General features: G+C 40.1%; 1 protein-coding gene across 5 annotated transcripts; it reads right to left on the bottom strand.

The window, feature by feature from the left end:
* Nucleotides 1–13,539: 13,539 nt before the first annotated feature.
* Nucleotides 13,540–60,717, bottom strand: BACH1 (BTB domain and CNC homolog 1). Of its 5 annotated transcripts, none has more exons than XM_067739297.1 (6): nucleotides 60,576–60,717; nucleotides 36,305–36,598; nucleotides 31,644–32,981; nucleotides 29,044–29,250; nucleotides 17,284–17,491; nucleotides 13,540–16,858 (listed from the first exon to the last, which is right to left on the bottom strand). In XM_067739297.1, exons 2-6 carry the CDS (start codon nucleotides 36,536–36,538, stop codon nucleotides 16,803–16,805), a joined length of 2,043 nt encoding a protein of 680 aa, XP_067595398.1. In that variant the 5' UTR covers nucleotides 36,539–36,598; nucleotides 60,576–60,717; the 3' UTR covers nucleotides 13,540–16,802. The 5 variants fall into 5 exon arrangements, with proteins under 5 accessions (XP_067595398.1, XP_067595397.1, XP_067595396.1 ...); XM_067739296.1 differs by adding an exon at nucleotides 39,731–39,791 and having other exon boundaries at nucleotides 13,540–17,491; nucleotides 60,576–60,630; XM_067739295.1 differs by having other exon boundaries at nucleotides 13,540–17,491.
* Nucleotides 60,718–72,089: the final 11,372 nt, after the last annotated feature.

Below are 72,089 nucleotides of genomic sequence, written 5' to 3'. Positions count from 1 at the left end.
ACTACTGAAAAGCAATTTCTCTAATAGAGCCTCAATAAGAGGACACAGCTTTCTCATAAAAGAAACTGTTTTTTTGTTTGTTTATTTGTTTGTTTTTTTAGGTGTTCACTGTGGCATTGTTTAAAATAGAGAAAAAACTGGACACAATTTATATATCCATCCACACAACCGCATAATTTAAATACAAAGTACAATGTAATATTATGAAGCAGTTGCTTAAATTAGATCTCTCTATGTAATATGTATATATCTTTATAATATAATGTAGGGACTTCCCTGGTGGCACAGTGGTCAAGAACCCGCCTGCCAATGCAGGGGACACGGGCCGAGCCCTGGTCCAGGAAGATCCCACATGCCTCGGAGCAACCAAGTCCGTGCGCCACAACCACTGAGCCCAAGCACCACAACTACTGAAGCCCGCACGCCTAGAGCCTGTGCTCCGCAACAAGAGAAGCCACCGCAATGAGAAGCCTGTGCACCACAATGAAGAGTAGCCCCCGCTCGCCACTAGAGAAAAGCCTGCACGCAGCAAGGAAGACCCAACGCAGCCAAAAATAAACAAATTAATTAATTAATTTAAATAAATATATATATAATGTAGAATGAAAAAAAGCAACAAGCAGAACAATAAGAAAGAAACTGTTTTTTAAGAGCCCATGACCTAACCCCTTCAAACCAAAGGACTACAGTATTTCTTTTTGAAATTTCTAGTTATCTTGGAGTTTCCGGGGAAAAGCTAAATTCAGAATCTTAATTCAAAACAAAGTTATGGTATACATATACACCACCCAATTTTTCTGTAATAGGAGGTTTTTCTGTAACTTGGGCTCAAAATATTCAACTTACTCAGCTCCTACATAAAGAAATGCCTAGAAATTTTAGCTAATTCCTCTACCAAATCAACTAGTCCACATTTCAGTTGCTTTCTCCTGTGATGATGCAGTTAGTAGACATTCCATCAACTCCCTAAAACTACACCCACACTCCCTCATTCCCCCAAAATGGAAAGCCCAGTCTTACAAACATCATGGTGGTTTCCTGGAGTCATTCAGCTCTCTTCCTCCTTCCAATGTCATGAGTCCATGGGATGGAGAAGCACATCCATGCAGGAGTCTTCCTACAGGGACTTGTCTATGTTTGCAGCAATTGCAGTGCCTAAAAGTGGACACAAATCCCCTCTCCTGAAAGGATGCAGGAGTTAGTGGATAAGAATACATAGCAATACAGAAGTCAATGGAGAAATACACGTAACTGCTTTTCTCCTTATTTTAACCCAATAATTCACCCTGTATATTCATTAAATTTACTCATCTGCACCCCATATCCCCCCAAAAAACTGTATTAATTTGGATTTTATTTATAATTCCTTATGAAAGACATACTGATGTTCTTGTTTTGTTATCTATACTTGTAACAGTAAATATATCATAATTTTTTAAGTAATTAATACTAGAACCACCTTATTTTAAAACCCCATTGAAATAGGAGAGAAATAGGTGAGGGAGATTAAGAGGTGCACACTTCCAGCTACAAAATAGATGAGTCATGTGTATGAAATGTACAGTGTGGGAAATACAGTCAATAATAATGTAATACCTTTGTGTGTTGACAGATGGTAACTAGATTTTCATGGTGATCATTTTGTAGTGTAGGGGAATATTGAATCACTGCTGTACACCAGGAACCGTGTAGTGTTGTAGGTCAATTATACTTCAAAAACAAACAAACTCGTAGAAAAAAGAGATCAGATTTGTGGTTATCAGAGGCAGGGGGCTGGGGGTGGGGGAACTGAATGAAGGTAGTCAAAGGCATAAATTTCTAGTTATAAGATAAATAAGTGCTAGGTATGTAACGTACATCATGATAAATATAATTAACAGTGCTGTATGTTATATATGAAAGTTGTTAAGAAAGTAAATTCTAAAAGTTCTCATCACAAGGAAATTTTTTTCTTTTATTTTCTATCTCTATGAGATGATGGATGTTTGCTCGATTTATTGTGGTGATCATCCCATGGTGCATGTGGGTCAGGTCATTATGCTGTGTACCCTAAACTTACACGGTGCTGTATGTCGATTATATCTCAATGAAACTGGAAGGAGAAAGAAAGAACGAAGGAAGGAAGGAAAAAGAAAGAAAGAAAGAAAGAAAGAAAGAAAGAAAGAAAGAAAGAAAGAAAGAAAGAAAGAAAGAAAGAAAGAAAGAAAGAAAGAAAGAAAGAAAGAAAGAAAGAAAGAAAGAAAAGAAAAGAAAAGAAAGAAAGAGAGAAAGAAAGAAAGAGAGAGAGAGAAAGAAAGAAAGAGAAAGAAAGAAAGAAAGAAAGAAAGAGAGAAGGAAAGAAAGATAGAAAGGAAGGAAAGAAGGAAGAGAGAAAGAAAGAGAAAGAAAGAATGAGAGAGAGGGGAAGGAAAGAAGGAAAGAAGGAAGGAAGGAAAGGAAAAACTCCTCCACTGAAACAAATGAATGGATAAACAAAATGTAATATATACATACAGTGGAATATTATTCAGTCTTAAAAAAGGAATGAAGTTCTGAGACATGCTACAACATGGATGAACCTTGAAAACTTTATGCTAAGTGAAATAAGCCAGATACAAAAGGACAATTACATGATTCCACTTATATGAGGTACCTAGAGTAGGTAGTCAAATTCATAGACAGAAAGTAGTCAAATTCATAGACAGAAAGTAGAATGATGGTTACCAGGGCCTAGGAGGAGGGGAGATTGGGGAGTTACTGTTTAATGAGAAGAGGGTTTTAGTTTGGATGATGAAAAATTCTAGAAATGGATAGTGATAATGGTTATACAACATTGTAAATGTACTTAATGCCACGGAGTTGTACACCTGAACATGGTTAAAATGGTAAATGTTATGTATATTTTACCACAATAAGAAAAATGAATTTAAAAAGTGAATTCATTGTAATATACAGGGAGTCCCCTATGCTAAGCCCTTTGGCATACTACCATGATACCACCATCAAATACATTTTTAGCCAAGTGTTTCTAACTAGACCGTAACATCTTGAAAAATGTTGTGAATAAATCTTTAGATGTTATCAAAACACCACTAGGAAGTTTGTACCAATTTACCTCTTAACTGGTAGTGTTCACTTCTTCACTTACTTGTTGACATTCAGTTTTGATTGGCAGTCATTTAAATCTTTGGCTGTAAGACTATAGTTTTATTTCAACTTCCCTTATTACTAGTTCAATTGGAAGATGTTTTCACAGATTTGTTGGCCATGGCAGAACAAGCATTCTCTACACAAGCTGTTTTTGCTTTTCCACCTCTCACTTACCAGGTCACCTAGCCCCCTAGACTTGGTCACGGTCAGACTCACCCTGAGCACCTCATCACCAGTGGAGATGTTCGTTCCTTATCTGACAGAAGGAGTGCATCTCCTTCCCAACACCACTCTTCCATGTTACACTTGTCTTTCGATTTTCCTTCTCCTCTGGTGTTCCTTCTTGTCCCCTTCTTAGTTTCTTCTTTCTTAAACATCATTATTCCTTTGGGGTCTGTCCAGGACTATCTTCTCTGCTCACTGTACACACTCCACTCACATGGCTTCAAAAGTAGATCATATGTTAATGCATAAATGTAAAGCTTGGGTGCAAATCTTCCTCCTGGGTACAAGTCTTATATATCAACTACCAAATCGACCTCTCCACACAGAAGCACACGTTGTGCCTCACATGCTGTACATTCATCACAGAAATCAGCATCTGTTCCTCAAACCTGCTTTGATCTTGTCTTCACCACCTCAATGAATAGCAACGTCTTCTACTCTGTTATTCAAGAAAGAAATCTGGGAATAGTACATGATTCTTCTGCCCTTTTTTTACCAATCCTTCTCCCCACCTCAAGTCAGTCACCTTTTTCCTACCTGTTTCATGAATCTGGCTACTGTCTTGTTTTCCCACTAGTACGTCCTTAGTCCAGCCCACCATGATCCCTTGTCTGACTACAGCCATGGTCTTTTATTTAGCTCCCCAATTCCACTCTTTGACTCTACCATCTACTCTATTGGCCACAGCCAAAGCAAACTTCCTAAAACACAAGACTGATCATATCACATCTTTCAGAAGTTTCCCATTGTCTTTAAGATAAATTCCAAATCCCATAATATACCTAAGGAGGGCTGGACTCTTCTCAACCTTCTCCATCTCATGCCACTCCTCCAACCTAGAGTCATCATCACCCTGACCACACACACAGAGCATTCGATCATGCTAGACACATTTCAGGTCTACAAATAAATCAGGCCCTCTCTTATCCCTCAGCTTTTGCACATGCAATCATTTAGACTCAGGACACTCCTCCCCAACTCTTTACCCAACTTCCTGCTCATCGTTCAGACGTCTGTTGGTTGGCTATTTGCAATCCCTTATCAGCTCCTGTTCCTGAGGGTAAATCTCAGCTTCTTCCTTTTAAAGCTGCCTCACCACCTGGCAGAAGCCCTCTTGCATAGGATCCCTTTGGAAATGACCCCAGACAAATAGTTCTCCCTTGGATTCCACATTTAGCGGCTAGAACCCTACAACTCTGACCCAGACCAAACAGATCCCACTTCTTCCCAAATGCAGCCTTCTAGTCTGCTGCCACAGGTGTTCCATCCATCTCCCACCCCAAGGTTATTTTTGCTTTTTGTTTTCATGAGTCAGATACCAGTCCTTTGCATCCCCCAAACTCCAGGTGACTTATGTCAAGGTTTACCTAGTGGGTCCCTCATAGCCCCTCTCACTAAGCTTAAGATGGTTAGATTCCCAACACAATAATAACATTTTCTAAAGAAATTCTCTATCTTCTCAAAAAAATTCCTGTCAGTCTTCTCAACCATCTTTTTAGGCTGGAGGTGGGTGGTCAGCTAAGGGTACTTAAACCAGTTCTTGGCCAGCTCCTTTCAGATGCTGCAGAGGAGAAGGAGGAAAACTTTGGCAAGTTGAAAAAACAGAGAGAGGACCTCTCACTGAAAGGTAATGACAACAGAGGGGAGTGATATGAAATGTAATCAGTGGGATAGAAAGGATGCAAGACCATGGTATATATATAGATAGATAGATAGATAGATAGATAGATAGATAGATAGATAGATAGATATTTTTTTAAAGGGAAACCACTGAAGCGTTTTGAGCAGAGGAGAGACATGACCTGCTCATATGTCATAAAAGCCACTCTCTTTCCTTTGTGTAGAATGTAATTAATGTAAAGGAACAAGAGGGAAACTAGGAGACCAGTTAGAAGGCATCTCAGTGCTCAGTGGCTCAGTGGAGAGATGGGAATGACTCAGGTGAGACTGTTGACATCAGGTAAGAAGACCACTCAATCAGATTAAAGCTACTTTTTGTCGGAGAACTAACAGGTATTGCTGGTGGATTGGATATGAGAAATGAAGTAAAAGGAGAAAAGAAGGATGGTTCTAAGGATTTTGCCTCCAGCAAATGGGATAATTTACTGAGGTGGAAATGACTGGAAGGGGAGCAGGATTCTGGTCATAAAAGAATATGTATTCAAAAGTCTACCTTGGTTATGTTAAGTTTGAGATGATGATTAGATATCCAAGTGGAGAGATCAGGAGGGCAGCTGGAGTCTAGAGTCCAGATGTTCTACCATTCCAGTAATCTATTGCTATGTAACCACCCTCAAACCTTCGTGGCATAACTATCATTTTTCTTTACGCGCATGGAATCTGTGAGTCATGGACCAAGATGGCTTGTCTCTATTCCTTGATATCTGAGACCTCAGCTGGGGAGACTCAGACAGCTGGACATGGCTTGAATGACTGGGGATTAGGATCATCTGGACGCTTCTTTACTCACATATCTGGCACCGAGCCTGGGATGACTTGAGGGCTGGGCTCAGCTGGTACTGTCAATGGACATGCCTACACAGGGCCTTTCCGTGTGACTTGGGCCTCCAAAAGCAAGTATCCTGGTAAAAAACAAACAAGCAAAAAACCAAAAACAAACAAACAAACAAACATCCACAAGGCCTTTTGAGAGCGAGGTTCAGAAATCTCAGAGAAAGAGTTCTATAGTGTTGTTCTATTGGTGATGAATGCAGTCACAAGTCCACCCAGATTCAAGAAGAGAGGACATAACATAGATCACACTTTTCAATGGAGGAGTGTCAAAGAATCCGTGGCCATCCCCAGGATACTCTCAGAGTCCCTGTTCGATGGTGGAGACCTTGAAGAACAGGGAAGAACAGATAATTGTAGAGTGAATCTGAGAAACCAGTTTCACGAGAGGGAGACGGAGAGAAAAGTCAGACCACAAGGGCTTCCCTGGTGGCGCAGTGGTTAAGAATCCGCCTGCCAATGCAAGGGACACGGGTTCAAGCCCTGGTCTGGGAAGATCCCACATGCCTCGGAGCAACCAAGCCCATGTGCCACAACTACTGATCCTGCACTCTAGAGCCCGCGAGCCACAACTACTGAGCCCGTGTGCCACAACTACTGAAGCCCGCGCGCCTAGAGTCCGTGCTCCGCAACAAGAGAAGCCACCACAATGAGAAGCCCTCACAACGCGAGGAAGAGTAGCCACCGCTCACCACAACTAGAGAAAGCCCGCGCGCAGCAAAGACCCAACACAGCCAAAAATAAATAAATTAAAAAAAAAAAAAAAGTCAGACCACAAGACTATAATTAGGGAAGAGAGAAAAAAATCTGCACATTTAACTAGCAAATGCCTCTGTGCAACAGTATATACTGGACCTTGAAATAGAAACTGAACCCTTCAGTTATATATTGTACATACCTACTGTATTAAATGGGCCAAATCCCATAATGGTTTGGTTTTTCTTCCATTGCTTCTGATATTCTCTGATGTCTCTTCCCTACCCTCTGGTGGTAGCTCAGGCAAATCTCAAAACTTTACCATTGTTTGTGACTAAAAGAATAGTTTTATTTTCAGGTGTTCAAAAACCCAGAACAGAATCTGTTCAAAATATGTACTGTATTTTGAAAATCGCATAGCTGCACACAAAAATCCAGCAGTCTGGCTTCTTTTGAAAACCTGAAGATCTGGTAACACCGGACCTGCACTGCAACAAATGGTAGAAGCTGAGTAGCACCTGTCCCTTTTTGGACAAGGTGAGTGCCTCTGGCCCACAGCCCTGCTCGTCCTGTTTGTGAATTGCATTAACCTCACCTGCTTGGCCTCATGGCTCTGGGACCCGCCCCAGGGACTGGTCACGTGGTCTGCTCTTTCACTCCCTGGCTCTGCTTCCTCCTCATTGGCCCCTAATTTAATTTTCTCTTTACTGTTGATCCCTTTCGAGGCAGACAACCAGATGTCAGCCTTCCCTTGGGAGGCATCTCTGTGGTCTCCTCAGAGATCTTCCACAGCGACATGCCTGAGGCACATTCCAACTGACATCTGACTCCACCCAGACACTTGCCTTCGCCATACAAAGACTTTGTCCCTTGTTATGAAGGCAGGTCCTTACATGGCTTTAGCCTACCTACCCACTGTGACACATACTCGGCACCAAGGTGGGCTCCTCTGCTTGTGGTGGCCACAAGCAGCGGGGCAGGCTGTTCTGCTATCTCTCCCCAACCCATTCTCACAGGCAACTCAGCCAGCCTCCCCATGATTAGACCTCTCCACTGAGGGGCAGTTACCTCTGCGTTCACACAGAACCCCTCAAATTCTTAAGAACACAAACCAGGTTCACCCAAGAACCCTTTCCTACTTGCCTCTGAGAGCAGCCAAGGGGGGGTCACACAAGTTTCTGCAGTTCAGACACATCTAGCCGGGAGTGGATGTCAGACTCCCCTTCCACCAGACACCATATCTCTGTGTGAGGTTCTCCCGGCAGCCCTTCACTTGACTTGTAGGTTCAGAAGCTCCCCTTCTACACTCCACAGCACTCTCTGATGAATTCACTGGAAAGAATCTAGTCTCTTAATGAACGCTGAGGCTTCTCTTATCCAGGCTGGAGACCAGAGATTGTCTGGCCAAAAGCCTCATTTGGCTTCCACTAGTAAGCCCTGCACAAATGTATCTATGTTAATATCTCTCTTTCATATGTGGGAGCACTTGTCTCCCACTGCCCTCAGCTATGAGGCTTGAGCTGAAATTCTAAGACAGCAGAGTCCCATGACACTCCTGTTATATATAAAACTGTATTTTCTTTGATTTATCAACGTTAGTCTATTTAGCACTATGCCATAGAGCTTTCTACAATGATAGAAATGTTCCACGTCTGTACTGTGCAAAATGTCAGCCACCAGCCACATGTGGCTATTGAGAATTTGAAATGTGACTAGTGAGACTGAGAAATTGAATTTTTAATACTACTTAATTTGAATTAATGTAAGTTAAAATAGCCTCTTGTGGCTAGCAGGTACCGTATTGGAGGGCACCAGTCTATATAATAAGAAGACTAAAACTTACTACATGCTAGCTATGTACTAACTGGTCTTCTGAAAGGAATTATTCCATACATTGTTTCATTGGATTTTTACTATAGCCATACCAGATTGGTATTTTCTCTAATTTTTCTTTATAACTTAAGCCAAAAATAATCTTCAATGTATAACCAACTAAAACTCACTTAATACCCTTCAGTTCTTTTTTCAAATGTCATCTTCTCGGGTAGCTTTCCGTTGTCAGCCTCTGCAAATCTGCCACCCTGCTCTTCCTTCTGTGCTTATTTTTCTCATGGCCCTTTTCATCATCTAATACACTCTGTGCTTTATAATTCTGTTTATTGTCCATCTATCTGGACTAGAATGTAAACTCAGTGAGGACAGAGGTTTTCATCTCTTTCTCTAATGAATCCCTGGAGCCCAGAACAGTGTTTAGTCGTTCCTCCCGGAGCTTACTAGGTTTTTGTTGGGTGAATGAATGAGCTGCCTTCTAGACGAGACACATCCCGCTCCACGAAATGCCCTCTGTTCTGCTGAGCCCTTGTGTGGCTTTGTACGTGGAGATGGTCCAAAGCCATCCTCAGAGGCTGAGACTGGAGAGAGCTGAATGGGGGCTCCCCAGGGCAATCAGGAGGAGAAGGAAAGAGAGGGGAGCCAGGCGTGGCATGAGGCTGAGACCCAACATGAGGCTGGGCAGGCTGTGAAAATCCCCCAGTGGTGGGGAAGACCTCAAGACAGAGCTATCTCACAGCGTTCACACTGAAGCTGTCTGTATTGCTGTGAAATAAATGTATTTCCCTAATTTTCAATAAAGCCTACTCTACCCATACAAGTCTAGTGCTAGAGGTAATTTTTTTATTGAAGTATAGTTGGTGTGCAATACTATATGCTACAGGTGTACAACAGAGTGATTCACAATTTTTAAAGGTTATACTGCATTTACAGTTATTATAAAATATTGGCTATAGTCCCTGTATTGTACAATATATCCTTGTCGCTTATTTGATACATAATAGTTTGTACCTCTTAATCGCCTAGCCAAGAGGTATTTTCTTTGTTTGTTTGCTTACTTTACTTACCTGCTTCCTTATTCATTTGGGTGACATTAAAGGAAGTTATTGAGTTTAACGGTTCCATCAACAACGTGTAAAATGCAGCACAAGAAAAGATAAGCTGAACTATTTGGATGGAAGCAGGTGCCTAAGACAGGGTGACCATGAGACTCTAAGCCAATTCAACCACAAATACCCATGCTCACTCTCCAGAAATCCACCCCTCCTTCCCAATTTAAGGAGAGCATTTAATAAATATGTGTTGAATAGCTGATTAGGACTTCCATAGGGTGTGAATGAGTTGGAGTCAATCTGACTTTGATCTCAAGGGCCAGAAGACGCACAGATAAGGAAACTATGGGGGAAATTAAGCGCAATTTCCTATGGCTGTTCAGTGATGAAGTGTCAAAACCAGGCTTCAAAACTATGCGTCTTAACTCCAGGTCCATAATCTTTCTATTTGTCCCCATTGTCATCTTTCTGAAAAGGCCTGGATCTGTGCCTGAGTCATTGCCTAAACTTGTGCAATTCCTTTAGTCCTTAAGTGCATACTTCATTTTTTAGCCTATTTAAAGTATGTTTGCAGCTGTCGGCTTTCCCAGACCCTAGTGAACACAAGGCCAGTCTATGAAGTGCTTGGAGTAGCCAAATTCTCTTGCTTATCTTAGCAGCTTGATCTCCTTAACTTATATGTGCTCCACTACTCATTCTTGTAAGTTTCAAACCCCATCCTTGATTCCACATCAAGCTTCCCTCCCAGAGGCTACTCATTTATCTGGTTGGCTGAAACAGGGATGTCTGAGCAGATACCCAGATTTCTAGGAATGGTATGGAAGACTTCTTGGCCGGTTAAATTTTTCACAATTTCCCACAACAGACACCTCAAATATCAGGTGTTGAGCACAGTAGGTGAGGTCTTCTAAAAACACAGATAAAAATTTCTGACAAGCCCAAAACATGGTGTTTAAAAAGTTATTTTTTTTAGAAAAATTTATTTTAAAGGCACTAGTAGTCGCCCTGTTCATTTAAGGTTATCATTTAAATCAAAGCAAGCAAAACAGAGTATACTTATTTCACAGAGGAAAATTCTTTGAAATTAATAGTCCAAAGCAAAAAGACTCTAAGTTTCTGAGATGGATCAAAGAGGTCATTACTTTAGGAAGATTAAATTATAGTGGATAGTTCCATATTTAATAGTGCTCTGGGTATTATTCACAGGATTTCCTTGCAAGAGATTAATACCACACCAGAAACCTGCTTAACAAGACAGTATCTAGAAAATTATTTAGGTCTAGTCCCCTGAAAGAAGGAAATTAACTGTTTAGAAAACAGCTGGCTTTCTGGACAGTGAGTAAATGTAAACTAAGCGGGGAGAAGGAAAACAGTGTCTGCTGGAAAGACAGTTATTTTTAAATGAAAAAGAAATAAGCGATCATCAATTTTTAAAATGTTTTCCATTCTCTTTTCTTTTAAACTTCTAGAATTGTGCAAATAACAGAGGTGAAGGAGAGGAAAAAGAAGTGTTTGGGCTTAAGGACAAGGTAATACTTTGTTTTTATTTTTTAATTTTTTAACATCTTTATTGGAGTATAATTGCTTTACAATGTTGTGTTAGTTTCTGCTGTATAACAAAGTGAATCAGCTATACATATACATATATCCCCATATAATACTTTGTTTTTAAACCTGAACCTATGTTCCCACTAGGGGTGGAGTGGGAGGCTGGGAGGCTGGGAGGCTGGGAGGGTGAGTTCATGACCTTCATCACAGCCTGCTTCTCTTTTGGATACCTTGCTGTTTCTCTCCTTGTAAGCTTTCCAAAGCCCAGACTCACTGCCTCCATGTAATTCCTCTCCACATTTTCCCCTTAACCTCCTACGCTCTGGCTTCTGGGATATCCTCCCTTAACCTCTTTACTCACTCTGTCCCTGGAGAGGTGGGAGCTGATTGATGAATTTGGGAAAAAATAACTGGCTGTTCTCCACTCGGCATGGCCCTTCACCCTCTTGGGGTACACCTGTAGCACCACTTGTACTCATCCCTGCCACCATGCTGATAAGAGTAGAGGCAGTATAGGTGATGTGGTGCTGCTTAGAGGAAAATCTCTCTTCATGGAAACCAGGAGTAGGGAAACGCTAATTCCCTCCAACAGGAAACAAACTGATAACATAAACGTGCCTCACTCTGGAGTTCACATCAGGCTCTCTAAGCTACTCCTTCGACTACTCTTTACTGAGGTTTTATATTAGTTTTCCACCCACCATTCCTTCATTTTATTGCTCATAACCCAGGAAGGGAATATGAAATGTTCCTCTGGAAACCCAGAGGAGCAGGGCAGGGGGTTGGAGGGGGGGAAGTGTTTAGAGATACTGAGAAATCAAAACCATAAGAACAGAATTTGGTAATGAAGCATACATGTGATCTGGAACTTCGTGGCCCCATGGTACACACTGGAAGCCAGGGAATTTTAACTTTGGTGTTGCCTGGAGGCTTGGACTAGGACCAGTGGGTTTTCATAGTAGCACAGGTGGCCTAGGTGAGAGGTATTAAACCAGCCCGTGAGCCTTTTGAACCTGGAGGGTCATTGTGGCTTACGGTATTTTACTCATAAAACGTGACTTTCTGTGGGGTCCCAACTGCCCTTCTCGGGCTTTTGAAAAGGCTGAGTGGGCATCTTTAAGCCACAGGCGCTAAGGCCTCAGCAGAGGTATGGGTTGCCCCTCACAGGGTCAACGTCATTCCTTCAGGGACTCAGAAGTAATGGCTCCATGCCAAGAGCCTAAAGTGACTCAGTTAATAAGGACACACACATTATCACAGTACTTGTGCCACCTGGTTTGAAAACAAGCCAACATCCAACCATCAGAGCAGTTATCCCAGGAAAAGTCACATGCCCAGAACACAGAACCCAGTGTACCCAAAGGCCGTGGAAGATGCTCAGTGGCCCGCAGAGATTCCTTGCGGCAGTTTTCCCGATTCCAGTCAATGCCCACTTGCCAGAATCCCCTGCCTATGACCTTAAAGTCAGTTGGCAGAAACACCCTGGCACACACACTCCGGTGGACTGCAAGAGGCCTTGGAAAATGGGCGCAATGTGGCATAAATTAACTTGCAGGCAGCAGGCCTGTGGGTTCCTCTCCAAACAGCTGCAGCACTGCAGCCTTACAAGCAAAAGCCCAGCAGCAGCCAGCCTTCAGCCCAGGCAGGTAGCCTCAAGGCACCACTGCTGAGTTTCCAGGGAAAAGGACTCCACAGCGCTGTTAGGCATAACTGGGAAGAATATGTGTTGCTTTCCTGCTTTTTTCAAGGCATCTGGGTCCCAATGCCCTAGAGAGTACTGGTAAGGTTCTAGCTTTTAACTGGTAGTGCCAGGCCAGTGTCACCCACACTGCACTTACTACCCCAAATTCCATTCTACATGCAGGCCCAAGGAGGGAATGCAGAGGGACCAGCTTTGGATCCACGTGGCTTGTCTTTAGTTGCCTCTGGATTGCTTAAGTCCACGTAAAGGAAAAAATATCCCTGGGAGGCAGCTTTCTTAGGTCTAAACATTGCTTTGCAAGGGGCAGCCTGCACATCACTGAGGCTCAGGCCTGAAAATGCTTGTTCACACAGGAGTACGGCCCCAGAGCCCCTAGAGGGAGCCCTCACTCAATCCGTCCTGGGTGCCAGAAGTACCACTGGAAGGGGAAATGTAAATGAAGGCATTATGCAATGGTGAAGTCTCTCCCCCAGAAACGATCAATGCATAAGGCCAAAATTAAGCCTCCACACAGGATGCAATATCACCCCCAGATGAGACTCACAATTATGGGATCAGAAGACCCTGATCTGGATGCAGATAGCTCTGGGCAGTTGCTCAAAGCTTGATTACAAGGGCCTGGATAGAAGTTGAATGTAACATGGTAGAACTGACTCCACAGATAAATTTTTTAAAACTGAGGACTGAAAAAGATACTACCCCTTACAAAAACCCTACAGCTCTAGCCAAAGACTAAAATTAAATCAGAAGCAAGGCTAAAATCTGTGCTTCCCTGAACACCCAACTGCTGAGAACTTTCTTTTCAGGCATGATTACCAACTAATGAAAGACTCTCTCATACAAATGCCAGAGTCATACTGTTTATTGATCCAAAGACCAAAATTAGTAAACTCATATGAGAGATGAAAAACTGGAAATGGAATGTACAACTCTAGTCAATCAGAAGCAATTTCAGAGAATTTTATTGAACTGTCATTTTATTACCAACATCTAACATTTCTAACTTTGCTACATTTGGATAAGCACATTAGGAAGAAAATGTAAATTAAATACTATGAAAGTTCACTTTTAATGAAACATGATCTTAACAGATATGGATATATTAACTTAGTGGTTTCATTGCATTGTTAGAAAATTATATTATGAAAGATACAAAAAAAATCAATAGCCGTTATTATTTCTGTTTATTTTACAATCAGTATGCCATCTTTGCCATTACGGCTTTAAAATTTCATTCTGCCCAACAAGTTTCAAAGAATAGTTTATTACATGCCTTAATAAAACAGTTAAAATATTTACAAATTCAAAATAGATGTTCCATAACTGAAAAAAGTTCACCTGAGAATTCATTATAACATTGCCATTTTTAAATTTTTTTTCCAAGTTATTAATGTGGCTGAGTGTCCACATGCAACCTGTATCGTCTACTGCACCAAATATATGATTCCTTATTTTAAATTAGTTAAGCATTAAGCTATAGTAAATTATGTTATAAAATGTACAGATGGAGAACTTAGATTTATATCCATATTTGTCTTGAATATAACAATTTAACGACAGATTATTTGCTATAGCTGCAGGATTCAAATAATGAAAAAAACTTTAAGGTATGGTTATTTTATCAAGTTAGACCTAATAGCTTTTGAAAAATCATCAAGCAGTGAGAAGGCTAACTCATAAAATAAGGAACAATGATCATGTAAATATACAATATACAAACTGAAAAACACTTCGCCAAAATTCTGCATGAAGGAAAAGATATACACTGTATACACATAATCCTGTCATTTGTCTTCGGCAGCCTCAAAAAAAAATGAACTTAAAACAAATTTTCTTAGAAAAAACTTCTTTAGAAGTTAATGTTAAAATAGGCATAAATGCGTAATGCTATGCAATATATAAAAACTTCCCCACTTTATGGCCAAAAGACAAAGATAAAAAAGTTTTTTATCTATCTGTCCCTCTGGATTACAACTTGAAAATGATATAGGTATGAGGTAGTGTAGTTACTTGTATTACATGCTGGCTATTAAAAGTAATGCTATATTTTACAAAACATTACACTTGGCCAATAATCAGAATATCATTAAAATAAACCCTTAATGCTAAACTTTATATGTAGAGAGAAATTTAAACCAAGTGCCTTAAAGATCGTATTTAAACTCTGGAGACAACTAGGTTTATAAAATAGAAAGTAATCTTTCAAAGCAGTTATTTACAGTAGCAATTAAAGCAAAAGATTGACATTTGCACATACACAAACTGATGTGACAAACAGTTGAGTGTACACTGAGGTAGGAAATCAAGGAGTCCATTGGCTTGTATAAGATTTTGCATTTTGTAAACCAGAAAAGGTTTTATATTATATTTTGAAGTTAAAATTTAAAATTACAAGTATCAAAGAAATAGCTACATGGGGGTATATATATATATATACACACACACAAACACGTACACATATCATTCTTTTGTAGTACGGGATGCATTACCATTGAATTATCATTCTCCCTGACAAATTCTTGAGTGTACTTATAAAAGCTTCTAGAAAATAAACAAGTCCAACCAGTTTTCTCTTACAACAACTAAGCTGATAACAGAGATAACATACAAACCACTGAAGATACTAGCAGTATCTTCCCAACGCCACCCGCCCCCATGAAAAAGGGTAACATTTGACAAATTGCTCTGAAATATGAAGTCTGGTCCCCACATCCCCTCACAGCAGAGGCCTACTGGTTTGAGACCCATTCCTACACAGCAGATGACGGTCTCCCACATCAGCTACACAAGCCCTTCACTAGACTCAGGATGCAATCTACAAAAGTCTCCTCTCAGGTGTCTCATCTTGGTGAAATGAAGTACTTTCTAATCCAAACACTAAAAATCACTCTCTGGACCCTTTCAGACTGGATTCTGCAAATGTTTCTGTGCATGTGAATATGAAATTTTGTTTTCGTCATTGAGAGGTCCATAGCTTTCGTTTGACTCGCAACCAAGCCTATAACAGCAGCAGAATGGCTAAGAACCACGGTAAAATGTTATGGGGTAGGGGCTCAGATTATCAAAACACTATTGTAAAACAGGATTGAATAAACACAAAGACTGATTTTAAAACGCCCAAGTCCAAAATGATTTGTGCGCCCTTATATACTAGATTTGGGGAAGAGAACAAGATTAAATCTGGCTTCCAAATTCAAACCCACAATGGAACAAGATCAAGTTTCATCCTATTTCACAAACCTGCATGGTTGCTGTAGATACATTTTTATCTATCATAATGCTTTTACAAAGAAACCACAGGACTTCAAAAAATAGGATGGAAAATGAACTGCCACTCCAGATCAATGTAGGCAATCTTCTTACCCCACGTTATCTGGTTTCCTTGCATGGGTGACTTATGGTGGCAAGGCCGACAGCCTTGTATCTGAGGAGCTAGCTCGCCAAGATTCTAGGGAGGCTAAGACAATGCTCCCAACACATGAGCTCATGCCACTGTATCCTGAGTCTTATTTCTTCTTCCAAAGTGACAAGAATGTCAGGAAACAGAAAGATCATGATGGACTCAGATGTGAAAGAGACTGAAGAGAAAAGAGGGAAATGACACTTATCTACCGCTGACGCAGCCAGAACTCCTTGAGAGCCGACACTGAGGAGGAGCAGAAGCCTCTGCCTTAGCCCACCGTTTGCCCGTTTCCTAACCATTCCCAGCGTAGCTCAGGACTCACAGTGCAGGCCAACCAATCTCTGGTTTTAACAGGAGCTGAAGAGCAAAGTGCTGGGATTCAGGCAAGAAGATTACGTCATGTTTTCACACTGCAGTTCTACACCAATATTCCCAAGGAACTGACACCCTACTTCTCAGTAGAACTGAACCCTATCAGCGTTACTTGGGGAGACATTTTCTTTTAAACCAGTATGTTGTAAGAAGGTCAGATTATTAAACTTTTGCAGGCTACTTCTTGATAGTAAGAACTATCTGCTGACGTTTCAAGGTGTTTAAATGTTGTCTGATACGCTACAGTTTTCATTTTCTTATTTATTTTTAATACTGGGAAGAGTCATTACTAATAGTTATTATTCTTTAAAACATGTGAGTTTTCAAAGCCTTACTACATTTCCACATATGGTTTTTCGGTATCCAGGAGGCAAGTCATTTCTGCATCTCCTGCGGAAATCAAGGAAAAGTCAAGGGTTGACTTCAGAGGAATTCCCTTAACGGCAAACCACAAGGGGAGAAAAACGATATTGTTAAGAGACAGATGGCTATGGCTATGTCAGGCTTTCAAGACAATGTCAAAATTTCAGTAGAAAATGAGACGGTCTGAAGGAAGTGGAAGCAAGTTTACTCATCAGTAGTACATTTGTCGGTCATCTGCTGACAGAAATCGGAGATGCCACCACTCTGGCGACACTGCTCCCCGGGCCCGGCCTGCTCCGAGGGGGCGCTGGCAGCTGCCCGGGACTCCGGGCCCCAGGCACCACCCGCCTCACCACCCTTGGCACTGGGATAGCGAGGGCTCTGCTCCCCAGCAGGCGGCCCAGCTGCAGGCCCTTCAGGCAAACTCAAAATCGACGGTAACGTGAGCTCACCATCAGGAGTACTCTTTCCTTTCTCAGAAATTAAAAAGGAAAGTGGGCAATCGGAGGCCGAATACTTGGCGAGTATCTGTATTTGTTCTTGACTTAGAGCTGCTTCTTTACAGACTTGCTGGCAAAGTCCAGTTAGGTTCTGCTTTGTCTCGCCCAGAGTGGACAAAATATGATCCCTTTCCTTCAACAAGCTCTCCTTTTCGTTTTGCTGTGAGGGTGAGAAAGAGAATACAGTGAATTGTGTTTATGAGCTCAATCAACATTCCTAAGGTGAGCAAACATTGATATCCACAGTGTCTTCTCATTATATAAGGTCATGTGGAATTTTTCCTGTCAATTCAATTCAAAAATATATTTAATACCTCAGGTCCATAAGCCCCCATCCAAAACTCTTAGGCCTACATGTATCTTGGGATTCAGAATTTTTCAGATTTTAGAAAGAAAATAGATGCACACATAATTCCTCTAGCAGGGTCTGAGGTAGCACCCCACTATCAAATGTCTTCACATTTCTAAATAAAACACATGAAAGTATCCATGCACAAAGTAGGTTAAATAAAGACTCTACATACCCTGTCAGCTTGTGTCAGTTCTTTGGCCAAAATAGTTTGTGACAAACTTACATGATTTTCAGAGCTTTCTGGATTTGTGGATTGCAAGTAAATGAGTGTGAACTTTTTGGATGGAATGCAACCAAAAGAAGTACAAACACAGTGATCATAACTCCTGCAAGATTCTAGTAATGACTGACATTAGTTGGGCATTTACTTTGTGCCAGATATTGTGAATGTTTTGAAATACGTAACCTCAGCTACGTAATCCTCACAATGACTCTGTTGATTTCAGTAATACCAAACCTATTTTATAGATGGGATTCAGAGTTTAATATGCCCAGAGTCAGAAAGCTAGTGGGTGAGTTACTAAAGTGTGAAGAAGGGAGAAGGGGAGGGGACTTGTGTTTGTTAATTATTATTACTACTGGTGCTGTTATTATTTTCATTTAAATGTTTATCCCTACAGGAAAGTCAACCATGGAATTTTGTTCAAGTTTTCCTGGTTCCGGTCTTTCTGTCTGCCATCACTGGTTGCTGCTGATGGTGTGTCTTTTTTCTATCATTGCCCCACCTCATCCTTCCTACTCTACCACTGCATTGCTCCTAATCTAGTATGAGCTAGAAAACCAAATAATCAAGCTGTTTATAAGGTAAGAGTAAATAAATATTGATAGAGAGTCAAAGATTTCTCTTGTGAAATTTATGACAACTCTCTTGGCCTTCTGCTCATTGGCAGCTTCAAGAGAGCTGAGCTGTTAAATGTTGCCAGCTAACATTTAGACAGGTTATTTCATAGTAATCATCTACAGTGGTCAACCTTTAAATAGATGCTTTTATGGGACAAAAATAGCTAAAAGGTTAGAAAGAAATCTGCTTTGCACAAACGTACTGTTGCGGTTTTAGGTAAAAGTTTTTCTACAAAACTGTGACTCCAACTATTGGTAGTTAGTTTTTAAATATTTCAAGGCCATCTAATATTTTGAGAAAATCTGCAATGAATACAAAACACTAAATTTTTTTTTTTTTTTTTTTTATAAATTTATTTATTTTATTATTTATTTATTTATTTAGGCTGTGTTGGGTCTTTTCTTGCTGTGCACGGGCTTTCTCTAGTTGCGGTGAGCAAGGGCTACTCTTCGTTGCAGTGCACGGTCTTCTCATTGCGATGGCTTCTCTTGTTGCGGAGCACGGGCTCTAGGCATGTGGGCTTCAGTAGCTGTAGCACACGGGCTCTAGAGCACAGGCTCAGTAGTTGTGGCGTATGGGCTTAGCTGCTCCGCAGCATGTGGGATCTTCCCAGACCAGGGCTTGAACCCGTGTCCCCTGCATTGGCAGGCAGATTCTTAACCACTGCGCCACCAGGGAAGCCCCAAAACACTAAATTTTTATACTGCAAGGTATTCTCCAATTTGTTGTGGTTTGAAAAAATAGGTATACGCCAAGAAAAGATATATATATATAAAATAAATAAAAGCAAGATCAATGTTCAGGAAGTACATTTTTTTCTTACAGAAGGTTTGTCAGTTGTAGCCTTGTGATAAAATGAGTCTGCTGGTACCTACAGGGAGAGAACAGTGCCTACCACCTGACCAGAGAAAGAACACATTTAAAGCAATCAGCACCCACTTCTCTTTATGGCCCTTCAGAAGCCAATCCAAATGAGTATGGAAACAAAGCTTCCAGAAGAAAATGAGAAACCTTTTTCCTTAGTCATAATAATATCAGCCACCGACTCCTCTATCAAAGTTAAGATAAATCTCCGTTCTAAATAGCAGCAGACAAAATTTCAACTGTTGGCTGGTCTTTAAAATTAAATATGGTTAAGGAAAATAATGAATATTTGACCTTCCTCCCAGAAATCAGAACTACTACTTGACCTACAGATACTATGAAGATGACAAATATTTTATAACTTCCATATCTTTTGATAAATATCAATACAACCTTAAATATTCTCACTATTACCTCACTAAATAAAGGATGACAGGACTATAAGTATGTCCCATACAAGATGGCTTGCTTCTTTACAACAATTAAAACCAATAGGTACAACCCTGAAACTCTACCATGATTATTTCTAGAAATTAAATGTTCCCTTTCTGTTCCTCCATACTTTAAGCTAACTCCTACATGGGTAAGTTTCCAGGAAATTAGCTGATTTTTCCATTTCACTCTCATTTTAAAACACAAATTTACTTCAATAGCACTCAGTTTAACTAAAGCAATTCAACTTAAGAACTTCATGATATCATTATTAAAGATACCTCCCAAACATACTACCAGTATCCTGCTACCTATTTCTACAATATACTTTAATTTTCTTATAATGCAACTCTATAAATCCTAAGTGTGAAGTGCTATGGCTTTAATCACAGATCTAGTTTTAAAAAATGAATCCTGGTATTATTCTGAATTTTATGGGAAGAAAACAAATTTACATCCAAATCCACATTTTCAACAGCTAGTGTACAATATTCATTCAATGTAAGAAGTTTAAAAAAAATCAAAATATAACTCACCCAGTAAAGATGAGGAGTGGAAGAATTTGGCACCAAAAGAGCCAGGTGACAGTGACAATTAACTTTATTTTATTTATTTATTTATTTATTTTGCGGTACACGGGCCTCTCACTGTTGTGGTCTCTCCCGTTGTGGAGCACAGGCTCCGGACACGCAGGCTCAGGGGCCATGGCTCACAGGCCCAGCTGCTCCACGGCATGTGGGATCTTCCCGGACCGGGGCATGAACCCGTGTCCCCTGCATCGGCAGGCGGACTCTCAACCACTGCACCACCAGGGAAGCCCGACAATTTACTTTAGATTAAAGGGTCCTCACTGCTAGAAAATGGTGACTAATGGTCCCTTATGATGCAAAACCTCTGAATAGACAGTTCCTAGAAATATAAAAATGAGCCTTAAAAATATGAATACAAGTGCTCAGTTTCACTCATAAGAGACAGAGAAATAAAAGCTACCGTGAGATATCAATTCTCACAATTAGATTGGGAAAAAAACAAAAGCTGACAACAAACTCTCTGCGGAGGTTGTGGGCGGACAGACACACATATTACTGCTGGTGGGAAAGCAAAATGCCATAAACCGCTACTGAAGGGAATTCAATAATATCTAACAAAATTACATATGTATTTACTCTTGATCCAACAATCCTACTTCTAAGAATCTATCCTGAAGACACATCTTCTCAAACATTAGAGAAAACAATGTTCAAAGTTCTTAACTATGGCATCCCAAATGTCCACTAATAAGAAACTGGTTTGGATTAACTGTGTATGCTACAGACAGCCACAACTGAGTACTATGGAGCTTTAAAGCAAAATGACAACCACTGTGAACTAAGGAAAATATTTCCTGGAAATCACTTCTTGAGCAAAAACAGTAGAATACAGAATGGTATATACAGAATACTGCTCTGTAGCAGAAAGGGTAATAAAAACACATACAAAACATGAACCTGTTTTTAGAAAAGAAACACAAGGGAAAAAATCTAGAGATTAATGGTAATAGTTACCTACAGGAAATAGCTATGAATAGGGTATAGGGAGAAAATGGGATCAAGACTTTGGAGTAGCTTTTTTAAAACATAGTTTTAACTTTCAAACCATACAGATGTTTTTACATATTCAAAAATTAAACTTAAAAAATTTGAAGAGTAAATCCCAGAAACAGAAATAAAAACAAATTAAATTAATTGTATATAAAATTGCTAACATAAAGAACTACTCTGAATAATTTTTAAATTTTAAACTTCAGTACTATGGTATATATTTAAGGGCAAAAAAAAGCAAAGAAATTTTAAATTTTACTTAATCTCTTTTATTATTGATAGTAATATTGACATTATAATTTTATGACATATATTTCATATGTATGTATTTATCAAATAGTAAATATAATTGGAAGCCACGATTTTCCCTATAATGAAAAAAGATAAAATATAAATACAGCGACTGCCCTGGTGGTGCGGTGGTTAAGAATCCACCTGCCAATGCAGGGGACACGGGTTCGAGCCCTGGTCCATGAGGGTCCCACATGGTGCGGAGCAATTAAGCCCGTGTGCCACAACTACTGAGCCTGCGCTCTAGAGCCCGCAAGCCACAACTACTGAGCTTGCGTGCCACAACTACTGAAGCCCGCATGCCTAGAGCCCGTGCTCCACAACAAGAGAAGCCACTGAAATAAGAAGCCCGTGCACTGCAGCTAGAGAAAGGCCGCGTGCGGCAATGAAGACCCAACGCAGCCAAAAATAAAAAAATAAATAGGGCTTCCCTGGTGGCGCAGTGGTTGAGAATCTGCCTGCTAATGCAGGGTACACGGATTCAAGCCGTGGTCTGGGAGGATCCCACATGCCGCGGGAGCAACTAGGCCCATGAGCCACAACTACTGAGCCTGCGCGTCTGGAGCCTGTGCTCCACAACAAGAGAGGCCACGATAGTGAGAGGCCCGCGCACCGTGATGAAGAGTGGCCCCCGCTTGCCACAACTAGAGAAAGCCCTCGCACAGAAACGAAGACCCAACACAGTAAAAATAAATTTAAAAAATAATAATAAATAAATTTATTTCTTTTAAAATATATATATATAATCGAAGCAAAAAGACAAAAGTTCTGAACTACTAAATTTTGACTAGAAATATCTGCATGAACTCATGATTTCTAACATACCTTTATTTATTGAAGGATAATATACATCCTGAATGCACTCATGATTTTACACACACACACACACACATTTCCCAGAAGAAGCAACACTCCAGCAGCAAGCACGCTTTCTACAATCTAATACCTGCTATAAGAAACCAGGGATTTTTAGAGAAAGGGGTGATTCCCAAATCTTCGAACAAGAGAGGTATAAGGTGAGCCTATGACATGCTGTTCTAAATGGCACAGAAGCACTAATGGGGTCATGTCAAAAGCACACAGCAGCAAAAAAAAAAAAAAAAAAAAAAAAAAAAAAAGCACACAGCACCTGGCAGAGGAGGGTGGCTCTCCCCATGCAAGTCTGAAAAAATGTCAACATCAAGAAGACCAATGACTACTATGGGTTCTAAGAAATTAAATTAGAAAAAAAATAATCCATGAGTCTACAGTGATACTAAAGAGTTGTGGTGGGAGGGAGGGAAACAGGAGGGAAGGAAAGTTCTTTTTATGGAGGAATACCAATAAATGTAAGTGCAATGACAGAATTAGAAAAATCATGATTTTGCAACCCCATTGCAAAGGCCATCAAAGTATGCTTAAAACCAAAGGACATAGGAGTGTTGGGGAACTGGATATTCGTAAAGTGCCTAATAAACACTCCACAGATTACTAAACAATTACAAAGGCAAAAAAAAATTTTGGAAATGATCTGGCAATTCCCATGCACTCAGGTGGGACACGCTGACATTGTGCCTCCCCAACTGACGCAGAATGAAGGACACAAGGATGAACGTTTAATCTCAACCTAAGAACTCACACTTCCACAGTTTACGTGAAATACAAGGAGTGAAGGAAGGTGTTAAATAAAACCAAGGGGAAACAATCAGACTTTAAGAGTAGACATTTTATGAGAACACTGGCCTAGACTCTTCAAAAAGTTACTGTCATTAAAAAAATAAAGGAGGGGGCGAGAAGGAGTATTTGTTCTAGATGAAGAGACTAAAAAGACAGAACCAAACGCATCATGTGAGGATAGGATCCTAGTTTGAAAAGGAAAAAAAAGCATATAGATGAAATACATTTGGGGAACAATTAGGGTAATCTGAATAGGAACTATATATATTGTTTAAGATTTATTAATTTTCTCAGGTGTGACAAAGATATTGGTAAATATATGTGATAAAGATATATAAAAATGTCTATTTCTAGAAGATTCATGTTTAAGCATTTACGGGTGAAATGTCATAATGTGGTAGGTTTCAAATGATTCCGAAAATAAAAGTAGAGCAATAGAGACAGAAAGGCACTGAGACCAAGATAACACAACTGCAGTTAGAAAGAGTCCAAAACTGACTAAGAGGGACAGAGAGAGAGAAAGACCTATAGACCAACCAAGTGGAGCAGGGGGACACACACCTGGCCAGAGAGACAGAGACTAAGACCCACAGAAACAAGGAGACAGCAAAGGTGGCAAAATGTCAATAACTGTTGAATCTACCCAGGGAGTACACGGTTGCTTACTGTACCATTCATTTAACTTTTCTGAAAGCTTGAAATTTTTAGAATGGGGAGGAGGAAAATGAATCTCAAGAAAAAAATGAAAACACATAAACCTGGCTCCCTATGACACTACAAGCATTTTACTGACAAGGACTATGTCTCATTGATCTTTGATTTCCTGGTACCCAGTACATTTAATATGGAGTGACCAGGAGATGCTTATAGAAAACACAACTACTAATATTTCTTGAGCCCTGAACACATGCTGGGCAGTACAAAGAGCTTTCCATCCTTGAAGGTATCAGATCCTCGCACCACACCTGAGGGAGGTACTATTCTTATCTCCATGTTATCAATGAGGGAATTGGGTATTGGAGGTGAAATTATTTCTCCAGGCCACAGAGCTACCAGTGGCCAGGCAGAGTTTCCAGCTGTTTGACTCCAAAGCCTCCAACTGACTTTTGTGTGCTAGTGCAGTAGGTTCTCAAAATTTAATGTGTATGATAAAGATTTACCCAGGAAACTTTTATAAAATGCATGCTCCTGGGCCCCTCCCACAGGTCTGGGATGGGGCTAAGGCAGGTGCATTTTGAGGGGGGCACCCCCGGGGAACTGATGCCAATGGTAAACAGACCACGTTTCAAGACAGGCTGCTAAAGGGCCTTACAGAGTGGCAGAGGGCAGGTTCCAGAAACCCATGGGAGGGTTTGGAGACAACAGTGCACATGTGACTAGAGCAGCCAGTAACATGTGACTAGAAAAGGTTTATTTTTAATAAAATACAATCTTCACAACAAAATTCAAAACACTAAAGACACATGAGGTCATTTTACTCCTACACCATCACAATGGACAAGGGCAATGAAACAAAATGGTGTGTGATCACCTCAACCCTGAGTTCCAGAGCTTTGTGAATATTGTGATTTCTGATCACTTATAAGTTGATATCAATCAATATTTGATATCTTCTAAGAGCAATTACATTTTGGTAATTTAATTTTTTTTCTTTAAAAAGGAAGTTTCATTTCAAGGTTATCTTTGTTTCAGGCCAAAATGGTATCAGAGACACACATTTTCTAACTTCTGAATTAATCTTACAGAAAAGAATAAACATGGCCCTTGTAAAGAATCCTACAGAGACAAGAGTCTTTTAATCAAACACATAACAGAAGTTGAATGATTCCTGAACTTTGTTCAAGATCTTATATTTATTGGTAAAAAGAAAAGTTATGTTTTTGGTTTATAGATTATGCATATTCAATCCTTATAGTCAAAGCAATACTGAATTAATGCCTAACCTCTAACATATTATCAAATTTCAAATAAACATTAAAAGTCAATGCCATCGATTTATCAACCAAATAAATACACACCTTTCCTTTTCTTCACAGGTTTTGTTTTTGATTCTGATAGAACTTCTTGTTGAGAAATACAACTCATTAATTTATTGAATTCGAACTAACATCTCCCTTTGGCTTTCCCAGCACATAAAGACTATAAAAGCACCCTTTACACATGATAACTATACTTTTTTTCATGTGCTGATCCATCCACAGTCTATTAGGCTATTACTTTTAGGACCAACTACAAAAAATTCAAAGTCAATAGGCCAAAGACCAAAGCTTACAAAAATAGGGGACCCTTCACCTGAATATAAATACCAAATGGACATACTGTGAATTTACTAATATTTAATTCAATCAATCATTGGCTATATTAAAATGGATGTTTCATTATGAAACATGTAATTTCCCTTAAATAGGTCTGCTAATTCCACCCACACCATAAAGACTGGGAAACACTGCTTGTCTACTGCTTCCAAAAAGTGACATCCCGATAAAAAAATTTAAAAAACCTGTCCCACTCTACCATATTGTTAATTCTCCATACTACTAAACAGGAATGTGTGATGGAAGCACGGGGGTAACTTCTCTCTACAAAAGACAACAAGGTCCATAGTATCACCCAAAAACCAGGGTCTAAGTTCTATGTAAACTTCTTAATGTAATAAGTATCTTAAGCATTAAACTCTTTTACTTCTGGAAAAGGGCCAGCCAGCTTGTAATTCTAATTAGCTAATAAGTAGCATATTTTCTGCTTATTTTCATCTGAGACAAACATCTGCGGCAGGACAGAAATTTATAGCATGCCTCTTATAATTTGCAACTGGAGTTTGCCTGTATAAATCACTAGAACCGAGAGCAATATGAAGGACAGAGCAGAATTCAAGGAAGCCGAAACACAAAGTAAATCATTCTGATTTAAAAAAAAAAAAAATTACTGTGTCTCCCCTGGGGATATTCTAGAAGAGGAAAGAGACCGAGTTCAGCCTGGCGCACATCTGGGTAATGAGACCCCTGTCGGGCTATCTGCTCTACCTGCCCAGATGTGAGCTCCTGGCAGCCACATTTTCTGTTTCTGCTGTTTGTCCCTGCCCTCTAGTCACAGAAGAGGACACCCAAACCCAAAATAGGCCAACAGGCTAACTCCTTGGGAATTTAGAACTAACTAGAACTGTAGTCTCTGCCTGGACTGGTCTCTGGAGGAGAGGGAAACTATTCTTGAGCTGTGCTGTGGCCACTCTTCTCATACACACTTGGTGGCACACACAGCCAGAGAGAAGGTTCTCTGGGTTCCTGGCAGTTTTCTACTTTCTTGTTCTGCACTATTTACAAGGCCTGGCTCCATTCTTTGGCTTCTAATTGAGACACACGTAAATTCTTACAACAAATTCAGTAATTCATGTTTCAGATGGTTTCTGTTTCTTGCAACCAAAGAGTCCAAATTAATACAATAGGTAAATAGGGTACTGGTTTCTCATTTCATAAGAACTGCAGGAAAACCAAATATTCCCTTCTCTTGGAAATTAACCAAGAGTTATTCCACTGACCATATGAAAGGAACCTTTCCATAATGAGAGAGGCAATATAAGGGTGAGGTCCAAACCCAGAATTTACAGTTTAGGCAGAGACATCAGGAAAGGAGCAATTAAGGGAGAGAAAACTGAAAATTGATAAATAACAGTAGAGCAATAATAAGAAGAAGAAAAAGGTAATATTTATTGAGTGCTTATTATGTCCAGGCACTCTTCCAAGTGCTTAGATGTATTAACTCATTTAATCTTCAAAAATGAATACCCACTCTATAAAGTAAGAATTAGTATTATCCCATCGTAAAGAGGAGAAACCTGAGGGACAGAGAAATTGAACGGCCTGCCCAGAGTTACAAAGTACCACAGACAGGCACAGAATCCCACACTTTTAACCACTGTATCTCCCACTGCTCTCTGTTGAAGCAAAGGCAGAGGAAGCAGAAAGTCCAAAGAAAGTCGCAAGACCTCTTCATCCTAGATACCTGAAATTCAGTAAAAACATCAACTGTCCAGCAATCCAACATCTGACTGCAATCAAAAAATACAAATAAGACCTATGAGTCATGAAATAGACTAGTTCTAAAGGATAACAGCTACTCTCCAACATATTTGCACAGTACATGTCTAAAATAAAGTTACTGATGAAACAAACTCAATCGATACAAAGGGGTTTTTTGTTTTGTTTTCATTTTTGTTTGTTTTTAGGAGGAAGAAAACCATATAAATTCTACTGGCAGATAAAAATCATCACTAGCTGAGGGTGAAGACAAAACTAAAAGAAGCAGGTATAGTAGTACTCCAGTAGTGCAAGTTTATTCAATGTTGATTTCAAATAGCACTATACAAGCCAACAGTCTAGAAAGCATCTCTGTATTACAGTACAGAATAAAAACTAAAGCTAAAATGCTGTACTCTGTCTAAAGGCAGGTAAGTGTTTAATCCAAAGTTGGATAATAAGAAAGGACACTAGTGCTTACAGGTATGGACGGATACACACCCTAAGAGTACTGGGTAAATGTTACTGAATTTGTCACTTTTCTTCTTTGGTCTTAACAACTCTAATCATTCAGCAATATCATATAGGTTTTTTAATATCTCTCACGCCTCTATGTGTAAAACATATGGTTTCTTTTTCATCTCCTTATACAGTTTGCTTCATCTTTTTATATAGTTAAACATCTTCATCTTTTTGCCTAAAGTATATCACAATACTATACAAATAACAAATTTTTATTTTTCCACTTTTCTGAAGGCATATAAAGGCAGTGTCTTTTTTCTAAATTGTTGCTGTTTACTTAATATTCATAACTAGGAACATTCATGTTTAAAGATTTGCTACAATCGCAATTTTAAACTTTTACCAATAATTAACAAAGACCCAAAACCGAACATTCAATGAATGTTTTTACTACTTCTAGGCACTTTTTCCCTGATGTCTCTAACCTTATTTTTAGCTTTAGCTGGCCTGCACTATCAGTTATCTTTTTTCATACAATGTTTCCTTCTATCAACCACTAGGGTGCAGAAAAACATGGGTGGAAATTAATCTACTTTGGGGGTTAATTTGTGTTCTGATGCTGGAATAGAAGATAAGATTCAATAAAATAAGCATTCTTCTCACTTAGGATCTCATTAGATCTTAAAATTTTCAATTTATACCAGCACGTGAATTCTTTCCCTTAGATGAAAGATCCAAGTTGGCTGGTTTGTTTTGGTATCAACCAAAACAAGTTACTAGTTATTAAAACTAACAACTGGAACATCAGCTTTTATAGACACCAAACACAGCACAAAGAGATTAAAGTGCTTTATTAATATCTTTAACCCTTACTCAACCACCAAGAATTAGGTAGATGGTAAAATTATCCTTAATCTATAAATCATTTTTTTAAAAGCACACAGAAATAGTCCTCAACTTACATATGGTTGTATATCATGCTAAATATGTAGAACACTTACTCAAGTAAAATAGTCTATGAAAACCCTCATTGTTTTTTATTTCCTAAGCTTTCTGAAAATGTCATATAACTTTCTTAGAATGATAATTGGTAAATTTTAAAATTAATGTATAATTGAGCATTATATCTGACTTAGGAATTAAAATAGCTATTTTCTGTCTGAAAAAAAAAAGAAAGAATGAATTGTTGGAATTAGAAGAAGAAGAAACTTGCATACTTACCAGCTTCTCAATTTCTGACTCAAGATTCTGTATACAATCAAGTTTTCTCTTGCGACAGCGCTGTGCAGCAATTCTGTTTTTACTTCTTCTCCGAATATCATGGATGCAATCCAGTTGTTCTGGAGTCAACTTGTGCATTTTCAACAAGGATTGAAAATCATTTCGAGAGAGCGAAATTATGCGTTGTGCATTAAATGGTAGTTTTACCTAGAAGGTGAAATAAACGTTAGTAGTTGCTGTATTTTGTAGTTTCTACTTAAATCTAGTAAGAGAAAGATATGTACCTATGTTTTCCAAGGAACTTCATTTAGACGTTAAAAAGAAAAAAGATCCCTATTTCCAATTTCTATACAATCCTTTATAAAAAAACTGATAATTTAATTGATATTCTGATTCTATTTTAGAGGGTTCAGAAGACAAATTGAGAAGCAGAGTTTTTTCAGCAAATCAAACATTATCAACACAAATATTAATGTAGTTAAGATGAAAAAACAGAATTTAAATTATTTTACTACGGCATGTTAATAACCCATAGATATCTTTATCTTTAAGGCTCTTTCTAAAGTATTTTTAATGTATTTTTATCCAAACCAAAAAAAGAAATCTATTTTATTCTTTGATTTACATTACTGTGTACCACTGATTTAATACTGGTATATTAACAGTAGTAATTTCTAAAGCATTTCAGAAAATTTATTTTTCTGTCAGGAAAATGGCAGTTTCACATAACTCATTTCACTTGCCAATGTAGAAATGGTTAGAAAAACCTTATGAATATATATATATATTTTTTTGCGTTACGCGGGCCTCTCACTGTTGCGGCCTCTCCCGTTGCGGAGCACAGGCTCTGGACGCGCAGGCTCAGCGGCCATGGCTCACAGGCCCAGCCGCTCCGCGGCATGTGGGATCTTCCCGGACCGGGGCACGAACCCGTGTCGCCTGCATCGGCAGGCGGACTCTCAACCACTGCGCCACCAGGGAAGCCCAAACCTTATGAATACTTTAAAGTCATTTTCAACATACTTAAATTTGAAAAAAATAAGAAGATAATTTAAAAACACAACAAAACTGTGGGACAGTTTAATTGTATTAATTATCAAAAACACAAATGAAACATTGGTCAGCTTCTGTGGTAACTTAGTTTTTCAAGCTAACAGAAATTAGTTACACAAAACACTCTAAAATTTCTTAAATGTTTTATTTTTAACATTCTTTTCACAGTTCCAAACACTGGATTTATAAATATCATATAAAAATCTATAGATGTAACTCATGCATACATACTACTTCTTAAATTAAACCACCAATCACCTCCTTCCACAGCCAAGGGAAAAAAAAACCTCTTTCACTGTTTCAAACTATGTCATCCAACAGCTATCAAACCAAAGAACATGATAAAGAATTAACATGCCCTTATTATTACTGGAACTATAGTAATGTTTTACAAAAAAGCATCTATCAAATACAAACATTTGTACACAAAGTACACAGATCAAGCTTAGTATGATTAATACCATACCATCTACACGTAATTCATGCTAAATTATTAAGACATTCTTTAAATTAATAGATGAAATAACTAAGGGAAAATAAGAAAAAAATTCATAGCTCTGAGAAAACAGTGTAAAGAAAACTCTGTGGGGAGAGGGATAAATTGGAAGACTGAGATTGACATATACATACTACTGTATAAAAAAATAGATAATAAGAACCTATTGTATAGCACAGGGAACTCTACTCAATACTCTTTAATGACCTATATGGAAAAAGAATATAAAAAAGAGTGGATAGGGCTTCCCTGGTTGAGAGTCCGCCTGCCGATACAGGGGACACGGGTTCGTGCCCCGGTCCGGGAAGATCCCACATGCCACGGAGCAGCTGGGCCCGTGAGCCATGGCCGCTGAGCCTGCGCGTCCGGAGCCTGTGCTCCACAACGGGAGAGGCCACAACAGTGAGAGGCCCACATACCGCAAAAAAGTAAAAAGAGTGGATATATGTATACGTATAACTGATTCACTTTGCTGTACAGAAACTAACACATCATTGTAAATCAACTATACTACAATAAAAATTAATTTAAAAATTGTTAACTAGTTCTGTACTCAAATAAAAAAGAGGGACGATAAAATAAAAAAAGAAAGAAAACTCTGGATCAGAAGCCACATTCTTACAACCAGCCACTGCTAAGTTATTGCCAAGTGACTAGTCCCACGTCTAGACATCCATGTGGCAGTGAATAAGACTGAATATATGCTGTATTTAACCAGAAGTTATCACATAATGTTACAGAATCATTTTTCTTTTTCCTCTCGGGACCTGGCATTTGATTTAAACAGTTAAACACCCAATGTGTGAATCCATAACCTGGTTAACAAAATAAATACACCTACTTGAAATAAATGAACACAGAAGTCCTTCAAACTTCATCACGCACTCCTGGTATTTATCACATGGTTGTATAATTAACTGTGTATGGGCTTCCTCCTCCCTCTCTGAGCCAGCTCACATCCCCAGTGATGCAACAGGAGCTGACACATTAATCCCAATTAACTGTGGTAAAATAAAACAATGACTTAACAACACACTCATTTTCCGCTCACCTCACATTCTTGTTCTCTGGCTGAACAGGGTTCACTGTCTCCTTCGGTATCCGTCTCAGAGTCGTCTCCCAAGCTAATCACACAAGCGTAGGGACAAGGTTCCTGTTGGGGCTCTGAAACATAGTCATCGTTTCCAATTTCCAAATTGCTAGAACAGCCTTCGGTACTCAGAGTACTTATGAAAGGGCAATTGACAGAACTCAACGTTGTGAAAGTCCTCTGACCCGGTTCTGGGCTCTCACTAATCCTGATACCTAACCAGGGACACTCAGACCGTTTCTGGGAGTAGATCTGTTCTGAGCCATCTTTGCCCACGGCAGGTGATAACTGCATTTGGCAAGGAGAGTCCGTGCTGCAAATGTCACTCCAGAAGCCTTTCGCTAGGTGTTCGGCCACTTCTCGTTCCACGCTACTCAGATCACTCGAGGCGAGGCTACTATCTTCCCTGGGGCCAGAGTCAGATTTCAAATCTTGACTCTCACCGAAAGTTTTCTCTTCTCGAACATCTGAACCTGACAAAGGCTTTTCTGTTAACACTGTCGTGTTTTGCATACCAGCAAAATTCAAGTCACCATACTGGTCATACGTGTGTAAAAGAGACAGAGAATAGAGCCCATGGGGATCTGTAGAAGTGGGGGGAAAAGGAGTCGCTTCTGTTTTTCCTGATGGGCACTGAGAAGCAGGATCTTTCTTCTTGGCTTCTTCATGTTCCACTGCTAATTTTCCTTCTTCACATTTTAAAATCACCTGCAAATCTGCACAGTCCTGGATTCCTCCCAGACACTCATTTTCAGATGTCTCATTTGGCTGAGCAGAAGAAGTGTGAATGTCTTTGACACTGGATTCCACAGTGCGGACTCTGTCAGTTCCAAACGCTTTTTGGAATTTTCGGTATTTGGGGCACAAAGATGGCAGAGCCAGAGCGGCATCCTTTGCTAAGCACATGGATTCACATGTTTGACTGGCACTGTCTTGTAGAGGAGGAGATACTTTTGCACTGCCTTGATACCTACGGAGTTTACAGTGAGGAGTCTGAACATTTTTATTTTCCAAAAATTCCTCCACCTCATCAATTTCTAAATCCCTCTGGTCCAAAAGTGAAAATCTAAAATCTGGTTTCTGACAGGGTGATGAGAAGCATTTTTTTCTTGGGCATTCTTGCTGGTCTGCAGTGGAGTCCAAAAATTTGTATTTGAGAAACTGAAAGCAGGATTCCTCAATATCAGGTACACCTAAAAATTCCACACACTTGTACACTTCATCCACATTGTCCTTACTTAGTATCAGTTTAGCAGTGTAGGCAAACTGAATTAAAGGTTCAAATCCTTTAACTGTCACCTGTTAATATACAAAATAAAGATAAATGCATCACATGAAAGCCATCTAGTAGATAAGTACAAGAGAAGTAGGAGGGTGGCAAGATGAGTAACCTCTTAACGATATTTACAAAACGGGTACTTTAATTTGGTAAGAAAAAATATTCTTCTAGGAAATGTAAAGCTAAGGGAATTTAGAAAGGCATGCTTCTCACATCTTGTTCATTGGGACCACACCCTTCACTTTATAGACTCCACTCTTAATGACCCATGGAGTATGATTTACTCATATGAGGTAAAGATATAAACATTACCACAATTTTCCACATTAGCTGAAAGAAATCATCTATGGAATAAAGCAACATGGATACGATCTGCAACACACAGTCAAGTGCCAGGTGTCTGTTGCCATCCCAGCCCCATGTGGTCACTATATTCCAAACAACTATAAACTACAACTGCTATAAACTACAAAAGTGAAATTTTTAAGGATGGAAAACAATATATCCAAGGCACTTAAAGTAGTCCTGGTCCATGGTGAATGCACAGTAAATGGTAATTATTATCTTTATTTCATGCCAAAAATTTCTAATAAAACTTTTAAAGATTCAGATTTAAAAAATGATCTAAGTGAAGTTCTAAAACTCATACCCAGTACTGTTTTAGCAAAGATCCATGGACTCTAGGTAATAAAACTTTTCAGCAGAAACTTGCACATTTACACTGAACCTGCCTCTGCAAAGTGAGGGGCAAATGAAACCAACTGTAGTGCAGGGAAAGCCTCATTCTGGGCACAAAATACAAAATTAATATTAAAACACTGAATTCCCATAAGAGTGATCAATATATAATTTTTTGTGATCTTCTTAAAATACTGCTAAACTGGGAGTACTTAATTAGCTTTTACATAGCTAAAATAAAAAATAGCAACACCAAATACTGATGAAGATGTGTAGAAATTGGATCACTCATGTATTGCTGGTGGGAATGTAAAATGGTGCAGCCACTTTGAAAACCAGTTTGGTAGTTTCTTTTAAAACTAAACATGCAATCACCCTATGTCCCAGCAACTGCACTCCTGTTCTTTTATGCCAGAAAAATGAAAACTCATGTTTGTACAAGTGCTCACAGCAACTTTATTTGTAACAGCCAAAAACTGGAATCAGCCTGATTTCCTTCAGTAGGTGTATAGCTAAATAAAAACTGGTACACCCACCCTATGGAATACAATAAAAAGGAACACACTACTGATGCATACAACTTTGATAAATCTCAAAGGAATTATGCTAAGCGGAAAAAGGCCAATCCCAAAAGGTCACATACTATTATGATTCCATTTATATAACATTTTTGAAATGAAAAGACTTTAGAAAAGGACAGATTAGTGGTTGCCAGGGATTAGGAGTGGAGCAAGGGGGTAAGGGAGAGCAGACAGAGGGCAGGAAGGAAATGGGTGTGATTATAAGAGGGCAACACAAGGGATCCTTGGGTGGGTGCTGAAACTGTTCAGACTGTGGTGGTGGATACATGGACCCACCCAGAAAATGAAACTGTATAGAACTTCATACACACACACAATTTAGTACAAGTAAAACCAGGGAAGTCTGAATAAGATGGGTGAACTGTATTACTGTCAGAATCCTGACAGTTGTGATATTGTACTGTAATGTTGCAAAATGTTACTATTAGAAGAAACTGGACAAAGTGCAACAAGGGATCTCTCTGCATTATGTCTTACAGCTACATGTGAATTTATAATTATCTCAATAAATATTTCAATTAAAAAATTTTTAAATAAGTTAAAATAATCAAATGAGGCTTTTAAGACAGTGAGTTACACAATGATCTTTTCAATTTGTCACTATGATGAAATACTTCAAATATCTGAAAATTTGATTTACATTCAAATTAGAATGAATGAATGCATATACACACACATGCATGCATATACCTTTCCTTCCATGCACATGAATCACATTTTTCTCTACTTGGAAAGTCATATTAAGTAATTTGACACTACAGACCATAATAAGGATATCTCCATTATGATACGTGTTGCTACTTTTTAAAAAACAATGGCTAACCTATAGTTGGCCCTTCCTGTCGTTGTCTTGGTTATCATATTATTTGCTCTGACCTCTGCCACAGAACTGACAACCTTTTGCTTCCCCAAACTGTAGCTACAATTTCATGTATGTACGCACGGCCAGCGATAAGGTAAACTGTAGACTTAGTGTCATCACAGAGCAGCCCCCACACACCTGTCATACACACAGAAGTTCTACATACTTTGTCCAAATTCCTTTTAACAGCTTCTAATGTGTCCCAATGCCACAAGGTTCAGCATTCTTCTAACTGTAGTTACTAATGAAATCAAGCAAGCTGTTATAAGAGTCAGTGTATACCCAGCACTCCTGCCCCAGAGAGAGGTCTCTTGCAGGCAGGATGGTAACAAGGACTTAAATATCTAGGTGCGTGAGCTCCACAACAGGCTGGTGGGCGAAAGGTGTGTAAGGGCAAGGCTCTATAAGTATGACACAAAATCACCTTTCTTCTACCAACGCACAGCCACAATCTCAAGAAGAAAGGGAGAGAAAGAACACTTCTGGAGTACCTAACAGCCACATGTACACAAAATGAGGAGGCTGGAATGCATAATCTTTTAGGTTTCCTCCAAATTCTAAAATCCTTAGCTAACAGCTGCTTGAAAAACTAACAGATCTGACAACTCTGACCCATAGTGAAAACAATAAAACTAAGCATCACAGGGAGGCTGTCACCTGCAACTCACTCCCAACCCATATCCATGAGGGCGGGTCCTAGAGAAATGGATGTTTTAGAGAACCCTAATCCCTGTCAGTTTCCCATCACAGAAAAAGGTCCGAAGGGAGAGAAGAGCACATGGTATGGCCTCTCCCAGCATGGCCTCTCTGAATGTCTGTAATCCACTGGCTGGGTCATTTCATTAAAAATAACAATGGGGTGGGAGTTCCCTGGCAGTCCAGTGGTTAGGGCTCTGTGCTCTGCCGAGGGCCTGGGTTCTTTCCCTGATAGAGGAACTAACATCCCACAAGCAGCACAGCACAGCCAAACAAACAAACAAACAAATAAAATTACAGGGGGTCAAGTTATTCAACTGCTCAACAAATATTCACGCACATCCAAAGTTAATCATTTTACGTGTAAAACGTCATCATTTCTAAGAAGAAAGTTAAAGCAACGTGCTGTTGCACAAGCCGGGAACTGCTCCTCGGCCTGAGGACGGGGAGACTGGGTCTTCTTTTAACTTTATAAACCAGGAGAGATTTAATTAAGTTAAATTGAAATCAGGACGACCTCTCCTACCTCTTCCGGCAGAGTGATGCGCAGGTCGGCGTTGGCCTGGCCCGCGAGCCTGGAGTGGAAGTAGGCGCTGCAGGCAGCCAGCACGGCGCGGTGGGCGCGGAAGGGCTGGCCCTCCACCAGCACCGTGACGTCACACAGCACGTCCTTCCGGCGCTGCTCGTCCAGGCTGCGCAGCACGTGGCCGCTGTGCACCGACGACTCGTAGGCGAACACCGCGTTCTCACCCAGCGACATTCTGCGTCACAGGTGGCGTCGGGAGGGTCCGAGAGAGCATGCTTCTGACAGTCATTAATCCTGCCAAGACACAGGCCAAGTGTCACTCGCAGAAAACCTTGGTAAAGAGGTTTGTTAAAGTGACACTAGCAAATAACGATTAAAATACTCATCACTAAAACCCAACTGAAAACAACAGCCTCTCGAGAGCCTGGAAGCATTTCTTCACTTTACCTCATTTAAAATTGGTTCTTGATAAGGAGTTTTCCTAACTAATTTTAGGAAAAATGTTCTTAGGGTGAGGAAGGGAAGACCTTTCTGAAGCAAGGATTTCAGGGCTCTCTGAAAATGAGACATTTTGTACGGAGAAAATAGCTCCAAAGAGCAAACAGGGTGGCCGAGAAATTTCTGGGTGGCATCCCAATCCTGTTGCTTTAAGACATTAATGGGCGTGCGGACAGATCACCAGAGGTCATACTTTGGGCTTCAGAACAAGGGACATGTAATACAAAAGGTAAAGTCCCTCCAACATGAAGAAGAAAAGGACTTCCCTTGATTGAAAGCCTCAAATCTGTCAGGCCAGATCTTAGTAATGAGTCTTTTTCACATAACAAGTCTTACTTGACATGACAAAATGTAGGCAACAAATAGGACTACTCTACCGTTAAGAACATAGTTCACCATACACAGAAACTCTTGGTTTTCTCAAAATGCTAAAACATAAGAGAAAGTTATCAAAAATGTATATTTTTTAAAATACATACTAACATACAGTAGCCTCCAAACTTTTTTTTGATCCATACATACTACTGGCAAAAAAAAAAGGGCAGCCCCAATATATGTATGTGTCCATATATTTCAGACACGTACCATTCTTATATATTACATATGTTATAAAACACACAGAGGCTGAATGTAAGAGGTTGAAAGAGAAGCTCTAATATTTTCTTCCGGCCCCCAATGGCCAGCAGTGAGCACCCCAAGGTGTGTGTGCACACCCCACCATGGCATGGCAACCACAGTAGAGGCTGAAAAGCTCCTCACAGGGGTCATCCCTGTGTCGTTCACTTTTGCTCTTCTGACACCTTATTCACTGCCTGAAACGTGAAGGTCCACACATGTTCAGTGACTGAATAAATGTTACTGTTTTCAGTTGCTATACTCCAAACAAAAATGAAAGGAGAAGTAAGAACTACTAAAGTTCAGACAGACCAGGCCCAAATCAAGGGTGAATTCCACCTCAAAGACAGGGTGTCTTAGTAACAAACACATGAAGTGCATCCATGAATTCTATTTCACTTATGTGTTTATTTTTAAGGTGCTCATTATAGCTGAAATGTTGAGTTCCTCAGAAATAGTCAACTACAGTAAAATCTCTCACTATGTGGTTAAACTCTACCGAAGGTCAAGAATCACAACCTATCATTTACTGATTCAGCATACCACATGAAATCATAGCAACTCTAAAATCATGTCCTAGGACTACCTCGACTTTTGGGTTGTGCTCATAGGAGAGGGTAGTAAATTCCCTTTAGCAATGGGTCTTAATATTTCATCTATCAACACAAGGAATTAGTGTTAGGAGTAGTGGGGAGGAACCATCATTCAAAGAAATTATGTATCTTGTGTGTGTGGTACCACACAGACCACTGCCCTCCACTTTATCTGAAACTGTATACCCTCCCCAGGCAAGCCAGATTCAACAGCTGACCACATGCCTTGCTATGTCCCTGCACAAGTCCCCAGCCTCCTTATTCTTTCCTATCCTCTGCCTTGCAAACCCTTAAAACTATACAAATCTTACCCTCCTACTCTGTTGGTGGTAATGTAAATTGGTGAAGCCACTATGGAAAACAGTGGGGAAATTCCTCAGCAAATTAAGAATAGAAGTACCATATAATCCGACCATTCCACTTCTGGGTATTTTCCAAAGAATACGAAAACGCTAACTGGAAAACATATACACACCCCCATGTTCAATGCAGCATTATTCACAATAACCAACATATGGAAACAACATAAATGTCCATCAATGGATGAATGGATAAAGATGTGGTATATATATACAATGGAATACTACTCGGCCATAAAAAAATGAAATCTTGCCATTTGCAACAATACAAATGGACCTTGAGGGTATAATGTTAAGTGTAAATAGTCAGATGGAGAAAGATAAATACTGTATGATCCCACTCATATATGGAGTCTAAAAGAAAACAAACAAAAACAAAATAAAATTTGTACATACAGAGAACAGACTGCTGGTTACCAGAAGGGAACAGGGTTAGGGATGAGCGAAATAGATGAAAGTGGTCAGCTGTATGGCTGGTGATGGATGGTAACTAGAGATTTAGCAGTAAGCACTTTGTAATGTACACAGATGTGGAATTATAATGGTAAACACCTAAAGGTTATATAATGTTTATATACCAATTTTACCTCAATTAAAAAAAAACTATATTGAAAGACACTGAGGAACACTTAAATAAATGGAGAGATATGTTCACATAAAACAAAGACCAATTCCTATACCTTCACTCTAGAGCTGCTGTTAGGCCACATGTGTTTGTGTGGTCCACTGCCACCAGTTTGCTCACTACTTGCCTCAAATTCAAGACAGAGAATTTACTCTCGGCTCAACCCTCCTGTTGAGCCGTTTTCTGTGACAGGTTCGCTCATAAGTTGGTCAGCTTGCAGATCTGGGCCATATGCCAACACCAAGTCCCATCAGCTGCAGCTGAGAATCGGGCAGTTAACAGCCACCCGGGACGTGGGACTCATCGCTGACACCTCCCACACTCGGCCCCAGTGTCCAATCTCTTACCGAGACCTGGTGCCTCGACCTCTTACAGCTGAGACCCATTTGTCTCCATCTACACCGCCACAACTCCAGTCCAAGCCATCACACTGGCTCTTGCCTAGACAAATGCTGTTTATCCTCTTGCAATGTCTTACAAGCTCACACATGTACAAATATATAAAATGAAAAGTGGCACAAAATTTCACATATTAATATTTTATCCTTACTAGTGCAAAGTAGTCTAATTTCTACTCTGTTCTATTAAAAAAATAATTCCAGTTGTGATCCACTCAAATTTCAAGAACCAATAATGGACCATGACCTCATACATTGAAAACACAAGCCCACTGGCTAACAGAACAGGGTCTAGAATCATACGCTGTCTGGGTTCAAATCCCAGCTCTGCCACTTACTCACTATACGGCCTTGGACAACCTGCTTAACCTTTGCTGGGTTGGGTCTTGTTTTCCTCACCTGTAAAACAAGGATAACAGCAACACTTCACTGGGTTGTTGTGAGGTTTACATGAAGAAAATGAGGGTAAAGGGTTGAACACAGTGGCCCAAAGCAAACAAATTATAAATATTAGCTATTAATTATGATGATAATACAAATAACAAAAGCCTCAGCCCCCTCAAGCCCCTCTTGATCCTCTCCAATTTATTCCCCTATATCAGTGTCTCCCTTGCTGAAAACCCCACGTCTTCCAAATTTCTTATGATCAATTCTAAATCCTTAGCATGCCCTCCAGACCTGCCTGGTTAGGTTTTCTATTAATCCAGCCTTGCCTCAAAAGCCTTTGTCTCTCTCTCTCACTATTCTCCAGCCTGACCTTCCTTCCTTCTCGCCCAAAGGCACCAAGCTCCTTCTGACCTCAGGACCTTTGCACATGCTCTCCCCACTCCCTGGACTTCTACTCTTCAGCTGACTAACTCCTCACCTTTAGATCTCAGAGTAAATGTCAGAACCTTGCCTGACTTGTTCTCTGCCATAACTCAAGCATGTAAGAGAGTACCTTGCCCAATGCAGGTACTTGCTTCTGAACAAATGACTTGGCCTTTTTAGTATAAACCCAGAACCCCAATCACCTACATCTTCCAAACACAGCGCAGTCAGCTATCCCAATACATAAGGGAATAATGCCGCTGAGCCACGTACTCAGAGAAGATTCCTTGGATAGGTTTTCCAGAGTCAGGAGGAGCAAAAGGGAGGCCCAGCTCTGGGAGCAACTGGCCAAAGAAGAGCAAAGTTTGGCAACTATAAACACAGCCAACACAACTACCCGCACTTGGCCTCATTAGCATGGAGCACTACAAAAAGTTGTTCTGAAATTCCATTTTCCTAATTCTGAAAGCCATCTAAGTGGTCAATAATCCAATTTTACCAAATAACAATAACTAAGTAATGACTAAACCAGGTAAGAATGGCACACATCCTTCTAACATCTGTCATCTTCTATCATTTTTCAAACCTAAACAGTAAGATATAATACCCCCCCAGAGCCTGCCAGACCTAAAATTCTGTCAATTTCTTAACACCAAATTCAGATTCCTATGTCACACATGAATTTTTCTATATTCTTGGAAATAGAAACTATTGTTACAGTTCAAAATAAAGTTCACTGACCTGAGCAAATTGCTGATTCATTCAGTAATGCTGATAAAGGATGAACAGGCATATTAAAGCTTCCTGCATCTCAATTTGGAAATAACTTCTACTCTCTGCTCAATATACACAATATAAATTTAAGTTTTAATAGTTACTTCTTAATGTTTTTGCTTTAAAAATCATTTTTTTAAAGAAACAAGATGATGTTGCTTTATCACATTTCAATAACTTTAAAGATAATGTACTTAAAAAAAATTTTTTAAATCCTGAGGTGAATATTGGATCATGGAGCCAGACCTATAATGCTTCATAACAGAAATTCAGAATAAAGATGAAGTTCCACGTATACAGAAGAGCTGGACGTTTATTCATCTCAAGTCTCACAGGACTTCATTGTTTTTTAATTCTCAATGTAGCAGGGCACAGGGAGTAACCTAACACCAAGGATTCATATAAAAAAGACTATCACCTGAACATCCTTCATCTTCACTGAACGATGACAAATGTTCTTTTGACAAGTGCCTACCTGTGCCACATAATAAACTAGATGCCGTGAAAACACTAACAAAAGACAGTCCCTACGTTCAAGGAGAACACAACCTGGAGATGTTCAAAATGAAAATGGTACTTTGGGGTGAAAGAGACGACAATGATCACTATAAACAACTTCCACAGGAATGTGGGCATTCCTAAAGGTATTTGCAGTAAGACTTCAAATAAAACCTACTTTTTGGTCAATTCTCATTTAACCATAATATTCAATTAATGAGAACGACTATTTTCAAAATAGTTGTTAGCCAAGGGGGTGCGTGTGTATGGCTGGGCACGAGAGACTGGTGACCCTGGACAGCAGAAATGGCACAACAGGCAAATGTCTCGGCCTTTATATAAAGGCAGTGCCCTTCATCTGCAGCCTGGGCGAATTCCTCCCAACTCTCCTCCTTCTTTCTTGTGGCCATTTGGAATTTCTGCCTTTTTCTCCTTATTGCTTCTGCCTGCCACCACCCATTATCCTGTCAATTACTTTTGCCTCACTCAATTTCAGGGCAGGGTCTTTGGAAAACAGGCAAATTCTTCCTACCACGTCACCCTTCTTGGCTCCCTCTTTAGCTTCAAAATCTGCTAAGCCAGTACCTGTTACAATATACCCAAGATACCAAGAGTTTAAGTGTTCTTAAATTAGGTGAGCCTTATCTTCTGTTTTTCAAGAGGATGGCAAAGACCAAACAGTATCGTGTGTTTACACCTTCAGTCCTTTATCTTTTCTTTAAAGGCCTTTAAAAAACTTTTTTTAATTTAAGGTGGAGATGCTCATAGGAAAGAATCTTCTTAAAGATAAGGGCTCTTCTTGTTATTATCCCCAATTTTGAAAGAACCTTAGCATCAAAAATTCTATGGGAGCTGAAATCACAGACAATAACTTAAATCTGCATTCTTCCAATGTTCTAAGACCTGACTTACCAGCCAGAAAGAGCCAGTAGGAATAAATCAGAACCAAGATTTGCTATTTTCTTTAATCATCTGCAGATCCTAAATATCACGCTTGTTTAAACAGTGTATCTGATAATCACATTTTCTAAATCCACTTCTCTCAGCCTTATGAAAAAAAATCTTAAGTATGACTGGATAAGGTACATGGATGCATATACCAAAAAAAGCTAAAGGAAAACAGAAAACGTAAGTTTGAATTAAGGTAAGTAGCACAAGTGCTTATAGCAGCACCAAAAACGATGACATTGTGTTTTAAGGACTTCTACAGTGACATATGGGAAAACAACCTGACAATCTATGTTAAAATTATGTAACAAAAGATGCTATAGCTTTTTTAAAAATGGAGGTGATGGGGTGAGGGAATCACTACAACTTCTGCAGCTCATGGTTATTACAACAAATGTGAAGTTCCATAGAGAGAAAGTTGGATTTTTTTCCATTTACTTTTCCTATTATTGAAAATTACATATTTAATCATGGATCTTGTTATACTTACTTGGTCTAATTCCATATGTGAAATTATGAAGCTAAAATTATACTTAGAAGGGAGAAGTTTGAATGGTTACAGAAGTTTACAGTTGTTTATGGACTCACCTGGTAACAGATCAGAAACAAAAGGTTTTTTTACTTCCCAAATCAACAAATTCAAATTTGTTAACTTCTGGGTAATAAGTTTAAAATAGCTTGGAAGGGAATAAAGGAAGAAAAAAGGAACACAGGAAATCCAAGTACCAGAACTAAAACAAGAGTAACAGATTCTTCTGTTATACCTTCTCACTACAAAAACTTTAAGAAACAATGAAGTCTTTTATTTGTTTAACAGATTTGGCAGCGATGTGATTCTTAGTAAGACTGTTACACCTCAATGGAATATGACTATGTTATGAAAACGTGAACTAGCAACTAGAATTGGCTTATACCGGTACAGCTTATTTACTGAATTATATATTTTCTAACATGCACTTGTCAGTCACTATTTTATTTATCAACTTAGAGGTATGATTTTCCTTGAATGAACTGCACTGTTTAAAGCAGAGCATTTAATGAGTTCTGACACTTGTATATGTGAATAAAACCACCACCACAATCAAGATAAATTTCCATCACTTCTCAAAATTCCACATGCCTCTTTGAGGTCTCTCCCTCCTTGTTCCCCTGGCTCCAGGTAACCAATGATTTGCTTTATGTCACTGTCGATCAGCATGCATTTTCTATGATTTTTATATAAATGGAATCACACATTATGTACTCTGGCTTCGGGTTTCTTTCACTCGGCTTAATGACGATCAGGTTGTGGACATTAGATGTCTGGGTTTTTTATTGCTGAATACTATTCCATTATATGTATGTACCACCATTTGTTTATCCATTTAATGGTAGATGGACTTTTTATTGTAATAAAGATGGAGGACAACTACATTGTTTCCAGTTTGGGATTATTGTAATAAAGCTTCAGTGAACATCTGCATGGACATTACTTCATTTCTCTTGGGTAACTAAATACCTAGAAGTGGAGAAGTGGAGTGATATGGTGGGTTTCTGTTTAACTTCTGAGAAACTGCTAAACACTTTCCAAAGTAATTGTATCATTTTCATTGCTACCAGCAGTGTATGGCAACTCCAGCTGCTCCACATTCTCACCAACCTTGGTATTGTCTGTCTTTTTAATCTTAACTAACCTAATAAATATACAGTGGTATAGAGCTGTGGTTTTAGTTTGCATTTCTTGATGGCTAATGATGTTCGGCATCCCTACATATGCTTATTGGCCATTTGTATATCTTCTTTTGTGAAATGTCTGTTCAGTTCTTCTGCCCATTTTTAACTGGGCTGTCTACTTCTTGAGTTGTAAGAGCCAGTAGAATTTTGATTAGAATTGCAATGAATCTACACAGCAATTTTAGGAGAACCAACATCTAACAAACTGAGTCTTCTGATGCATGAACATGGCATATCTCCCCATTTACTTAGGTCTTCTTTAATTTCTCTCAGCATTATTCTGATGTTTTTTAGTAAAGAGGGCTTGCATATCTTTTGTTAAATTTATTCCTAAGTATTTTACAGTATTTTGTAGATACTATAAACGGATTTGTTTGTTAAACTTCATTTTCTGGTTTTCTGCTGCTACTATGTAAACATAGTTTTTTTTTTAATATTAACCTTAAATTCTCTGCAACCTTACTTAATTCTTATTAGTTCTGACAGTTTCTTTGTAGATTCCTTAGGATTTCTATGTACACAATCATGTCATCTGCAAACAGAGACAGTTTTACTTCTTTCCCATCTTTACACTTACTTCTTTTTTCCCCTTATTGCAACGACTGAATAGTGAGAGTGGTGAGAAAGGGCATCCTTGCCTTCCTGTAAGGACATTTTTCAATGTTTCACCATGAAATATGATGTTAACTGTAGGTTTTCTAAGCTGAGCAACTGATGGGCAGAAAGGGGGGTGTACTAGTTACTATCCCAGTTAACTTAGGACTCCTATAAGAAACTCAAAGCGGAAAAAAAAAGCAGAGTGAAAACTTCCAACAATTCCCCTGAAGAGTAAAATTCCCCAACTCACTCAGCACCCGCATTCCCACACCACTTTCAAAGTATTCACCCCAGACATCTATAAGATCCCACAATCAGGGGCGAGAGATAAGAAGGACAGAGATTAATCATCAGAGAGCACACCTAAGACTGACTCTCTCAGAACCTCACAAACATGGCAGCTGGCTGCTCTAGAGAGCTCCAGAGGTGGACAGCACATAATAGTATTTTACAGCTTGATGGCAACCCTGCCAGTTGGGCAAATTACTTTACATCTCTCTGACAATTCCCTTTTTTTTGGGGGGGGGGAGAAGTAAGGGACAAGAATAGTACTTTTTGTTGGGAGGATCAAATGAAATAATATACATAATGTCCTTAAGACTGTGCCTGACACACACAAGTGCTCTGTAACTGTTAACTATTATTTGAATTTGATGTTAGAAATGTTTCTGGAAACACAAAAGATCCCAAATAGCCAAAGCAATCTTGAGAAAGAAAAACAGAGGTGCAGGAATCAGGCTCCCTGACTTCAGACTATACTACAAAGCTACAGTAATCAATACAGTATGGTACTGGCACAAGAACAGAAATATAGATCAATGGAAGAGGACAGAAACCCAGAAACAAACCCAGGCACCTATGGTCAATTAATCTATGACAAAGGAGACAAAAAATATACAATGGAGAAAAGACAGCCTCTTCAATAAGTGGTGCTGGGAAAATTGGACAGCTATATGTAAAAGAATGAAATTAGAACATTCTCTTACACCACACACAAAAATAAACTCAAAATGGATTAAAGATCTAAGTGTAAGAACAGATACTATAAAACTAGAGGAAAACACAGGCAGAACACTCTTAGATATAAATTGCAGCAATATCTTTTTGGATCCATCTCCTAGAGTAATGGAAATAAAAACAAAAACAAACAAACAGGACCTAATGAAACTTAAAAGCCTTTGCACAGCAAAGGAAACCATAAATAAAACAAAACAAAATGACAACCTACAGAATGGGAGAAAATATTTGCAAATGATGCAACCAACAAGGGATTAATCTCCAAACATACAAATAGTTCATACAGGGCTTCCCTGGTGGCGCAGTGGTTGAGAGTCCGCCTGCCGATGCAGGGAACACAGGTTCGTGCCCCGGTCCGGGAAGATCCCACATGCCGCAGAGCGGCTGGGCCCATGAGCCATGGCCACTGAGCCTGCGCGTCCAGAGCCTGGGCTCCGCAACGGGAGAGGCCATAACAGTGAGAGGCCCATGTACCGCAAAAAAAAAAATAGTTCATACAGCGCAATACCAAAAAAAAAAAAAACCCAATCAAAAAATGGGCAGAAGATCTAAACAGACATTTCTCCAAAGACATACAGATGGCCAAAAGGCACATGAAAAGATGCTCAACATCGCTAATAAATAGGGAAATGCAAATCAGGATTATAATGAGGTATCACCTCACACCAGTCAGAATGGCCATCATCAAAAACTCTAGAAATAATAAATGCTGGAGAGAGTGTAGAGAAAAAGGAACCCTCTTTCACTGTTGGTGAGAATGTAAATTGGTACAGCCACTATGGAGAACAGTATGGAGGTTTCTTAAAAAACTAAAAATAGAGCTACCATATGATCCTGCAATCCCACTCCTGGGCATATATCCAGAGAAAACCACAATTTGAAAAGATAAATACACCCCAATGCTCACGGCAGCACTATTTACAATAGCCAAGACATGGAAGCAACCTAAATGTCCATCAACAGAGGAGTGGATAAAGAAGATGTGATACACACACACACACACACACACACACACACACACACACACAACCATGGAGTATTATTCAGCCATAAAAAAGAAGGAAATAATGCCATTTGCAGCAACAAGGATGAACCTAGAGATTATCATACTAAGTGAAGTAAGCCAGAGAGAGAAAGACAAACATTATATGATATCACTTATATGTGGAATCTAAAAAAAAGAAAAGATACAAATGAATTTATATACAAAACAGAAATAGACCCACAGACATAGAAAACAAACTTGTGGTTACCAAAGGGGAAAGTTGGGGGGGAGGGATAAATTAGGAGTTTGGGATTAAGAGTGTGTATCTACACACTATTACATATAAAACAGATAACCAACAAGGATCTACTGTACAGCACAGGGAACTATACTCAATATTCTCTAATAACCTATACGGAAAAAGAATCTGAAAAAGGATACATAGATATAGATGTATAACTGAATCACTGTGCTGTACACCTAAAACTAACACAACATTGTAAATCAACTATACTTCAATTTAAACAAAAAAAAAAAAAGTTTTTGAGTGGCAAAGGGTGACAGTGAAACCGTAAAGAAAAAAGTGTAATAGCATGTTACTTAGCTTTCCAGTGCCCAATATGGACATAGATATAATAATATTAACACTGTTAACTGGTTTTCAACTTTCAGAACAAATAATGGAAGACTTAATTATGGTTATTAAATGAAATGTAATTATTAACCTTAGTAAAAGTGGCCAGTTGAGAGATGGAATCAGACAGAACTGAAAGGAAAGGTAGTATTTCTATATAACTTATAACGTACAGAGTCAAATGATACTGCCTTAGATTAATGAGACCAAATTTTAAAAAAGGTGGAGGGGGGACTGTAGAGGTGACCAAGAACAGAAATGGAATGATTATAAATACAGCTGATGGGACGGCAGAAGCAAACAAAATCAACATCTATGGTAACAGAAAGTAAACAGATAACATCTTAGGTTCATAAATAAAATGAGGTATAAAACATCTTAGAGACACAGAGGTCTGTGTCTCTAAAAAATTAAATAGCAGAAATGGGTAAAGATGAATATTATCTTTGAAGCAGAATTAGGTGTGCAACAGATGAAGGTGCTTTATGATAAATTTATTGTTTTTAAATCAAAAATATGTAATACTTCATAAAAACATAACCTTAAAAGATGTTTAAATAGACAGTAAACAAAAAATAGTGAAACTCAGTTAAGTCTAAACTGTTGATAACTTGGCTGTAAGTCTTAATGCAACTTTTCAAAGATTCTTCAAATAGAAAAGGAATTTGATAAAGAGAAAAATCAATCGTTAACCAAAATCTTAGATTATTTTAACAAAACTAGGCAAAAGGAAGGGTAGAAAAATATAGTAAGATTTCTTCTTGTTTGGGAACAATGTTATACATACTGTTTAACATATCATATTGACAAAGATATCAATTCAGATAGAATCTTTAAAAATGTAAGGGTATCTTTTAGGGAAACAAGCTGTTAAAATTTCCAAACTGGAGCGCTCGTTCTCCGACTTAAAGAATCTAATGAAATCTACTGTATTTCCACCAAGAAAACCACTCACATAATAAAATTTTGCAGCTATTTTCGATAGAACTGATGACTTAACCATGAGCTGATTTTTTTAAAATTAATTTTTATTGGAGTATAGTTGCTTTACAATGTTGTGTTACTTTCTGCTGACAGCAAAGTAAACCAGCTATATATATACATATATCCCCTCTTTCTTGGATTTCCTTCCCATTTAGGTCACCGCAGAGCACTGAGTAGAGTTCCCTGTGCTATACAGTAGGTTCTCATTAGTTAGTTATTTTATACATAGTTTCTATAGTGTATATATGTCAATCTCAATCCCTTCCAATCCCCTTTTCCCCCCAGGAGCTGATTCTTTAAGGAAACCAATAAAATTGACAAACTTCTGCAAAGTCTCACCAAGCAAAATATGAGGAAAAAATGAATACATACATTCCCATTGGCATACAAAAATACTGTAATGGCTCTTTTCTTGAAATAAAATTTCTTGACCCTCCCCACATCCTTCTAACTACAGTAAAATTCACTGCTCTTCTTTATAGTAGAACTCCCCAAAAAAGCCGTTTATATTCACACCATCTCCATTTCCCTCTCTCCCAATTTCATTTGAGCCCACTGAAATCAGACCTTTTCCCCTCAACTCCATGGGAATTACTTTGTGAGGATCTGCGGCCTTCACATTGCCAAATGGCAAATTTTGGGTCTTCTTAGACAGCATCTCAGCAACATTCAACAGGGTGATCATTCCCTCCCTGAAATCGTTTCTTCACTTGGCCTCAGATTTACCACCTCACCAGCAGCCCCCTGTCAATTCCGTGGATCCTCCTTCTCCTCCAAACCTCTAAATCCTGGAGAGCCAGGGCTTGGTCCTCAGATCTCGCCTCCTCTTTGTAACACTCCCTACGAGAACTCATCCAGATTCACAGCGTGGACACGATCACTCATGGACTTACTGTACACTCTCATATTTATATTTGGTCTAATCTTGACTATTCTCTTGAACTTCGTACTCATGTATCCAACTGCATACTCAAATTACTACTTGTTTGTCTAACAGGCATTTCACATTTAACACGTCCAGAAACCTTGGTTCCTCCACCTCTAGTTAGGATATGTATCAAAATACTAACAATGGTTACATCTAGGTAATTTTTGTTTGCCTGTTTCTGCATTCAAATTATTAACCATAAACACATATTACTTTATAATCAGAAAAATGTTCAAAGAGACAACAAACCATAAACAAAAAAATATGCCTTTGGAAAAAATGCAATTCACATTTCTTTTGGCTGTCTTGAAGGCTCCCAAAGGATGTCAATTACTTTTTTCGCCCTTGATAATGGATACTTCCTCCACTAGTCAGGATATTGGTTTGTCACTATCTAGAAAATTCATGGGCAACTCTAAAACACAGCAGCCTCCACTGATATCTTCAAAGTAAACACAAAAGAACAAATTAAATTTTATAGAAATTTAAAATAAAAAGATGCTGTGATGTGGAAAAAGAGAACCCTGTTACAGGAAAATAAGGAGGAAAAACCCATCAAGTCAGGTCTAGCTCTGTGAACACGGGCAAATGTGTACCCTTGAGACTTAAGGAGGGAGCCCCTGCCCTACTTATGTCACAAAGCCCTTCGAAAAGGATAAAGTGCTAAACACCAAATATACATAATTATGAAATGCAAAAGAATATCAATTTTAGGTATTTTAAAACAACCAGCAGCATGATATTGGAAAGAACGGGAAGTACTGGGATATAATTAAGGTTCTACAGACATTACCAATGGTGTGATCTATAAGATACCTGACCTCACCCTTTAGGTTCCCCATAAGGAAAACAACATCAACACTTACTCTAAGGATTGAATGGCTGGGCGCATTTAATAGCACAGTGCCTGGCATGAGATCATTAACATTTTATTATTATTATTGCCATCTTTATCCAAAAGATGATGAAAAGAATACTGCATTTTCAAAGGTTCTACAAACCCAAGAGTTAAACTACAAAATACAGAGATTCCTGAACCTTTAAGAATGAAATGTCAGTAAGCCTAATAAAGATCTCAACAAGATAAAAAGAAAATATTAAAATTATACAAGTCTGCTCAAGAAAATTGATAATTTCACAGACCCAAAGAATTAGCAACTGAAAGAGCACACTCACCCAATACAACCCACTTCCACACTTTGGTTACAGATGAGGAAACTGAAGCCCTTAGAGGGTCAGTCACTTAGAGGCTAAAAAGTTCCTCTGCCCCAGGTCCAAATATTACATTTCAATTCATATGACATGGCCTGAATAGCAAGGTTGTTTTGAGGGTGGGGGTAAAAGTGAGGAGGATAAAAAAAACAAGACTAGAGGGAAATGTCTCAAGTATCCTGTGTGTGTGATGAGAACGTTAGACAAATTAAAAGGGGATTTATGGAATAGAAATTTTTCCTTATTACTCAATATTTAGTTTATTAATTTCTGATTAACACTTCTTGGATTACATAATCTCATATATCGTTAAAAAGAATCTGACACCAAACTATGCTGAACTTAAATCAAAGTTTGTAGTTATACCCAACTACATATGAAAAATTAAACGAAGGACACACAGCTGGAGATATTTCACCAAAAGTCACTTTCCATATAGAATAATAAGTGTTCATGTCCCATATTCATAATGAAATAGTCATATGTTATTTTGTTTTCAAACTGTAAAAATTATAACCGTGATTCACATTATTTACTTCTGTTTGCCGAGAGGAAGTGAAAGCCCTAAAACTAGATCTAGGTCAGAATGATCCTCTGTAGGTCTAAGACTTGACAAATATAGCATGCAAAGTAACTGAAAAAACAAGCAAACCACCAAAAAGGTGCCCTTCAAATTCCCAACCATTCCTTAAACACCTTCTCACCCCAACTCATAATAAATTTGAGTCAAAAAAAAGGATTAAGAGGAAAAAGTGTTAAGTAACAATGTTAATTAAATAAGGCAGCAGTTACAGTAGAGCAATTAGAATATGAATCACAGATATGAAACTTTTTAATTTTAGTAGAGGTACTAAATTGAAATGCTTTATTTAAAGATAACCTAATCCACTAATCCCTGGTAGGCACTATAGTACTAGGTATCTCAATATACATAGCTAAAACTAAAATTTTAAAATCTATTTCTTGTTATTGATGTTAACTTGGAAGTCAAAATTACCATCTCTAAAATGGAGATTAACGAGCTGTAGACTTTCCACCTGAGCCCTCAGATAGCTACTTTCCAATATACAGTCACAAGATTTAGTCAAATAAGTAATAATTTGAGGCCTGTAAAAAAAAAAAAAAAGCTGAAATATTTCTCAGTTCAAATATTATTTGAGGAACAACTGAGTAGGTAAATACTATTGATTTTTTACCTGAGATGAAAATTATTTTGGCAGTATTGTCTTTCTAAATTCTATCCAAAAAAGTAACACCATTTCAGAAGCCTACCCTAACCATCTATCACAGCTATTCGTTATTCTCAAATAGAAAAAAAACTATTAGTAATTATTTTCTATTTTATGAATTTACAACACTAAGTATTTATGTATTTACATTATTTGTTTGCCTTTCTCATCCATACAAAGCACCAAAACTTCGGATTGAGAAGAAGGAACAAGAATGAAACACAAGTCCTTTGAACATATCAAAGTGCAGTAAACAGTTTAGGAGTTAAAATTAAAGTGGAATTATTCTTGAAGTCTGAAAGGAATGGCAAATAAACTAACCACAGGACAGCTTTCCCTCCTAGAAGAAGAATGAGTGTGTAAAGAGGGAGTGATGTTCCTGTTTGTATCCCAGATTCAAGAATGTGGGTTCCAAAGAATGCTGGCCTATCCAGGCAATGAATCAACCATTCCATTCAAACCAGACTAGCCTCACCACTCACTGAGAGCCACAGACATCACAGATGGGCATGCCCTACAGAGTAAGAGAGAGAGTGGTCCTCTTGGTATAGACACAATCAGAAGCTACAAGATATTATTATATATTCTTCTTTCCCTGAAAGTATTAGGAGAATAACAGAGAACCTTAGAACTATTTAGAGTAGCAGTCCCCAACCTTTTTGGCACCAGGGACTGGTCTCATGGAAGACAATTTTTCCACGGATGTCAGGGAGGATGGTTCAGGCGGTAATGTGCACGACGGGGTGCAGCAGATGAAGCTTCGCTCACTTGCCCACTGCTCACCTCCTGCTGTGCAGCCCAGCTCCTAACAGGGCCCAGTACCAGTATGTGGCCTGGGGGTTGGGGACCCCTGGTTTACAGTACTGAAAGAAATGTATTCCTACTACATGTAATTTTTTGGATAGAACAGGCAAATTTTCAATTTTAAAATCATTTTAAAATAAAACATTTATTTGATCTGACTGTAAAAATAATACTTGATCATAGTAGGATACATAAGAGGAAAAAAATCACCAAAAACTCCAAAGACAATCACATTTTCTTTTTCTACTCAGAAGTATGCGTCTGTGTGTAGTGTTGATATAAGTAGCAGGCAAGGATGACACTGTTGGCCATCCAGTTCCATTCGCCCCCTCATTTTCTAACCACATCCTGACTGTGCCCACAAATCTGCTCTCTACCTGAGGCCATGAGTTTCTGGGGTAGCAAACCCTAGTCCCAACCCAAGATGAATTGCAATCCATTTAAGCCAATCACAGTGGTCCCACTTCTCTTCACGTTGACTGATTTAGGCGTAAACTTATGCAATGCTGGCCCCACAAAGGAGAGGCTAGGGTGGTATTCACTATGAGGTCTTTGGGAAAGGCTTTTATCACTAATAAAGAGACATCACAGAAAAAAAAAAGTCTTCTTCCAAGAACCTCAGTTATATTTACTGGTACACTTGAACTTGTGCCAGTCATCTTGCAACCATAGGAGGAACTAGCCACAGACAAAAGAAAGACATATCCTACATTTTCAACCTTTTCCCACTGACCTTATTTTTAAATACATACAGATGCAGACACACAACCTTCTTGACCCAACCTCCCCCAACTAAAATCTCTCTCTTCCCTACTCTTCATTGCTATGCTTCTCGAAAGAGTGGTCAAAACAAGCTGCCTCCTCCACTAAATTATGCATTCATCACTGACATTCCTAAGGCTTTCTTAATTTCCCAAAACTTAGGCTTCTCATATCCTATGGTTTCAAGCCACATCTTACATGTTGCTATTTTAGCAATTAACACATGCTATAGTAATGGTCTGCCTGTCAGACTGTAACCTCTGAATAATTCTGTATTGCCAACATCTAGAAAAGTTCCTGGCATATCAAGGCACAAATATTTGTTTCATAAACCAAATGTACACCCAATACCTAACACGTAGGCATACCATGAATGTTGAAATAAGTTTAGCAACCCTACTATCTACTCACACCAGAATATGTGTTTGAGTGTAAACTGGGGAGAAGAACAACATGCACAGGAAGATAAGAGACCAAAGTGCCTTGAAACTTAAAAACACAATTATTCTTTACTCCCCAGGGATCAGAGAGCTGGTCAAAGTTAACTCAGTAGGAGAGAAGAGGATGTTTCCACACTGGTGTATGAGAAGCAATGGCAGGGAGGCGTGCTAGTATCTGAGCAGCTCTGCCACTGGTGAGCACTGTTGCCAACCTGCTCCAGAGAGGAAAAGGTGTCCCAGACCTCCTGGGGTCTGGAACAGGCAACAAACCAGGCCAGTGACAACAGACTTGTGCTCAAATGCAAAACACGTTTTTTTTAAAAACCCAGAGAAATATATCTAGAGCTTGAACAGTACTTGCAACAGTCCAAGAGACAATGAAGCAGGCAAAGTTGGTCGTAGCTAAGACTCATCCCTAAGCAGCATTTCCTTTGATATCTCTGGATGACAACTGGGAATGAAGGAATGAAGCAAAGATCCCTATTCAGCTGGGCAAAATTCTTTTCTACTTCAAAAGTCTCTTACTAATGTAGGAAAACTGATTAAAAGGGCAATGTCTTTTTTCTTACTTCCCCTTTTAATTTTAGTAGTAAATCCTATCTAGAGAAGCCCTGCTGGGAACACTCCTGAGAAAAACAGAGTAAATAGAGACATCAGGTACTCTGAAAATGTAAAGTGTCTTGGGCCAAGATTTGACAACCACTTTACATTTTATAAAATAACAGTTCAGTGCAAAATACTCAGTAATGAAATTACTGATCTTACCAAAACGCACTTACTCCAAATTGACAAACTAATAATTACAACCTAATAAGTTCACTGAAAGACTAATAAATCTTTTATAGCCACCTATTTTATAGCAAACTCTCTGATGGATAAGTACATCTCCTCACTGATTTAACTGACTTCCAAAAGACGCTGGCACATTTTAGAGAAGGAATAAGGCATTAAGGATATGAAGAAACCAGCAAGTAGGGTCTTCCCATTTTTTCAATAAGACCCTAAGAGTTCATCTCCTTAGGCCAAAAACATCTCCCCTGGGAATCCTAGAGGATGACCAGTCAGTAAAAAGAAGAGACTAATGACAGGGGAAAAAAAAAAAGGCAGAAGAGGGAGGTAAGATATTCCCCATACCAGGTTTAGTCTATAACCTTAGAGGTGGGATATTGACAAGGTCCAGGCACAAAGGAACTGAAAAAATGACCCCACTATATAAAACACTTTTTAATGTAATTCCACTTTAATGGGGGATGGGGAAGTGGAGTAAAGCTAACCACTATGACTCTGATTCAATCTAAGAAATGACCAATTAAAAAAGTGAAAATGACTTTACCAGATAGAAGCTAAGAACAGTTATTTTCTTACAAAAATATCCTTTGGGGACTTCCCTGGTGGCGCAGTGGTTAAGAGTCCGCTTGCCAATGCGGGGGACATGGGTTCGGGCCCTGGTTGGGGGGATCCCACATGCCGCGGAGCGGCTGGGCCCGTGCGCCACGGCTGCTGAGCCTGCGCTCTGGGGCCCGCGAGCCACAGCTGCTGAGCCCATGTGCCGCAACTGCTGGGGCCCGCGCCCCTGGAGCTCCTGCTCCGCAACGAGGGAGGCCACTGCGGTGGGAGGCCCGCACTGCAGCGAAGAGTGGCCCCTGCTTGCAGCAGCTGGAGGGAGCCCGCGTGCAGCGGCGAAGACCCAACGCAGCCAAAAGTAAATAAATAAAATACATAAATTTATAAAATATATATATATCCTTTGATTACTAACTTTCCTAAGGCATTAAGAAAATGACTTAAATTTATTTTTAAAAGAATATGATTTGCACACAGCTTCACCTGCACCGATGTAACATTTTCTAAACGGTGCCAGTACTGAGAAAGGAGCCAGCAGCCCGCCAACTCCACTGCATGCCCACAGTGCTCCTAGGACAGTCATTAACAACCAAGATCCTGGCAACCACTATGTCTTTGTTCCTTATATTTGCTTGGGGACAATTTTTATGATCCTACTAATAGTCTCTAAATTGTCCCTGATCCTAAATAAAACAAAGGATCTGTTCCAGAGGAGTGATCATATTAAAGAAAAGTATTAGATGTATAAGAGGTTTAGCATCTAGACAACCCAAATTATATTTTGCTCAATCCAATTCTAAGTCAATTACAAGGAAAAAGAAGTCAGAAGACAAATTTTCTTTCTATCTCAAGAGATGAACTAAATGATTTAAATCCAGGTGCTTCCTCAATCCTCACACCAATGATGGAAACAGAAAGTAGAATTCTAAATGATCAAGGGTTTCAATTCGGTGCATATTTAAAATAACTTAAGAGGTACAACATACACCGTTTTCTCTTTCACTCTTTAAAAAACCCCAAGTTTCAAAACCACAGAACTAAAATGAATCCATATTATACTAGTGCAGCAACTGACAGTTTACTGAACAAACAGCCAAAGCACGTTCACTGTTCCATGGAGATAAACAGAAGACATGTATCTTCATTAAGAAACTTACACTCTAGTCAAAAGGATGGTCAAAATGTTTGACACAACCTTTATGAATTACTAACGGGTGCAAGAAGCCACATGATAAACATATTTACTGTTTATCATGGATAATTTTTCTATATTAGCACAAACATGTCATTTAAAGAAAATACAATACTTAGAAGTAACTGGCAGGTAAATTTACATTCTAAATGTTCACTGCAAGTCAGTTATGAGAATCAAAAAATGAGTTCTGTCCTGATGTTAATAAGCAGGAAGGGGGTAGACAGGTTACTAACCCTGCTGCACCACAGTGCCCTCAATTATAACATGAAGAATAGGTTAGATGCAGGATGGCAGATGTTATTTCTTCAAAAGCCAATTCCAAATAACTGGTGAAAACTGCCTCTAGAGCATTTTGCTGGGACTGTTAGATTCCTTTACTAAAAAGCCATGTCCTATGTTACTTGCCCTCAGAAGTTGGGTGTTTGAGATGCTGCTACTGATTTGTCAGAATGTTCACTTGAGTTGTTTTCCCAGTAGCAGCCACGTGCTGTACACCCACGCTTCTCCTCACTCTCTCCTCTGATCAGTCCGTGAAATGCAGCTCAGGGAGGCTGCAAAATGTGGCTGTGTAACCAAGCGCTTCCCTGATTCTGAAGAACAGACAATAACTACTAATGCGTACTGATGTTTAATATGGAGCCAGCACTGTTCTAACTGCTTAACACATATTAATGCACTTTACAACAACCCCTATGATATAGATTCTATTATCATCATCCCATTTTACAGATGAGAAAAAGAGGCACAACTAAGTGAAGTAACTTATCTAAGGCTTCACAGCAGGTAAGTAACAAAGCAAGAACTTGACCTTCGGCAGTCTGGCTCCAGATGGCCCACTTTTAACAACTTTGCTTACTGCTTCTCTGTCAACTGTACAGTGATCAAATCTACAACTTCACTTTTCTTAATGCTATGCACTAAGCCAGAAGCCCAGGTTTCATGGTGGTATAAGTCTATATTTTATCTGCAGTCTTGAAATGTTTACTTTCTCCAAGGGGCCTGGATTCTGGCAAATAATGCTCAAATTACCCATACCTTGAGCTTTGGCACATTACCTTGTTTGGCATATTTTAAAAAATTGTAATAGTTTCATAAGTCACCCATTCAGCCACACAAAATACACCCTCCATTTAGTAGAACCCTCAGAAAATGTGAGTTTAGGGTTAAAGAAATTCTCCCATTAACAGAACATTAGTCAGAAAATTGGGAGGACGAGATGATTCTTAAAACGTAAGTCTGGGAGAGGATCAGCACTGTGAAGAGAAGTAGCCGGGGGAATGCCACTTCCCAAGTGATTTGCTGGATGTGAAGTCTTATTAATCCTTGTTAAAGGGGGCCCTTGTAAACCTGGCCCCCAAAAATGCAGACTTCAAGGAGTAACAGTGATCTTTCAAAGAATTTGTTATATACAAACTATACTCCAATGTGCAGATTATCTTCTGGTGGTCCCATTATACCCTTTTTACCTATTACTACACTTCAAATCATACCCATGAAACAAACCAACCGTCTGGCTTGTCTCCAAATTCAAAATACACGGTATTATATGTAATAGGCAACAATGTATTTTTTGTTATTTCCATTCTCCACATCAACAATGCAATAAGAAATTTACACTTAAGCTTCTAATCTTTAAAATACAGCATAAAAAGAATAGAACTACATGTGAAATAAAAATTAAAATGAATTAAGAACATGTGAAAGAATGACAGCTTTCAAGAGGAAATCACAAATTTAAAAAAAAAAAGTACCCCAGTTGTTGAAAGAGTGTTACTGGCAGTGGTTAACAAACTCTTTATGTTCCCCAACAGAAAAGGGGTGGCATAAACCCAAGTTATATAACATGCAGGTACTACTGTTACCCTATATCTTGAAGATGAATGTCTTTCTTATTTTATATAAAAGTGAATTTTCAAAAAATCAAGCGTTTATTATTTTCTTCCAAATGAATCATCTTGCACTCACATTAGAATCCCTAATCCCTAAAAAATTCATGATTTTTAATCTCTTCTAGTCCCAAACGTAAAGCATCTTTTTCTACTACAGAATGTTTTAATGAGCTACCGTCAATAACAATCAGTCATTCTTCTGACCACAGATAAGGGTCAGATCCCCCCACTCCACATTTCCCTTCCCTAAACTCTGTTAGCAATAGGGACTGTATGCTTGGGTCCTGTGCTCACTTTTAAAGCAAGAAGTAATGATCCGAGATGGAAAGACACCAGCGCCATCACTAAGACAATGATCCATATGGTTTGCCTTTCACCCGACAGTGCTTTCAGACAGTGCTTTCAAGACTCGACCCAAAGAGACTTGTTAATTCCACCCACATTCTCCCTCCCCTCCTCTCTGCCACCAGAAACAACTAGTGTATGTATGAAAAGCCAGGGGCCATGAAAACCACGAGGAAGGCTCCTTTTGTGTTCTCCTAAAGAAATCTTTATGAAGAACAAATTAAGTTCACTTTCTGAAATGTATAAACCACAAAACAACAAAACCACAAAAGGGAAACTAAGTACAATAAGAAGAGTAAATATTTTTCTTACACTACTATTAAGAGGTGACGCCTAGCTGCAAATTTCTTCCTCAGTTTTAGCTCTCTCCAGCACAAACTTCTCAGGCAGTAGGTCAAGAGGCTGCTCTGTGTTTACCCACCACCTCAGCGCTCCTTGGCCACTTCCTAAGAGCGCTGGCACCTCACCCACTGATTACCTGTATCAACACAGACAACCCCAGCTTCAGGCCTCTGAAGCAACCCCTCTTCAGTGCTTCTTGGCCTTTTACAGTGGAGGCATGTGATGAGAGTATCTGCACCAGCTGTTCCTAATTACCTCTCAGGCTGGGGCGAATGACTCAGCAACCCAACTTTTTTTAAGGAGTCATCTACCTTGTTAGCCAACCAACATATTGAACAATGGTAAACCACTTGACAGAGCCACAGGTTAAACAACAATAATGCACGATGCCATGCCATCACTTAAACCAAGGCCATCCTACTCCCAGCTGACTCACCAAGTGTTCTTTTTCCCCAGGCTTCTTTAATCCAAAGGCTGAAGTGGCAAGCGCCTTCAAGCCCAGCCCAGCCCTTGCACCACGACCCAAGACCAGGAAGAAGCAGCCGGCCTCTTCCCACTTCTCTGCTTGACCATGTGAAGCGCTCAAGCGCTCTGACACTAACACCTCCGGTGTTTCCACCCTTTATCTTTCGGAACTGCTTGAAATGCAAACCCTCCTGGATATAAGCAGCGTTAAACTACATGAACAAAGACCTAGTCGTGGCACCCTCCAGACCCAATACTGATAGAATTCTCCCAAAAGATAGGCATCCCTACAAAACAGCCTTTGTTCCTTCAAGCGTGACATTGGAGCCTGTTTTTCCCACACACGTTCTTTCACAATCACTACTACGCTATACCTTGAATCAGCCCAAATTCAACGCAGAAGGCTCACTGCACAAAAACCTTCTGTACAATTCTACTCAGTGACATTAAACTACCGTGCAAGAAAGAGAAAGCCATGGCACTCGCGTTTCATTAGACGAGCACAAAGCTGGTGTCTCTACGATCAACACCCACTCTCACCCGACTGTGGGAGTCTTTAATTACAACGCGCGGGCAAAACTCCAACAAAGGGAGCCCTGGGATCTCCGGGCCCCCAAACCAATCTTCGCTAAACCCAGCCCCGCAGGGTGCTATTTTTTGCTCCAGCCACGAACTCGGCCTTTCTTACGTGATTACACGCGCGACCTACACCCAGGCTGGGCAGACGGGAGGCAAACAGCTCGCCGGACGCGGCGGCTAACGAGGGTGGTGGGAGAGGGCGGAGGGACGATACTGAGCCGGGCCGGCCGCGCGGGCGGTGCTGATGTGTCACAGCCCCGGCGGGCCGCGCGCCGGCTGGGGATTGGGGGGGGGGGGGGTGCCGGGCTCGGACCCGGGTGCCCGAGAGGCGGGGGAGGGGGAGCGGGCGCCCGGGCCCCAGTACATCCCGGCCCCCCGCCGGCCGGCCCGTGATAAAGTACAGCGCGGGCCCGTAAACAACGGCGCCGGCCGCGCGCGGGGCCACGGGGCGCCGACCCGTCGCCCCTTCCGGCGGACGAGGCCACTTCCAGGAAGGGGAGCTGCAGCCGCCCCCCGCGGGCCCCGCTTAATGCCCCCCGCCCAGAAAACAGCAGCCCCGGTCTCCCTCACCGCCTCCCCAGGACCTGCCCGCGGACCGCCCCTCACAGGCCGGCGGCCCAGACCGCGCGCGAGACGCCGCCGCGCGGACCCTGCCGGGGAAGGGCGCCCGGGACAGGCGAGCCACTCACCAGAGCCGAGGCGCGACGCAGCCCGACTGACGGCAGCGAGCGAGCCTGGCGGGCCGCGCGGGCAGCTATCAGGTGACTCACTCCGTCTCCGCGGCCGGCCGCCCCTCCCCTCTCCTTCCTTTCCCTTTCCTCCCTCGCCTCCCCTCCCTTCCCCTCTCGTTCCCTCCCCTTCCCTCCGCAGCCGCGGCCTCCGCCCCCTCCCGGCGCCCAAGCCCCGCCCGCCTCGCGAGGTCCCGCCCCGTAGGCCTGCCTCGCGAGACCCCGCCCTTCCCGCTCTGTAGCGCCTAAACCCCGCCCTCACTAGAGGCCCCGCCCCGCCAGCCAGGAAGCCTCGGTACGCGCATCCCTGCGGCTTCCTGCGCGTAGCCAGAAGCCCACGCGAGGAGATGCAGGGAGGCATCGCGCGAGCCCTGGGCAGGGCAGGCCTCGAGGAGGCGGCGGCGGGGTCCCGCAACTTCCGTGGGCAGCGCCCCTTTGCGAGCGCAGCCCGCAGCCTGAACGAAAAAGCCACCCGAGGACCACCTCCTCCTTTCCTGCTGAAAGCAGAAAGGAAAAGCCTGACGGCCTGCTCGCTCTAAGTGTTGCCGGGATACCCGGAATCGAGTGCCAGCGGACACCAGCAGGGAGGACGAGAGCCGGCCACGTCTCTCCCCAGACCAGACCCCCTCAGGGGTAGCTTCTGGCAGCCCCCGCAGGAGAGCTTCTCCTCTGCCTCCTCCTGGGGGTGGCGGGGCGCCCAGGTTCGCAAGGTTCTTGAGCTTCTTGATAGGGATGCATCAAGTGCATCCAGGATTTTGTAGAAAGCATCTGGCAGCCCTACTTTTGTCTGACAGTGAAAACAGTGGCGTCAGCTAACAGGTGTTCCCTTTACGTGGTGGCCGCCAGGAAACTTGGAACCAGGTTGAGTGCCCAGTGGTGTCAGCCGGCTCATCTTAAACCCAGGTCAGGCTTTCATCTTCTGCTGCTTATTCCGGTGTTCATCCAATTGTTGGTGTTAAAATTAAGTTCGCAAGCCATTTAGCACCTCTGGAGTTCAAAGCACTGACTGTGCGAAAAGATGTGCACCTGGCAAAGCCTACACTTATCAATCTAAAGGGAGACCCGAGCGCTCTGGCACTGTGCCAGCCGACCTGATTGGAGTTGGGATCTTGTGAAGGGATTTTGCCGTTGGCTTTTGAGTTCAGGTCGAAAGACAGAAAGAAGTCGATGGCTGGACAGCATCAGCACCAAGATGTGTGGGCTCATTCTTGCACACCGGAAGACAGCCCTGGACCTCTCAGGGGAAAAAAAGACTGCCACGTTAATGAAGTCAGGTATTATCACTAACATGACTGCGTTTGTATTCACAGGCGGTGAGACTTAGGGACATTTGAGTTACATCCAAAATACACGAGAAAATAATGAGTGAAATCGTGTGGGAGTCCAAGGGGTAAAGTGATTCACTATGACCTAGAATTTGGGCAGTAGGTAACATTTGCATTGGGTCTTAACTGGGAAGAATGGGGCCCTGCAGTCCAGGGAAGGAAGAGCATATGCAATAGTCCAGACATAGGAGGCAGATGGCATTTCAGGCTACCTGAGTTCATGGTGGGGTAAAAATATTTAGTTAGAAAGGAGGAAAGAACAATTGGAAATAGACATGGAAGGACTGGGGTTCTTACATGCACCTGAGCATTTTTGAGGCTTCACTCACCTTCCACCCAAAGCCAGTGGAATTCTTCCTTCATCCCACACCTTTGCAATTTCTTCAAGAGGAAGAACAGACCCTTCCTCTTTGCGAGGAACTCTTCCTTCTGTACTCTCGATAAATGGCAGTGAAAGTTTCTAGCATATGCTCTGATATGTTAAATTATTTGAAAAGTCTTACAAAGGTATACCAAGGTGTTGAGAATATCAAGGCTGTTAAGGCTGTTAGTGTTCATAAGAATCTCTGGATAGCCAGGACATGGAAGCAACCCAAATGTCCATCAACAAAGGAATGGATAAAGAAGTTGTGGTACATATACACAGTGGAATATTACTCAGCCATTAAAAGGAACAAAACAGTGCAATTTGCGGAGACATGGATAGACCTAGAGACTGTCATACAGAGTGAAGTAAGTCAGAAAGAAAACAAATATCGTATAATATCGCTTATATGTGGAATCTAGAAAAATGGTACAGACGAACTTACTTGCAAAGCAGAAATAGAGACATAGATGTAGAGAACAAACTTATGAATACCAAGGGGGGAAGGGGGGATGAATTGGGAGATTGGGATTGAGATATATACACTACTATGTATAAAATAAATAACTAAAGAGAACCTACTGTATAACCCAGGGAACTCTACTCAATGCTCTGTGGTGACCTAAATGGGAAGGAAATCTAAAAAATGAGGTGATACATGTATATGTATAACTGATTCACTTTGCTGTACAATAGAAACTAACACAACATTGTAAAGCAACTATACTCCAGTAAAAATTAAAAAAAAAAAAAAGAATCTCTGGGGTACTTGTTAAAAATGTAGATTCCTGGGCTCTGCCCCCAAAGATTCTGGTTTCATAAGCCTGAATATGACCCAAGGATCTGCATTATTTTTAATAGTTATGCAAATGGTCTTCAAACATCACTTGAGAAGTACTGAGTTAAAGCTTATGGTATATATTAGGTACAGGGCAGAAAAACAATTAGAGAATGATATAAAACCAAGTCAGAATGGGAAGGGCCTCATGCACTGTGCCTACAGTTTGAACTTTATCCCATGGGCTGAAGGGAGTGTGTAGAGGTATTTAAGTCATGTGATTGTTTTTAGAAGCTAATTCTAGAGAATCTCATTCACTCCATTTCCATTGCCTTAGCTCCTTCTGTCTCTAAATATTCATTCACTAATTAAATCAACGATATTTGGAGGTTGAACAAATTGTTTTAAACTGTAAGCAATTACCAAGATAAAACAAGAATAGGTCGCCACAAGTTGAAAAACTGCCAGTTCACATTTCTTCCCTCAAAAATGATTATGAATTAAAGCCCTACCACCCCTAGCCCTAGGTTGAAAGATTTTTGTAAAAAATGAACATATTTCATTAGAAGACAGGCTTCCTTGAGCAGGATGGGCAAACACACCCCAGTGTTTACCTGCTATCTGAAATGAAAGATAAGGTGAAAGGAATGTAGCCTCTGACTTGGGATATTCACAGCTTCTAAGATTTGAAAAAGGCAGAAATTACAAAATAAGCTACAAGGATATATTGTACAACACAGGGAATATAGCCAATATTTTATAATAACAAATGGAGTATAACCTTTAAAAATTCTGAGTCACTATATTGTACACCTGTCACATATAATATTGTACATCAGCTATACTTCAATTTTTTTTGAAGGCAGTAAAAGAGAAAAAAAGAACACAATATTGGAGCAGTAGAACTTAACGTGACAGGGGCCAAATTGGTGAAAGAGGTGCTACTTGAATACCAGATTTAATGACAACCAAAGTGGCACAGTGTAGGGTCCAAGTAGGGAAAAATTCTTGTGCCTCCAAAAACCAACTGGAGTAACTCTTTTGTCACTCTCCCCATTGAGAAGGGGAATCTGTTGTCCATCCACTCGAATCGGGGTTGGCCCTGTAACTGCAGAGCCAAGAGAACACTGCAGAAGTGATGCTCTGTTAGTTCTGGGTCTAGTCTTTGGATTGGCATCTCCCACTTCCTCTTTCTTGGGACCCTCCCTCACAGACAAGTCACCATGCTGTGACAAGCCCAGCATGGGACATGTGAAGCCTCTCCAGGCAACAGCCCTAGCAGAACAACCAGCCAATAGTTGGCATTAAATGTGTCATGTGAGCGAGCCACCTTGGTTGTTCTCTTCTAGTCAAGTTCATACATGTACATCCAGCCCCAGCCAAATGGAAAAAAAAAATACTCCGAATGGAGCCCAGTCAACTCATAGACTTATAAGATAGTAAAATGATTGCTGTTTTAAACCACTAAGTCTTGGGGTGGTTTGGTTAAAGAAAATATCTGATAATGAAGTAGAGCCTGAAAATGTAGTTAAATTTTGTGAGAAGACCCACAAGCGCGATGGTCAAGGCTTAGAGGAAAGTTCAGATAAATAAAACAAAATATGTAGAAGAGACTGGTTAATTTTAAACTGTGTTAAGCTCCTTGATCTGAGGTGACACTTGAGATTTTCCTCAATTACAAATTAATTGTGCCCCCAATTTCTCTCACTCTGCTGTATATATTTATCTAATGAAGTAGAGAAATTGTTATTCTCTCAGAAGCTAATGCTAAAAGTCATACTCAAAAATATATATATATGTATATGTATATATACATACACACATATAAATGCTTATGGGTAGAAGGTGAGACCCTCAGGATTCTGAGTGTAGCCTGACTTCTCTGCACAACTGGGGAGATGAGAGAAGAGAGTTGGAAGCAGCAGACTGCACAGAGTTTGATGTAACCAGTCCCTCAAGCCCAAAGTTAAAGTCACTAAATATTTGGTGCACGTGCCCTTCCTGTGGAGCCAGTGATGTTTGTACTTGGTACTGAGTCAGAAACAGCAAGTAGAGCCTTCAGGCACAGTCACATGTCTGCAAAGGGTAGAAAGATCCAGCCTGATAGCTTTGTTACCTGTATTTGTTGAGGCTTACACCCAGAATTTTACCTGCAGCTCTTGGTCTTTTATTTTCAAAATTCATGCAGGTGTTAAATTCTACTTCATAATATATTTGTCTTCACAAAATTGTTCTCAAAAAAATTGTTTTTGGGCTTCCCTGGTGGCGCAGTGATTGAGATTCTGCCTGCCGATGCGGGGGACATGGGTTCGTGCCCCGGTCCGGGAAGATCCCACATGCCGCGGAGTGGCTGGGCCCATGAGCCATGGCCGCTGAGCCTGTGCGTCCGGAGCCTGTGCTCCGCAACGGGAGAGGCCACAACAGTGAGAGGCCTGCGTACCGCCAAAAAAAAAAAAAAATTTAAGTAAAACTGACAGCACTAGCAGAGGTGCCGTATTTTAACTCATAGTCTCTTTCACCTCTGACATGCACTGTTTCATTCACCTAGAGCAGCGGGTCTCCACAGCGGCCGGTTTTGCCCCCCAGGAGATATTGGTATTGATATGGGACAGGGGCGGCAGGGAGGAATACTACTGGTATCTAGTGGGTAGAGGCCAGAGATGCTGCTCAACAACCTACAATGCACCAGGGAGTCCCCATGGATAAACTGCACTGTGAATATAGACTCCTTATTCTCCATTCACAACAAAGAATCCTCAGGCCCAACACATCAATAATGTCAAGGTCGAAAAACCCTCAATTAGATGTACTCATGCTCCAATATGAGAAATGTGTACATAAATTAAAAGAAGGAATAAAGGGAAATAAATAAGTAGAAAGAAAATACAATGAAACCAGGGAAGAAGCTAAACGTACATATCACAAAACAGATATCCTTGACAAAGATGACCTCCAGAATTCTCTGCCGTCTCCTAGCAGTCAGGTAAAAACGGAAACCTGTTAAGTCAATAATGAGCTACCTAGGGGTTGGATAGGAGTGATCACCGTGGGAGGAAGAAGTACTGAACTCTGAGAGAAGACGAAAAAATGGGCACGGGCTATGACCCCCATCACAACAACACATTTCCTGGACTGGGGTGCCAGATGTAGGAAGTGCTTTGGAAATAGAGTGGAATGAGTAACCTCTGAGGTTTAAAAGTTATCAAATAAGATAGACCTATGGGGTCAGAGGAGAGATACACATACTGCCATAAAGAGATAGAACCGTCACTCGGGGGTGCTGGATTTTCTCCACTGGACACTCCTGATTCCCTGTACAGTCTTCCCCACCCTGCTCTGTGCCCCAGGAAGCTGTTCTCTAGGTGCAGCATCCAGAGCGTCCCCTGCTTCCTCACTTCTGATCGTACTTGGATAACCAGAGGTGTCAGCAGGAAGGCAACTGTCTCCCATCCCAGGCGGTAGGTTGGCTCTAGCTATGTTCCTCTAACAAAGGCCCAACGGCTCTCAGGCAACCTCTACGTAGAGCTACAGCCGAAGCAACACCTTTCTAGGGGTGGTGATAACTGCCCACCTTGGTTAGCCCCAGGGTGCGTCGCTGTCCCTTGGCAGGTTACTTGCCCAGTCCTATCTGTTTCCTGCCACTTCTGGGACTTATTCACCAGGTCAAGACTTGGGGATAACCAGAGTGAATATATTAATACATACAAGGAAAGAATGTGACTGCCAAGAAGAGGAGTTCATCAAAATCTGAAGCCAACAAGAGGGGAGCCAGAGGTGCAGACACAGGCAACACATCCCTGGCACTGTGGTGTGAGAGTGAGGGTAGGTCAGCCAAGGACACGGTAGAGGTAGACCCTGCTTTTCAAAAGTTCATTTTACACCACTTTGATTTTACAGAATACCTACATTAGTACTTATTTTTGTTAACCAAAAGAAATCTAAAGAGGATTTTTATTTTTGCAAAAAAGGAGAAAAGTGAAAATAGCATTCAGCTTCTGTTTTGCAGTGAGCCTTTATAGAGGCAGTGCACATCCTGAATGTCAAGAGTGGCGCCACCCAGCCCCTTCCCCGGGAACTACACTCAGCCTCTCAACATTAAGCTACCATAGCTTGGAACTATGTCTGAGCATCTGTGTTTTATCTCAGTTTATTTTGTGCATTCATTAGCAAGATGTGTCCTAAAGTAATTACTTCTTCACTTTATGCCATTTCAGCTTATGAAAGGTTTCATAGAAACACTCAACTTTCTCAGAAAGTGAAGAAACCTGCATTTTATTCCCAGGCAGGACATGGGGAGGATGGAAGCTGAGGGCTACCCGTGTCTTGGTTCCATTAGATTAGGCACCTAGGTCACCACATTAACATCACTCTTTGATTTCTTTCTAATGATTTGCTTTGCATATACATCTGCCTACAGAGAGAGATCATCTGATTAGTGAGCATCAACATTTGGTACATTTGCTGGCAATACTCTCTTCATAAACTAATAAATCATCTTTCTGGTTATCTTCCTGCCTCTGTAGCTTTGGGTGAGTGTGCATCTGAAAGACAGATCACCACTGATATGTCCACAGTTCAGGTTTCTGATCTGCAAGTACAGAATCGTACTGAATGTGACAAGGTAAAGCCCCAGGTGACCTGGTCTAGGTGGTACCTCCTTCACAGGAATTCTCCTGGTATTCATCACTAGTAACCTTTAGATAAGGGGCACTTTATTCCCCCATTTATGTCCCTTTCTCTAAATCCCTTTTTGACAAACACTGCTAGTTGTCTACTCAATATCCATTCCCCCTTCTTCCTTTCTATTATAATTGAATGTGTGCTTAAAAACACTTGAAAACACCTCCCCAGACTCCCTTAGTCATGTGACCTAGTTCTGGCCAACCAGATATAGGTATATATGCACTCAATGGAACTTCCAAGAAAGCTCTTACTTTCCTGATAACAAAAGACCAAATCAGCCAGTATGCAATTTTGCCTTCTGCACTCTCTGCCTTGTATGATTGAGGTGGGGCTCTTTTCTCTCATCCTTGAGTATGAGAACCACACTCTAAGGATAGCAGGCCAGGAAGCTAGGAAACAGCTCAGGTCCTTGACAGCTTCCTTGAGCAGCTGACCAGCCCTGGTTGTGGGGTTCACATCTCTTATCATACAGGGGAAAGAAAACCCTAGTCAGTTAAGGCTTTCAGAGTTAGGTGTCTATTACATGAAGCCAAATGCAGCCTTGACTGATAAGTTTTCTTAATTTCAAGGCTTTGCCAAGTCCCCCATATCATTCTGTTTAAATGCATGAACTGAGAACCCTGAAGTCATGCATCCTAGGTTATGTGGGAATAAATGAGTTGTTATGATCATAGGCAAACTATGCATATGACCCCGGAAGCTAGAACAAATAGCAGTGAATAGCAGTATAATCATGTTGAGAGTATTAGAAGAACAAAGAATTGATATTATTATGAAATTACAAAGAATATTATATGTTATTGACTTCTGGATTGCCATATCCTGTTAGGTATAACTAGGTCACAAATAAGAAAACAGAGATGCAGTTAAGTCAGTAAAAATACTCTGATAAAATTCCAGGAAATCGCTCTTTTGAAACATGGGACAGCTGCCAAAGGGGGGGAAAAAAGGAAGTTAGAATCTTTCAAAACAATTTCATGGATTTTAGCTCTGCAGAAACATTGGAAAGCATAAGAAATTGTATGGAATTATTCTGATAATTTAAACTCTTCCTCTTTTATTATGCATTTTATAACTGGATGATCAAAGTCTGCATCATAATTAGATTACACGAATTGAAAGAGACATATCCACTTACAGCAGCCAAAATAAAGAAGTCCAAGCACTGCAAGCAGCATGAGGGGTAGAGACTCAGGCACTCCAGGATCATGACAACTTGCGGTGGGGATACAGGAGGATGGGGGCTATGGCTGCTGCTTCTAGACACTAGGGAATGCAACTGGACCTGGATCCAAAGCAGGCTCTCCATATCGACCAGGCCCGGAGGACAACGCCCAGCTGGAGGACAAAGCGGAGCACAGAAGGCTGACCACCCTGTGCCTTTGGATTGGAGAATTTAACCCATTTATATGTAAGCCATATAGCTGACAGGGTCTGTGCTCCAGCCAGGTATCAGGCCTGAGCCTCTGAGGTGGGAGAGCCGAGTTCAGGACATTGGACCAACAGAGACCTCCCGGCCCCACATAACATCAATCGGCGAGAGACCTCCCAGAGATCGTTGTTTCAATGCTAAGACCCAGCTCCACGCAACAACCAGCAAGCTCCAGTGCTGGACACCTCATGCCAAACAACCAGCAAGACAGGAACACAACCCCACCCATTAGCAGAGAGGCTGCCTAATATCATAATAAGTTCACAGACACCCCAAAACACACCACCAGATGCTGTCCTGCTCACCAGAAAGACAAGATCCAGCCTCATCCACCAGAACACAGGTACCAGTCCCCTCCACCAAGAACCCTACACAACACACTGAAAAAACCTTACCCACTGGGGGCAAACACCAAAAATAATGGGAACTATGAAATTGCAGCCTGTGTAAAGGAGACTCCAAACACAGTAAGTTAAGCAAAATGAGAAGACAGAGAAATACACACCCAATGAAGGAGCAAGGTAAAAACCCACCAGACCAAACAAATGAAGAGGAAATAGGCAGTCTACCTGAAAAAGAATTCAGAATAATGATAGTAAAGATGATCCAAAATCTTGGAAATAGAATGGAGACAATGCAAGAAACATTTAACAAGGACCTATAAGAACTAAAGAACAAACAAACAATGATGAACAACACAATAAATGAAATTAAAAATCCTCTAGAAGGAATCAATAGCAGAATAACTGAGGCAGAAGAATGGGTAAGTGACCTGGAAGATAAAATAGTAGAAATAATTACCTCAAAGCCAAATAAAGAAAAAAGAATGAAAACAATTGAAGACAGTCTTAGAGACCTCTGGGACATTAAACACACCAACATTCGAATTACAGGGGTGCCAGAAGAAGAAGAGAAAAAGAAAGGGTCTGAGAAGATATTTGAAGAGATTATAATTGAAAACTGCCCTAATATGGGAAAGGAAATAGTCGATCAAGTCCAGGAAATGCAAAGAGTCCCATACAGGATAAATGCAAGGAGAAACATGCCAAGACACATATTAATCAAACTATCAAAAATTAAATACAAAGAAAACATATTAAAAGCAGCAAGGGAAAAACAACAAATAACATACAAGGGAATCCAACAGCTGATCTTTCAGCAGAAACTCGGCAAGCCAGAAGGGATTGGCAGGACATATTTAAAGTGATGAAAGGGAAAAACCTATAACCGAGATTACTCTACCCAGCAAGGATCTCATTCATATTCGACAGAGAAATTAAAAGCTTTACAGACAAGCAAAAGCTAAGAGAATTCAGCACCACCAGACCAGCTTTACAACAAATGCTAAAGGAACTTCTCTAAGCAACAAAAACACAAGAGAAGAAAAAGACCTACAATAACAAACCCAAAACAGTTAAGAAAATGGTAATAGAAACATACATATCAATAATTACCTTAAATGTAAATGGATTAAATGCTCCAAACAAAAAACATAGACTGGCTGAATGGATACAAAAACAAGACCCATATATATGCTGTCTACAAGAGACCACTTCAGACCTAGGGATGCCTACAGACTGAAAGTGAGGGGATGGAAAAAGATATTCCATGCAAATGGAAATCAAAAAAAGCTGGAGTAGCAATTCTCATAACAGAAAAAATAAACGTTAAAATAAAGACTATTAGAAGAGACAAAGAAGGACACTACATAATGATCAAGGGATCAATTCAAGAAGAAAATATAAAAATTGTAAATATTATGCACCCAACATAGGAGCACCTCAATACATAAGGCAAATGCTACAACCATGAAAGGGGAAATTGACAGTAACACAATAATAGTTGGGGACTTTAACACCCCACTTTCACCAATGGACAGATCATCCAAAATGAAAATAAATAACGAAACACAAGCTTTAAATGACACTTTAAACTAGATGGACTTAATCAATATTTATAGGACATTCCATCAAAAAACAACAGAATACACTTTCTTCTCAAGTGCTCATGGAATATTCTCCAGGATACATCATATCTTGGGTCACAAATCAAGCCTTGATAAATTTAAGAAAATTGAAATCCTATCAAGTATCTTTTACGACCACAATGCTATGAGACTAGATATCAATTACAGGAAAAAATCTGTAAAAAATACAAACACATGGAGGCTAAACAATATACTACTAAATAACAAAGAGATCACTGAAGAAATCAAGGAGGAAATCAAAAAATACCTAGAAACAAATGACAATGAAAACATGATGACCCAAAGCCTGTGGGATGAAGCAACAGCAGTTCTAAGAGGGAAGTTTATAGCCATACAATCCTACCTCAAGAAACAAGAAACATCTCAAATAAACAACCTAATCTTATACCGAAAGCAATTAGAGAAAGAAGAACAAAAAACCCCAAAGTTAGCAAAAGGAAAGAAATCATAAAGGTCAGATCAGAAAAAAATGAAGAAAAAAATTAAGGAAACAATAGCGAAGATCAATAAAACTAAAAACTGGTTCTTTGAGAAGATAAACAAAATTGATAAACCATTAGCCAGACTCATCTAGAAAAAAAGGGAGAAGACTCAAATCAACAGAATTAGAAATGAAAAAGAAGTAACAACTGGCACTGCAGAAATACAAAACATCATGAGAGATTACTACAAGGAACTATATGCCAATAAAATGGACAACCTGGAAGAAATGGACAAATTCTTAGAAAAGCACAACCTTCCGAGACTGAAGCACAACCTTCAGAGACTGAATCAGGAAGAAATACAAAATATAAATGGACCAATCACAAGCACTGAAATTGAAAATGTGATCAAAAATCTTCCAACAAACAAAAGCCCAGAACCAGATGGCTTCACAGGCAAATTCTATAAAACCTTTAGAGAAGA

Source organism: Pseudorca crassidens, chromosome 5, assembly GCF_039906515.1.
Source record: "Pseudorca crassidens isolate mPseCra1 chromosome 5, mPseCra1.hap1, whole genome shotgun sequence".
NCBI lineage: Eukaryota > Metazoa > Chordata > Mammalia > Artiodactyla > Delphinidae > Pseudorca > Pseudorca crassidens.
Note: the sequence above shows the minus strand (reverse complement) of the source record. Positions and strands in the feature narration are given on the sequence as shown.

Coding starts and splice junctions, on each gene's coding strand:
- BACH1 (XM_067739295.1), bottom strand. CDS start 36,538: ATGTCGCTGGGTGAGAACGCGGTGTTCGCCTACGAGTCGTCGGTGCAC. Junction 32,982..36,304: donor GCATCACTCTGCCGGAAGAG/GTAGGAGAGGTC, acceptor GTATATTAACAG/GTGACAGTTAAAGGATTTGA. Junction 29,251..31,643: donor CCAGAGAACAAGAATGTGAG/GTGAGCGGAAAA, acceptor TTCACCTTCTAG/GTAAAACTACCATTTAATGC.